The 72,089-nt window shown below is 42.5% G+C and overlaps 1 protein-coding gene across 2 annotated transcripts; it reads left to right on the plus strand.

Moving 5' to 3' along the window:
• Window positions 1–13,503: 13,503 nt before the first annotated feature.
• On the plus strand, window positions 13,504–47,558 carry LOC308333392 (paired box protein Pax-2a; the record flags this gene model as incomplete). Of its 2 annotated transcripts, none has more annotated exons than XM_080789777.1 (10): window positions 13,504–13,546; window positions 15,013–15,190; window positions 16,111–16,308; window positions 21,227–21,303; window positions 21,421–21,540; window positions 31,114–31,334; window positions 34,891–35,005; window positions 44,802–44,903; window positions 46,762–46,848; window positions 47,482–47,558. In XM_080789777.1, the coding sequence occupies 10 exons, from the start codon at window positions 13,504–13,506 to the stop codon at window positions 47,556–47,558; spliced, it is 1,218 nt and encodes a 405-aa protein (XP_080645903.1). The 2 variants fall into 2 exon arrangements, with proteins under 2 accessions (XP_080645903.1, XP_080645904.1); XM_080789778.1 differs by having other exon boundaries at window positions 31,159–31,334.
• Window positions 47,559–72,089: the final 24,531 nt, after the last annotated feature.

Below are 72,089 nucleotides of genomic sequence, written 5' to 3' on the forward strand. Positions count from 1 at the left end.
GTGGAAACCTCGTATGAATCTGATCTCAGGTCAGAATGGGTTAATAATGTTCACTTATTATGATATGCCCATAATAGGGACGCTAGGGTGGTTCACATTGACTGTACAAATGGACCGGTGACCGCCCATATACAGATATCGCAGATATTGTACAATGTCATACTCAGGAATAACATATTCTTCCTATTTACTATACTTCCTAGACGTGTTCCTCCTCAGCACCTTCAGCCAACCAGCAATGATTTCCCATAGTCCACTCCATGGATCCCAACACAAATAAGTGCTCTCTCTCTCTCTCTCTCTCTCACTTGCCAGTACTAAAGTAGCAGCGCGTCAAGCCATTCCTCTCCCTGTTTTAGCTGTGCAATGGGCCATGCGGTTCGCTCACAGTGTGTTTAGAAGAGGGCCCTCCATGTCTGGTCAGTTGTGCCTGGTTTACCAACACTATTGATTGCAGGTGATGTGCTGGACAGAGTCCATCTGACCTCTGGAGGGGCTTAAATACATCATTGTCCGAGCGAGACCTCCAGAGACTCCCGTTATACTGTGTGTGCAGCCTTGTGCCTCCGCTCCCAGACACACTGATAAAGTGGCAACAAAAACAGTCAACAGGACACATGGATAAGCACTTCTATACTCTTTTTTTCCAAGACGCTGCAGAATCTAAGAATACAACTGCGTTCGAGGGCAGTAGATTACATGTCAGTTCAGAGTTTATCTGTAAATGGAACTGTTGATAAATCTAAACGTTTGTGGTCTTTTCGAGCCTTTGAGGAGGAGGAAGTATTATCTTGATGAGAAATCAGACGGATCAAGCTGCTGTACCGTAAGACCTTTAAAGCAGGGCTATAGGCTAATTCATATTTCGTTATATATATAAAGCATGTATATGCTTATTGTTTCATTTGCCAGATGATTATATAGATAGCTAACAGCTGGCACACAACTATTAAAAAATGTTTAAGGACCATGATAAAAGGACTAAAGGAATAATAACGTGACAGACATAATCAGAATTGACAAAGAATGGGCCTCCTTAAACAAATCATGTAAAAACCATGTACTTCTGTTACAGTCTATCTAATCAGAGGCTTACCTGAGACAAAACTCAGACATGCTCGAGTCCTTTTTCTCAGCGAACGCCACAGTCACACGACAAAGTATAAATTAGAAGCTTTATAAACGGTGTTTGGGTCACAGACCAATTTTTATGGGTTGGGAGTAAACACCCCTTACATTTTTGCTTCCTACATTTTGTTTATTTCAAATGATTTTCAAAACATTCCCAAAGAATTCTGAATTTTTCAAGTTCAAAACATTTTAATTTTTTCAAGAGAATTCCATTAAAACAATCCCTTAATTGGAGGGGTAGTGAAAATGTAGTGAAAATAGCAGCTCACAACACGTGATATTGTGAGCTTGTAGATCTGCTATTTTCACTTGTTCGGGTCCCGCGGGCCTCAACAGTTCTCTTTTGGGCATTGAGCTAAAAAGTTTGGGAACGACTGCTTTGGAAAATCTCCAGTGCTGCATGCACATCACAATCAACTGGTCTGCGCTTCTCTTTACGTCGCCATGACTGCTAATTGGCATTATTAATAAGCAATCATGTTAACACTCTCTCTAATCTGTGTGGCAAGACTTTGTTCCATACACACCTCAGAGCCACTGATGGAAATCCAACGAGACATAGGCTTACCTGCCATGAAGGCACCTCTGTACTAGCAGTCGTCAACATATTGCGGGGAGTGCGGGGGGAAGTACGCTTTAAATTAATTAACATCAGACCTCTTGTAGCAGTTCATTTATTGTAAACAAACATTCTAATATGCAGTAATTAATTAAATATGCCAAGCCTCCATTCTGTTCTCCCATTGATCTTTCTCATTGGTTAATTTTCTTTCTTTTCTTTTTTTCTTTTTGGTTATGTAAAATAGTTTTTCACTGGCTGGGAGTAAAAAAGATGCATGCAGGACACAATGTATAGTCTTCTTGACACTGAAGAAATAATATTCACGATTCTTAGATTTCTTACATTTGGCCCATCTAAACGTGGAATATTCATAACGTTAGCTCGAGAGCATCCGTTTGTACGATAGCATTTAGTGGCTTCCCTCATATGAGGCAGCGGCTGGGGGGGGTGTCTGGGACTTTTCTGTTTCTGTTTTCCTGATTTCCATTTTATATCTGCAACACTCACACACCCCGGCTCTGCATAAGAGCTGCTCATGGGTGATGATTTTAGAATCGATTTGCCATTCTCACAAATGAAGGGCACAAAAGGCTGAGCAATCAGTCCAAGGCTGGCTGCATTTGGCCCAGAGAGAGGAGAGATGCTGGGTAGAGGAAGGCAAGCATGGCTGGTCTGAATCATGAAGAATAATGTTTAGCCTGGCAGATGATTAGGGATGTTAATTTTTTTTTTGGGGGGTGTTGGGAGCGGTGGGGGTGTTTTGGGGGTTGCGGTGGGGGGGGGGGGGAGAGGCTGGCGCTTGGTGATGTCACGTTGGCTATCCGAACAATCTGGCAGGGGCTGATCCTGGCGAAATGCTGCTCAATTTGCTGGGACGCCTGCTCCATTTGCCTGTTAATGAGCACTGTTGTTGGAGGTACCCATGTGTACCATGTCACGAGGCTAGCAGGCAGCACCTTCACCTGCACGCTCTGACCACAGAGGAAAATGGCATCCACCGTGTGACAGATGTTTTGGCGGTGCCTGGGAGAGAAAGCCATGGGAGACCCTGTACAGTCAGTGGGCCCCGGCTATATCGCAGGGCAACAACTGCTCCGACATGTGTCTGCCTCCTTGCATGTGCATTCAGCAGGCAACAGAAAACAAGGACTCAGCTCTTTTCTTTGAAACAATATCAAAGTGACAACCGTGTGCCTCGTGGCGTAACTCAATAAGGACCACCCAGAAACAAGCAGCAATGAAAATCCGTCAGAGGGGGGTTTTAAACCTCATGCTTTGGGCTGTGAGAGGAAAGACTGAGCAAGGTCTTTTTAATATATATATCTATATCTACAATAAACGTACAGGAATATCTCTCGGTGACATTGCTGCAGAGACAACTAACGAAGCAACGCAAATACATTCTGGCACACGAGATACAGGGAGGGGAGGTTTGCCTGATAGCAAAAAAGCAATAATAAAAGACTATGTTTATCACCACTTAGGCCCTATACTATACGTAGTTGTGCAATGAATAGCAAACATAGCAATCTAGGAGCTTGCGATGTGTCGCACCGCAACGTGTTGTGAGCTTGTAGATCAGCTCTTTTTTCTTGCCTATAATGACAAGCCTAAAATAGGGTTGAAAGTGGTTAATGGGTAAAGTGCTACTACAGTCCGTGGCTGTTACCCAGTGATAGCTTGGTGTGTGTCAGTGATTTACTGGGAGGAGCAGCTCTCCTGAGTGATTCCAGTGTCACAGGACGGATGGCCAGGGTACACTCATTACGTCACAGCATGACAACAGCACTTAATTACTAATGAAAGGGTGAGCTCTCCACAGTCCACTGTTTTGGTGGGCTGAGCATGGAGTTAAGCCCCCTGTATGGCCACTGTCAGAAGGTTCTCCACATATTGGAGATGCACCGACTGAAGAGTCCCACACAGGCACTGCACACGTACATCCGTGACAGCGGGGAAATGATGAGGATTCTGGGAGAAGAGCAGGATTTCCGAGTTCATATGAAGGTTGAAGGCTGCTGTGGTTATTTATTGACATTGCCGGGTTAAATGTGACAATGGCCTGGCCCTATACGCTGTTATACCATTACACAGAGCGTCATTAAACAGATCCATAAAAAAAGAGAAAACAAGACAGGCAACCCGACCCAAAATGTAATGACAAAAGCACTGATCTGAGATAAGTATAAATATGGTGTAATTCAGTGAGGTTTCATGCCTGGTTAAGCATGTACATCTTTTGGCGGCCTACTAACTGATATTACCACAGTGCAATATTTCAGCGCACATCAACAGCGGAGCAAAATTAACTCTGATGTGTGAACAGAACCGCGGGTCCGGAGCTCCAAACTGTCTCGTGATTATATCGAGATGGATAGAGCCGAGCCTCGCAACAAAACTCCCTGCGATCTGCAGGCTGTCCGACCGGGCGACTTTAAATAAAGATCCTCCTCTTTAATGGAAACGCAGACCTGGGTGCAGTGCCTTTTCCCATATATACAGCTTAACCACCTTCAACCTGGCATCCCTACTTGGGCATCTCATTATAGGTGAAATGTTTCAAATTGAAATGTTCGAAAAGTGAAAATAGCTGCTCTATACGAGCTCATGAGTTGGTTTAAGTTCGTATGGTTTAAGGGGTTAACAGATATGATGCTTAGAGGCACCAACCACCATCACCAACAACCCTCCGCTCCTGCAGCACCACCCGCCACCCACCCACACATCCCTCCCTCCCTCATCTCTTCTCCATCTGCCAGACAACAGTTTAAAAATTCTTAATCCATGAGCAACCATTGAACATTAGTGAATTGCAAATTACAGATGTTTTACTGTCTCTGTGTTGTTGAGTTTTTTTCCTTTTTTTCTCCACGCTCCTCCTGTTTTGATCCGTGCATCCCACTGTCACTCAGTGTCGCGCACGCTTCCCTCGCTCCTCTGCATTCATTAGACGCCCCGTGCCATCATGGCACCATATGACACTGTCATCATTTGGTAATTAAACCTTTGCTCGTTTAAATATGAAAAGCTGGCAAGGGTGCGATCATAAACAATGTTGCGCAAACCAGATTTTCCAGACTAGATGAGATTTCATGCATGCAGCACCATGGCAGATTCTCCCCCCCCACCTCTCCTTTTCATTTTCTTACTTGAAGCAGAACAACATCCTCAAAATTAAACACAGAACGCTGAATAAGTTGCCATTTCGTCAAACGTGCCTTATATTTGTCACAACGTAATCAATACAATGTTGTGAGCTCTATACAGCAAAGTATAATATGGGTATAATATACTTGGGAACACGACGCCAATAGGAAACATTTAATCTATTATCTAATGTCTATCTGTTATATGGTAAATGCCTTCTATTGCCATTCTCCTATTTATAATCATACTTCTGATGACAGCAGTAGGCCTATAGCAGAGAGCAGTAAACCAACACCAAAACCAATGCATAACGTCCCAAAACAATTTGGACACAACAGCATCGTTACAGTCTAACGATTTTTAGCCTGCAATCTGAAACAAACACAACCACAAAAAAGCACAGAAGTAGAGATGAAATAATATTCTCTTTTATATTCACTTATATGTTTGTTTGTTTGTTTGTTTTGTTTTTTGGGCACAGATTGGGGCGGCGGCAGAGGGGGTGAGGTGACAATAAAATCCAACCATCAGCGCCCGCGGGACGATTGTCAACATCCTCCAGATTCTAATTTACATTCACACACTGCGAGATTTAGCCAAATGGGGTTTGAGAGAGAGAGAGAGAGAGAGAGAGAGAGAGAGAGAGAGAGAGAGAGAGAGGGAGAGAGAGAGAGAGAGAGAGAGAGAGGAGGAATGCCTGGACCATTACGGCCCAAACTACTGGCTTTTTTATTACCACTGAACAATCTTCCTCGGAGCCCTCCTTTGGCGTGCCTCCGTGCTCGGAGCACAGGGAGAAGTATGTGGGAGGAGGCCATTCAGTCACATTATGGCTTTCCATAGATCAAGGTCACAATTTTCATGATCATTACACCACTGAAGGTGACAGGAAGCACTTACAGAAGTGATCAGGAGCTTATGTGGAAACCACTCATCCATAGATTTCTGGGGAGAGCAATGTGTATGTGTGTACACAGTATAGTCCCACCACACACACGCATTTCAGACGCACAAATATACGTATTTACAGTATGTGTACACACACACACACACACACACACAACACATGCAGTATCTGTAGATACATAGACAGAGACAGACGTGGCTGAAACATTCATTGTAACTGTCACAACATAAAGCACTACTATGACATTGACAATTAAGCCAACTAAAATATATATATTTCCGTATACTTCATTAAAGAGATCAAAAATGTTTTTTTGGGGGGGGCTCTCTCACACATTGTGCCATGGGGGGGGGGCAGGTGGGGGTGGTGGGATGCTACATTATACATTCACATGCCATGGGCTAACACATGTCACGGGCCCACCGGACAGAAGCTGCAGTTCCCATATTGCTGACATGTGATTGGAAGCTGTTGGCTGTCTGGTTGGGACAGAGGCAGCTGGCAGGCCACCTTCCGAGCAGAGCAGCCTCGGGCTGATCTCTGCTAGATACACGCTGATCCACTGGAATACACTGACATGGGATCAGATTTCTCTCTCACTCTCTAGACCACCAAGGCCCTTTGTGGAATGACTGACTGGCTGCAGGATCTCATGGTGTGTGTAGCCTATATATCTACAGATACACTCTGCATTCATCCAGTGAAGAAGGAGTGCTATCACTGCTTTTACTGTTGGTTTTTACGTTGATGATATTTTTGCACATGAAATAAAATAAATAGTGAAAACTGAGAAAGGAGGGATGCTGTTGTTAATTGTTTTGACAATTGAGAGAACGGCGATGAAGATTATATTGGTGTAGAAGAGGAGGAATAACAGGAATGTAATTATTTATCAAATACAACAATCTTTTTTTTTTTTTTTTTGCAATGATGATAAAATTGTGAATAATGAACAGTATAGTTCACTAACTGGTTGGCTATAGCCAATCACTGAAATATTATTTACCCAATTAAATCTCTGGGATTTATATTTACAAACGCAGTGCATATAGTTACTATACAAGAAAAAATGATTTCAAATTAGCAGCCATTTAAAAAGACCTCCTGATTATACCCTCTGTCTCTCTCATCTTCGTTAAGTTCCAACCAGAGGGGCACACATTTGACTATTCATGTGGAAAGTTTGGTGGTGAAGAGGGGATTTAGCCCCTGTTCCCAGTACTATGCAACATAGAGAATATTTTTGAAATGACAATGATACAGTCCTATTTTTAATCCAGCACTGCAGGGCATATTTAACAATTACTCTCAAATCTGCATATTGTATGAGGCGCAAGAGTGTATTTTCAGTCTATAAGGACAGTATACTTCCAGTCCTTGGTGTTTTAATTCATAGGAGGTACAGAGACTGTGCCTGAAATATTAAGAGGCCTTGAAATGAGAGGTCATGCAGACAAAATGATCGGTGCACACAAAGGGCACAAAAAGATTGAAAGTGCTTGAAAAGTTTTCACGTACAGCAGTTTCACATTTTTTGCAGTATACACTTAAGAGTCACAACAACATTATACAGTCATTTCCTTGCGTTTAAACCGAGTAGAACGTTGGTTTTACAAGTTGGTCAAAACAAATGTTTGGGGTGATATAACAAATAATTAATTCATAATAATCATATATATTTTTAATAGACCATATTAATGGTGTTTATAATGTAACCTGCATCCTACTTTATATAATGTATTCTTTCATGTTTAAGATGCAAATGAGATGTTAATTTTGCTTAATGATTTGCCGTACCTGGGGCATGGAAAAGCTCAGAAACTCGACTGTCTGACTGCTTTTGTGCTCAGGGTATAAAAAGTAATTTAACAAAGTGTTTTCCAATCAAAGCAATAATAACCTGATTCCATACTTGCATTCAAATATTTCATATATACGACCTACACGACACCAACCCTTATTCACAGAATCACAGACATGAGACTATACTGTGTGTGTGTGTGTGTGTGTGTGTGTGTGTGTGTGTGTGTGTGTGTGTGCGTGCATGCGTGCGTGTTCATGTGCATGTTAAAAGAATGGGTGATGAGTGATGATGGAGATCAGAAAGATCAGAGACATCAGCAAGCACAGCCAACCGGAAAATATTCCAGGTTACAATATACGCTGGAAAATGGAATTAATACTAAATGTATAATGTAATGCGTATAGTTTTAGGGGCGTTGGGTTTTACAGCTGTAGTCAAAAGACACAGCCATGTCCGGGACGACGCGAAGACCGGCCTGCATGCTATGTGGATTTTATCATCTGAGATATAGCCCTAACAGTTGTAAAACTTTCACATTGAATTTTACCCCTATTCTTAATTTTTCATGATCTCCCATCAAAGACAGTATAACGCTTAATTGGCTGTGGTTGCTGCACATATTATGCACAGTGCATGGTGAAGTGACATATTGTCCTTTAAGTGATAACTTTTGGTGTATAGTTTCTTAAGTGCAAGTTGAAAGAGCACTTCAAAGTACAAAGCACTGTTGGATATAATAATAGTCTCATTAGTCCATGGGAAAACCATGCAGGGCATGACATGCATATCATGTATTATGTTTATGTTAAATTATGTTAAGTGTTATATGAGTCTATTCTGCTCTATTCCATTAAAACAAAACAAAAATAGCTATATCCAATTGGGCTTTCTAATCTAAAGCAATGCAATAATAAAACATATATATATAATGTGACTTGGCAAATTGCTTTGCGTGGTTATAAGAGTCAAATCTGGAAGCTCGAATCTGTGCTAAAACAAACAAGAGATGCAGTGCATGCACTTTCTTTGATAACTTATAGTCTACCATCTGCAGCCCTGCATGCTCAAGTGTGAGTGCAGTGTGCGTGTGCGTGTGCGTGTGCGTGTGTGTGTGTGTGTGTGTGTGTGTGTGTGTGTGTGTGTGTGCGTGCGCGTGTGAAATCGGGAGCGTGTCTGTGTATAGGGTGTGCATGTATAGGCTATAATTCCCATAACGTTATAAATCCACCATGGCAGTATAGCCTATAGGCCTATACCAGACCTATCAATATGGGAATAGGCCTACTAATAATCAATAAGCCTCGTTAATGCATAATGTTGTTCCACAACATATATAGATCACACTCTAATTCACCTTTTAATTTTACATTTAAATGAGAAGATCAATGGAAAACAGCTGTAATGATCTAATTAATTATGGCAAAATTAAAAGCAAGTGCAAAATCAATCTCTCATGGTGTTGAGGATATGGGATCAAATTGATGCTCCATCTGTTCAAGCGAGCAAGATTTGTAGCCTAAAGTATTTTTGCTCCCTATATACTGGAGCGCGCTACGCACGCACGCACACACACACACACACACACACACACACACACACACACACACACACACACACACACACACACACACACCTTTTGGAAATCCAATAAAAAGTCAAACAAGTATTTGTTAATATTGTGTTGTTTGTTGCAAAGTATATGTAAAGAGACGCCAATGATATATAAATTGGTAACGGCTTTGAATTATCGCGATGATTTTAAAAGTTCCTCAGCAATTGATCGTTCATTTGTCAAGAAGTTCTGACTGCTTGGTGTTGAGAGAGGTTGGGTCACATGCACGCACACACACACAGCTGACATTTTCCTAAACTGTGATTAAAAGGCCTGTTATTGTTATAATATTCGGAATATAAAATAAATAAATAAACATTTGGCTGACAACCTTTTTTTTTCTTTTATTTAAGCGTCAAAGCAATTTCAAATGTAGACGAACAAGCCCAAATAAGTGGCCTGTCAAATGTAATTTAAGGTATAGCTCTTTTAATCGATGTAGGCCTATTGATAATGGCGCGTGTCAGCTGGCATCTTATAGACAAAATGTAATAGCCTATCAGTTGATTTATAATAAAGGAAAAAAAATCAAATTCGATTCAAAAGTTTTACATATAGACATAGCCTGATATGCAGGAGGATGCAAACAGGATATAGGATATGCCCGCATCAATAACCAAATGCGCCCTTAATTGGCACGGGGTGATATTTCCAAGAAAGAGAAGAGAAACCCAGTATAAAGAAAGAAAATCCCTTTTTGAAATCCAAAAGGATTAATATTCAACTTACACCTGCATGCTGTCAGGCAGCTCCCAATTCACGGTAGCCTATAATATAGGACTGAGAAGAGAATATGGAAAAGTCGTATCGATTTGTGACGTTGCAATAACGATGGCGAACGAGAGAGAGGGACCCCTATAGTTCACCTTTTCTGTATATTTGGGACGTCGGTATATACCGACGTCCCAAATACAGGAAAGGTAAACTATAGGGACCCGAAAGGGGCTATATAGGGCCATCCATGGCTATACGAGTGAGAGAAATAAATAAATAAAACATAAATAACATTTCAGCATTTACCCCGCTCGGTCTGCAACCAAACAGTCCCCTGGAAATACTGTTCTGTGTTCTATAGTCTCTCCAGAGCTGCGTGTCTCTGTTGTCTGTCCCGTGTGTGGATGGTTCGGTTCTCCCTCTCCCCCTCTCTATCTCTCCCTCTCTCTCTCTCTCTCTCTCTGTAGCCATGCAGCGCTGCTCTCTCCTCCTTTCTCCCATATGCCACTTATAGACTAACACAGGCCATTAGCAAAGGGGGGCAAAAGATAAATTGCTCTCTGTCAATATATTACACCTCTCTTAATGGGTGCATGCGGGCTCCAAAAACATTTCCCAAACTCTTTCTGTTATCTGTTGTTTTTATGCTTTTACTTTTGGATTCGCGTGATATAGCCCGGACTGGATGTCTATAATTGAAGGAAGGCGACCTATTTTCTTTCATCTTTTCTTGACGTGACCTTAGCATCCGTTTTCAACTTTTTTGGGGCGGGGGGGGCACGTGTCTGGGTTCAATGGTCGCCTTCCCGGCTGGCTTGATTGGCAGAAAGAGGACAAGTTGCAAACGTGGAGTTAATTGATTCAGTGATTGCGTTGTTTAAATTAATGTGAATAGGGTTTAAAAGGGTTGTGACCCTGCGTATGGCTATATACTTTCTGAATAGAATTAGCTATTTCCTTTAAAAGAGAGAGGGGAGGGGAAAAGAAAAAGAAGGGTTATATGGCCCAGCATCTGAACAGAGTCAAAAACGTTTTTACACGTGCTATACACGAACAGCAGACAAAGACAAATAAACAAGTGAAAAGTGTGTATTAATTTATATGTGTTCAAAAAACAATTCCAATATTTTGTCCCTTAGATTGAAAAAAAAAGCATTAATGCTTAATTTTTTTGCAGTGAGAGACCAAACCGCGCAGAGAACAAGGGCACAGGGAAGGAATTGAGGGGGGGTCTTACAGAGAGAGAGAGTGAGAGAGAGAGGGAGAGAGAGAAAAAAAGAATGTAGCTTTAAGGGAAATGTGCAGTCAAGTGTGAAATTACAGCCTATAGTGCTACATATTGTACCAGAAGCTCACTCCAAAAACAGTAACAAAAAGAGAAATCATCCCCTAACCTGACCAGAAGGCACAGCACTAGATGGGGCCGTCTGCCCCTAAGAGATGCCCCCCCCCCGCCCCCCAAAAAAAGAAAATACCCAAATAACAGGCATGCGTTCCCCGACTTATATACACGAGCCTCTATAAGCCCTTTAAAGTTAGCAAACACGCATATGCAATGACACAAATAACTGCATTCCAATGTTTCTAAATTTACATTATTAATAAATAGTAATAATATTATTATTATTATTATTATTAATATTAATAATACATATTTTTGTATTAATTTATTTTCCAAGCAGCCTAATTATAAAATAAACGTACATATGTTTAGTTAGGTTATACTTCCTGCAAAAATCAGTTATAGAATCAATCAAGAAGGTTATAAGTATTGTTATCAGTGTGTGTGTGTGTGTGTGTGTGTGTGTGTGTGTCTGTGTCTGTGTCTGTGTGTGTGTGTGTTTCCATGCGCGCAATAGAACATTTTCAAAATATACTTTTACAAAAAAAAAACTCAGGTGCATGCGTTCGCCAAAATAAATTACTTGATTTTTATATATATTTTTTATCATCTGCACTTTGCTTCCAAGTTCCAATAGGTTTAATATATATGTCCAATGGTGAATGTGACCTAAAAAATACGTCCAAACTACAGTTTTTGTACATTCGGCTGCAGAGAGTGAACCTCAAGTTTAACTTTCTGGGTTTCACCTATTTTCGCAGTCTCTTTTATACCAGAGTTTATGAAAATATGCAGCGCCATCTACAGAAGGTGTGGAGAACTGCACCGTGTTGACGTGCATGCACCTGCTCAGTGTCTTTCTCTCTCTCACACACACACACACACACACACACACACACACACACACACACACACACACACACACACACACACACACACACACACACACACACACACACACACACACACACACACACACACACACACACACACACACACGAGCGCAGGTTGTTGGGTTTCAGGGGGAAGGTTACAATGATAATCACACTATCAACAGAAAATATATATAAAAAGGTCACTTATAGCCTCTAAAGCTGTCTCTTTGCCCGCCTATACTTTAAATAAAGTTGCCATCAAATTATAGGCCCTTTTTAAATTCCACTTCAGACACTAATGATCGATGATGAAAAAAAAAAAAAAAGAAAGCTTGGTTAAAAATGTCTCCGGGCTAAATCCTGAGGTGGGAAAAAACAAACAGGTATAATATGGACTATTCTGCAGCAAACACTTAATTTATAGACCAACAGAAAAGGCAACATTTTCATATTTTCATCTCTATTTCTATTCATTCAGAACTTCAGAATTAGCCCTGCTGCTGTCTATAGTAATAACTCCTATAACTCGGAATCAATTCCCCTTATTTATTTCCCTCCCCTTTCGGCGTGTCAGACCAAAAGGACCTCCTCATTTGGACCCCAGGTTTTTGCGTTGGCGAATCACAAAAGTGTTGGAATCTACTGCCTTTGTCTGACAAGTCATCCATATAAGCAAGAAGGGGGTCTGCGGAGGGGAGGCGGAGAGGAGAGAGGGGGGGGCTTTTTGCAGCTTTTAGAAACGCTCACACACAGAGAGAGGGGCTTCATTCTCAACCCAAAGATCCAGCCTAACGCATCATCCCCATTGTAAAAAGAGAGAGAGAGCGAGTCAATGTTCCTCCTGTCATTTTGATGCGCTATCTGAACGTCCCCGCGACCGGCACAACAACGAGGCCACCACTGGGAATACGGAATAAACACCACCACCACCACCACCCGCATGCTGCTGCAACAAACTGGACACGAACATTTACAAACGTTGTCTCTTGTTGTTGTTGTTATTCGTCGTCATGCTCTGAGAATATAATAACCCACGTCCACCTCCTCCACCACCACCTCCTCCCTAGCTGCACGGGCTTTGAAAACACCGATAAACACGTCACATCACTGAAACAATCCCACGGTCATGTTGTGCACCTGCCAAGCCTCTCTGCCTCTCCACCGCGGAACGGACTGTTGAAGAGGGAGGAAAGGCAAGGCAACTTTTGTTGGAAGAAGTTGCCGTGCTTGCTGGTCCGACCGGGTTGTTCGACTTGGGAGAGGAGGGGGGGTCTTCGTCGGGCGAACGAAGAAGAAGTCCCTTCGTCGGGTAGAATCTGATTGATTTTTTTTCTTCACATTTTTGATATCTTTGATAGGAAGGCGAGACGGCGACTTCAGTTGATTATCTGTCTTTCCTTGGCTATCCAATGGATATTCACTGCAAAGCAGACCCCTTTTCGGCGATGCACCGTAAGTATAGCAAGCATATATAGCCGTTGAGTTTGTGAGATGATGCAGCGTGCATGTTGGTGCATGCAGGTGATATAATGCATGCTTATTATATTATAAAGGCCTTATATACAGTGGATATAACAGCACTGTATTGCTTTCGGTGCAAACGTGCATCCCTGTGCATTAAAACTGACACTGTATACGGACTATAGAAGTGTGTATAGCCATAATGCATTTGCATGTAGGACTATGCAGCAAACCAAAACACGAAGTGCATGCAGCAGAGGAAAACGAGAATTAAATGAATAGCTCGTTTCGTTCACATTAAAAAGCATGTGATCGTAGCCTACTGCAAATAATAATAATATCATAAATAGCTACAAGATACAAGAATAGCTACTATATACACATGGCCGAGATTTACTGCATGCATTTTAAGTCATAAGTAGGCTAAACAAACGCCATACACCTGCCAGGAGTTGGATATACACGCAATTTGATATTATCCGAGTTTCAGCGACAGGTTTAATTTATAGTAACCAAATGAACACAATCAAATGGGTAAAAAGTCACTATATAGCACATTAACGCGTTTTAAATTCGAATTATTTCACTAACACTGTTTCCTATATATATATATATAGCTCCAACACCAGCTATTGTTTTGTTTTTAGGCCTCTCTTGTAATTCAACTGAATGGGTTTTAAATAATTGATAGCCTCTTCAATTTACCAAATAATATGTAATATGAGTAATCAAAGCTCTTTCAATTATTTACTATTACCGTGCGAGGGGAAAATGGCAGACCTTGCAACTTAATAGCCAACTTGAGACGTGGAGTTTACACGAAAACATAACCCCTAACACAGTGAGAGAATGCTGGCCACTTTAGACCAATAATATATGACTTATCCACACTTTAAAGAGTCCGAGCGTTAATACAAAATAAAGCATTTCAAATATTGCTTTTTTCCCTGTGAAAAACAATAGGCCTAACCACATGTATAGTGTAATATGCTGGATTGTGCTATATACACAAAATGCATTGTGGAAGCTATAGCCTGCAATAACAACAGACATCCTCAATACTGACAGTTAAGGCTACTGCATTATTTAATATAGGCCACTATCGTGGTGTAATATTGTTTGGGTCAGAGTGTTTTTTTTTAATTAATAAGCCATATGGGCTATATACAGTTATATTATATTACACAGAATATAATGCAGACCTGTTTAATTGTTTCCAATTAAAGGCTATATCGCTAAAATATAGGTCACAAAAAACAGGAGCCGATACAATCGCATAAATACACGGTTAAACTATAAATAAATAAAACTATTGCAGTAGTTCAGCACCTCACCAAATGTTTTGTTTATTTATTTATTTATTTAGGCTATATATACTTATTTATTTATTTTGACGTCCATGCTTTGTCCACATGGCTGTATGTAATGTTACGGTGCCCTGTCCTGTTCTGTTACAGTATCCCACATAGGGCACGGCGGGGTGAACCAGCTGGGCGGGGTGTTTGTGAACGGCAGACCCCTACCTGACGTGGTGCGGCAGAGGATAGTGGAGCTGGCCCACCAGGGCGTCCGGCCCTGCGACATCTCCCGACAGCTGCGGGTCAGTCACGGGTGCGTCAGCAAAATTCTGGGCAGGTAAGGAGGGATGGATAATAGTAGGCCTATAAAGAGAGGAGAAAAAAAGACAGAATCACTTTGTGAGTGCATATATGGCCCAAGTATACCGTAAGTCTACAAGGAATGGAAAACTGAACGTTGCTGTTCACATAATGGCTATATAGCCTCACTCACCGTCAAGAATATGGTAGGAGGTAAGCTATAGGCTGTAGTCTAATAGAGTATACGGTTAAAAAAATAAAATAGAATAGAATAAAATTAACTAAAATTAAATAAAAAGAGACGATTCTGATCACGAAAACATGCATGGGGTTCATGAAATAGGCATTTGACATTATGGCCAGAAATACTTGGATGACACGTGTGGGCATGTGTTTTAGTATAAAGCCTGGAAGAAATCCGCATAGCGAATTATTAGCCTACTGATAGGCAGTCTGCACAACGTTCAGAATGTTTTATATGAATATTGTTAGAAATACAAAATGTGAGTTCATGGGCCCTTATATTAAATAAGGTAGGCTAATGTTTGCAAAAAATAATATTTAGCGCGATAGCAAACCTAATTTGATTCGCTATGGAGCTACATAGTCGCATATTTGCTATCAATTGGATAAGTTTTACAAGGCGTTTTAATTGACAGTTCCCCGTTAGGAGAGATAGATTGGACCCTCTGCATGCATGGCTGGACTAGCAGTTTGCTGGATATGGCTAATATAAATGTAGGAGAGTCGTTTGCAGATTTAATAAATACATTTCTGAGCTGATGCAAAACAATAATGGGACGAACATTCCGACCTCAATCCTCTTGCCAATCAATCCCCGAACATTTTTAATATTTCATTTTATAGGCTTACTACAATTTCATTCAATTTTTCTTAATTAACCTATTTGGGCCAGTCTTGTTATTTATTCCGTGCATTTCTTTCTTTCGCATTCAGATACTACGAGACCGGCAGCATAAAGCCAGGAGTTATCGGGGGCTCGAAACCAAAAGTCGCCACCCCCAAAGTAGTGGATAAAATAGCAGACTACAAGAGACAGAACCCTACCATGTTCGCGTGGGAGATCAGAGACAGGCTGTTAGCAGAGGCTGTCTGTGACAACGACACAGTTCCGAGCGTCTCGTCAATTAACAGGTAAGAACAGTGGATTATCGACTATATATAGGCCTACTAACATTTAAAAAATCTCTTAACTCCAAACGTGAAGCCGGTTCATACGTCATAAAATAACACTTTTCATCGCATAGGCTAGATATAGCACGTGATGTTTTATTTATTTATTTATTCATTTGTCAGGCATGCAGTATAGTATCCTACCTGGACCGTTTAAAACAACAACACATATTTATATCTTAATTGTAGACCTGCTATATTTTTGGCTCTGTACGTGTTCCCCCCAGAATAGCCATGCTTGCCGGGGTTCAAGTGGTTAATAACAGCAATAAAATAATGTGTGACCCTTTCAGAAGCAGCAGGACGAATATTCTAATTTATCAGAGTATAAAACGTGAGGTTGGTTGGTAAAGAAAGGGGGGGGGGGGGGGGGGGATGAGAGCAGCACACGTAAATTAAGGAGGTCAGAGAGTGCAAATTGAAAATCGTTTATCACAGCAGCCCCCCCCATCTCTGTTTAAGTGCACCCACAGCAGAATATTGTTTGACCAACTTTTTGCCCATCGCGGTGGTGGTCTCAGAGGTGCAATTCAATCTTTCAGACCAAACTCCCTCAACAATCAGCAGTACATCTAAGGACTGAGTGAATCTGTCTAGATGAAAACCGATCAATATTCGGTGACCAGATCCCGTGGCACTATAAAGCAGGGCAATTTTCTTTAGCCCATCTAATGTGTGGTGGTGGTGGAGGTATAGAGTCAGGCTGCTCTTCTGGAAGATTCTATTTTTTTAAAGGAGCTATAGGTTGCCTTGCTGCCTTTGGTGGGGAAAATGGCTTGACCACCACTGTTGTTGGCTAAGGAATAGACTTGTACCGAAAAACACATTAAGAACCCATCAGCGTTCAAATGTGTTTCTTGGTGCGTTCAGAAGAACCCTTCCTTTCGTTTTGTGATGGCGCCTCTAATTCAGCTTCAATGACTGGAATTGTATTTTTCCTTAAAAAAGTCGTTTTCTGTTTATCTGTGAGCACCAAATTATAGTTAAATGTGTGCATGTATATTTTGTGTATAGTTTCTTATCGTTTTCTTTATTTAATTAATGTCAATCAAATAACAATGATGTACTAAATATTCAGTAGCATGTGTTAGCCTATTAAAAAAAGGGGGGAAAAAGAAAAACGAAATGTCTAAAGCTCCCATATAATCTGAAGGGGAGCCACAAATGAAATAGCCTACTTTACAAATATTTAGTATAGGCTATATAACTTAAAATCTCTCAGCAATCTGACTATAATGTTAATTTGAACACTGCACGGGTCCACCTGGATCCATTTAGTTTAATTAATAGGCCCTATACCCATGCTATGTGCATGCACCTTCACATTAAGAAAATAATAATAGGTAAACACCAATACATTTGATGATGGAAGCTCATGCATTGCCACCATAGAGAGAGAGGATAGGTGGTATATGACCCCACCCCCTCTCTACACACACACCTGATTTATATACATGCATGGTGGAACAAATAGCAGATCTGCAAGCTGCAGCTCAGCTCACACAATGCAACACTTTGTGAGCTTGTAGATCGGCTCACCGTTTCCGCCGCTGTATGGCAAAGTATAAATCGGGCTACACACACGCACACGCACACACACACACACACACACACACACACCAAACCCCCAACCCCCTGCACCCCCCACACACACACACACACACACACACACAACCCCCCCACCCTGCCAGAGATCTCCGGTGATGAACTTTGGTTAAGAGGCACTGTTCCATAGAGCCAGCATCAGCAGCATTACATTTTAATGAGCTGATGGGAGAGCCATGGACAGCTCCACACAAGACATCTTTTAAATAGAGAAAGGGGCTGCAAGAAAATTCATTTCATGCTTCGTGGTCGCTTAAAAAGGCCCATTTAAGGAGGGCTCAGACACATCACACATGTATGTGATAAATTCAAAACGTACATTAATATCATTAAAAGACCCATATAAAGTTCATTCTTTTTTTTTTTCTTCTTTTTTTTTTTACAATTCTAATTAAAGGCTTGGTATTTTTTTGGCTGAGGGACCTTAGGTGTCTTTGTTTACGTAGGAAATTAAATTGTGAACACAATGAACTTTAATTCTATTAGCCATGCAGTGAAGAGATCTACTTTGAATTCCCCTCAATGCATAATGCTGAATACTTTTTTTTGTCATAAAGCGGTCTTCTGAGCAGATTGAATGTAAGATTTCAATGCTTTTTCTACATCATTCTCACTCCATTGCAACACATGCACACGTGCACACATTTAACACCGCGCGCGCGCACACACACACACACACACACACACACACACACACACACACACACACACACACACACACACACACACACACACACACACACACACACACACACACACACACACACACACACACACACACACACACACTTTTGACGTAACTCACGCTAAATATTTCCATGCGTGTTTGAACTCGTAAAGTAATGATCTGCAGAAATCAATGAGAATGCTCATTTCATTAGCAGGCTTTGCATTAGATCAGTTTATATAGCATCGCATCTCGTGTTGTGTTTGTTTATAAGAACACTGCAGTCAGTTGAGATGTTTCAGCTCACTACACCCACATACATGAGTATAGCTATTGATAATGGTCAAGCTCTCACTTCCCAGTTTCTTAACCCGTTAAAACCAGAAAAGTCAATGTAATTTTAGATTTTTATATATATATATGGCGTGCTACATCTTGTAGAGCTGCTATTTTTGACATGCATTTTTTAAACATTTTTAACTCAAATCTTTGCTTCGGGGGTCGATGGAACAACCGATTTTGAGGTGTGGGTCCGCAGTCAAAATACATATAAATTTGGGGGGGTCCTTGACATGAACAGTTAAGACATTTTTAGAATCAGGTACTGCATGTTTTAAATGGAACGTGCTGTCGTACAAGCTTTAACACATTGATTGATTGATTGAAATCTTTATTAACAGTTTGCAGAATTACAGTACATTTCAAGCACAAACTCAATACAAAGACTGTTAACTGTGAGTGGACGACCCAATTAAGCCTTACACTTGTTTACAACAGGGTCCACATTGTTCAATTCATCAAAACATTTAGAGACAAACAAATAGACACTTCTATTTACCTACAGAGGTGTATATGTATGCCTATAGTCAAAGGCAATTGAGTGGTAAAAAAGGGTCTAACCGGTAACCACTGGAGCTATAAGGCTTTTTCTAGACAGACAGCATGTGACTGCAGAGTGAGAACAGTAGTATAGTGGGTTTCTGTGGCAGACTGTCTGACCTCAGGACTGTTGACAAAAGAGGGTGTTCTATTTAAACACGTTTCCCCCTGCATGCATTATTAAATGCTACAGAGATAGTGTTGTACTGTTTGTGTCTGGCCTACCGCAAGGAATTACCAACAACAAGTAACGCTACCCTCGCCACATAGTAGACATAAAAAAGGTCCTCAATGGCGCTCAATAATATTGATTCAGAAGTAAAGCAATTTTAATATTTCTTCGGGGGATTTTCAGCAACAGCCGAGTCATTAATTCATTCTCCCAAATTGCTTATTCAATATCGGGAACATGGATCCCAAATAAAGTATTTGAATTTATGTATAGCACACACGAGTCAAGGGGTCGAATAACTGTTATGGCGAGAAGTGGGAACAAAATAAAATTAAAACATCAATATCTGGTCTCTGGGAAGGCTTGTTGTTAGATAGCCTTGCCCCCAAGGAGAGTTTTGACAGTGTTGGATATATTCTTTCTCCCACTCGCCTCTAGCACCCATACCACATCAATATCCAGATAATCTGACATATCTCAGATCTCCGTATCAAAAATACGGAAAACAACCTCACAAGAAACTACTAAAGATTTAAAATATTCTTAATCCGGGAGTCATTATCTCTCTTTTGATCGATTTGACACCCAGACCAGAGTGACTCCATATGTATTTTCGATCTACAGTATATAAAAAAAGCAGTTGAGGAATCATACCATAAAATAATCACACAGCACTATATGCTCACTCAGCAAATAAACCAAGCCAAAACAACGGTGTACAGTACGTACACGCTGCATGGTCCTCACCCGACCTCCTTTAGCTTATGTTCTAAAATAGGCCCTGTGTCATATATGATGAATAGTTTTAAAGTTTACAAATTATTGTGACAGCTCCCTTTCTCCCCGAGTGCCATTCAGATTAAAGGAATCTAATGCTGGCGTAAGCTTGTGCAAGGCAATAAGGAACTATTGCTTTCCTGTCACATATAATTTATAGCTTTCTATTTGCATCTGCTTGCCCGTGTGACTAATCCCCAACTTTTTCTCCCCAAGCCCCGATCAATACAACCTCATCCGCATTGGCACTTGGGGGCTGGTGGTTCTACAGAGATGTTTGATCTGGGAAGCAAAGGGCTAGCATTCTCAGATATACCCCCTATAAACCTCTCCTTAGTGGGAGGGAGGGGAAATAGGGCGGGAAGGAATGGAGGAGAGAGAGAGAGATAAAGAGAGAGAGAGGGGGGGGGGGGCTGATTAGTGCAGGCCAGGTAGAGTCAGTGAAGCTGATCATTGAGGTGAATTGATGTGATTTCATGCTTTGTTTGCAAGATCACTCAGACCAAAAGTGCACTGAAGACCTTTCTCTATATCGCCACCTTTAAATGTATACGCCCTGCGAACTGTTGACCAGATCCATTCCTACGAATGGGTTGTGTAACTTGTGTTTGATATCTCACTTGTACGGGTGGTCTGTCTGTGGTACTGGTGATGCTTTCCTAATGGGTAACAAATTGGCGTGACCAAACAACACTGACACAATTCGCATCGCCTGGTCCAATGGACGAACGTCAGCCAGGCAAACATGCTCATAACAGATCCTTTTGTTGTTATATCAGGATCATCCGAACTAAAGTCCAGCAACCGTTCCATCCTTCTCCTGATGGGACGTCCCTGACGCCCGGTCATACCATCGGTAAGATGTCAAGTCACTGCATCAGCTTCAATAACACATTGCCGTCTTGATTGTAATTGCATAGGTCGATCTCTGCATCATCTGGATGTTAAAGGTTTCGTTCACTCTTATTTCCAGTACCAAGCAACGCCTCTCCGCCTGTAACTAGCGCTTCCAATGACCCTGTTGGGTCCTACTCCATCAACGGGATTCTGGGCATTCCACGATCAAATGGCGAAAAGAGGAAAAGAGATGAAGGTAAGAGAAAGTCCTTTTCACTTTTCAATTAGTGCTGGAAGTAGGCTGTGTTAATGTGGAGTACAGACATTGGCAAAATTGCAAATGTATGGAACATCTTCACCTGAATGTATTATTTACTATAAGACATCGGCAGCTATACATTGTATTGTAGAAGCACCTTACTGAACTCTCACTGTAGCAAAGGAAAAATGTGTCTGCTAAAGCTCAACAGCACAAAGAGAAACACACCACCCAAATTTGAACCTTATATTATAGCCTATCGGGCATGTCAATCTGGCAAGGAGCCTTTTTTTTATTTGAAGACACGACCTCCACTGTTGTCTCCTGCAATTAATCTTTATGGAGGTGATTAAGAGGCTTTAGATAATTACATGTCAAGATGATGTAGCCAACCACCCAGGTCAGTCAAGGAAGCAGCGCTATACTACCTCCGTGCAGGAGGTTTCAGCAAAAAGAAAAAAGCCCCTCCACTTCTTCTGCTGAAGTAGGAGGTTAGTGGATATAGCGTTGGCCCGAGGCGATATAGATTATTGGCTCTGTAAGCAATAGGCTTCCTTAATGTCACTACATGAGCACTAGCTGACGAGAATAGCTAAACAGGACACACCCGCAGTCCTGCGCTGTTGAGAGGCATGTGTTGTTGACATGGAGGGATGAAGCATGGCTCACTGGAAGAGGCAGTTAACTGAAAACGGGGTTCTGCACCGGCCCCCCCTTTAGCTCTGCAGCAATTTGGGGCAGGAGCTAATCGGGGCACGGCAGTGGTTTACGTAGCTTTTTCTTTGTTCTTGTGTGAGAAGCACTGGGTTTTTCTTTTCTCTTTTTTTTTTGTGGGATATTGAGTGGAATTGATGTTTTGTGTGCGCGCGTGCAGGGAGGGAGGATGACTAATGACCTGTCAGAGGTAGATTTCCTGGCAAAGATATAAAAAAAGAAAGACACAACCAGCATGACGTGGACATGGCAAATGACATAATCAAGTCTTCCCCCCTGTAAAGAGATGCAATCGCGAGGCATAATGCAAACGTCTGGTATTTCCAGAGTTCATTTTCAGCCATTCTGGGTCCCTCTCATATTAGCCGGGGTGTAATGTCTAGTCACTGAATGATAGAATGCACACATTTCTATGCAGATTGCTACTGAAGGGCAAAGAGGTATTAAAGGGCACAGGGAGGAATAAGGGTGTGCGTGTGCCTGCGAGAGAGAGAGGGAGAGAGAGAGATAGATGGAGAGAAAGAGAGAGAGAGTGAGTGAGGGGGCTAACCTGTTTTGTGGAGGTCTTCTATGTGACAGCCCCATGTTTCTATGGCTATTCAGTCTCAAATGATCCCTCTGATGTGGTGCCATTTCTGTGATTTAGATGGTCGGCCAGCATTACGAGGAAAGGGAAGAAAGCTGCGTGCGTGTGTGTGTGTGTGTGTGTGGCTATTTGCATGCGTGTGTGCGTGTGTGCATGCGTGCTTGCATGTGTGTGTGTGTGTGTGTGTGTGTCGGTGTCGGTGTTAGGGTAGCTGTGGTTCTTATATACTTTACCATCCTCCCCACCTAGAACCGGAGGGGCAGGGATACTTTATCTTTCCAAAACATAAACCCCAGGCCTTGGCCACACACACACACACACACGTGCACACACACACACACACACACACACACACACACACACACACACGCACACGCACAAACACACTCAACACACCCACACAGCATCAAAACAGTGCTTCAAAAACAATGTCTCGCCTCAGGGCACAGTTTGTAAGAATAGTATATTACATACAATGCTACCCTCTAGATAGCATTGTCCTATTGCCGCCTGCTCTTTTTAAAGCGCACCTTACCAAACGACAGCCTGTATTTGTGTTTGTCAACGTATAGCAAATGACATGTCAAAAAATTGCCTGCTGAAATCAAATAGCTTCGGTAATAAGTGAAATGATATACCGTAATGCTATACAACCTCAGGTCGGCCATCTTGGCGTTTTGTGGTCTTTTTGGGGGGTTGATATGGTAGCTTGTGTTTTAACCCATTCTGACCCGAGATCAGATTCATACGAGGTTGGTTCCACTGGACACACACTGGTCTGATGAACCCATTCTGACCTGAGATCAGATTCTAAAAATGTCACAGTCGTTCTTCGATTTTTCAAAAATAGCAGACCTACAAGCTCGTATCGCGCCACTCGGTGGCGCGATATGAGCTTGTAGATCTGCTATTTTTCAATAGGTAAAGCATAACATGATGCTAACACCAAAACGGGTGCCCGGTCAGAATGGGTTAAGATTGGCTTGTTTGCTGCTCAGACGTATTCTTTGCACCGCTCAGTAGGCAGTAGTCTATATAGTCAGTTAATGCCTGGATTAAATCTCCCCACTGCACACAGTAGCGTGAGAATGCCTGAGCCCTATTTAACTTGGTAAGCCTCATGATGATTATAGCACGAGAAGTCATTATCAGGGGTTGAAAACACGAGCAAAAAAATGAGCTGAGGACAGGAGGGGAGGCTGCGTGTGTTCGTGTGTTCGTGTGTGTGTGTGTGTGTGTGTGTGTGTGTGTGTGTGTGTGTGTGGTGCCAGTAAAATAGATTGTCTGTGTAGTGAGTATTTGTTTTTTAGGCTGTGGTGTGGCTCTCTGCCAGGAAGGGAGACGGCTCCTAAGTTCCAAGTCAGCAGTGCCCTTAGAAGAAGAAAAAAAAAGGGTCCCCATTACAGGAGGGATGTAGAGATAATGTAGTGTGACACACGTTATGTACACTGGGTCTCGGCAAGAGGAGCTTCAGGGACACAGGTGTCATAAGACCCATTAATCTGCCATTGTCACGTGTTATTGCAAATTAAAAGTAGCATGTTACACTTGGCAGCTATTGTTGCCGATGGAGTGGGGGAGAAGAGACCCCTCGAGATTGCGTCTTCGGTGACCATGGCTGTCCGTGCGCTTAACAAAGTGACATGTATGAGAATTTGCAATTCTGCAGAGGAAAGCTATTACCTCACAGATTAACATCCAAGTACCGAGCCAGCACCCCCCCCCCCACCCCCCCATCCATTCTCAACCTCACCACCCCCACTATTTCTGACAGCGTAGGGTTCAAGAAAGACAAAGGAAAGAGCTTAAGGAGCCACCGTTCTACTCTGCTAGCGATGGGTTTTGCATAAAACAAAAAAAAAACGATTCTAATCCAACACAGCAAACTGTACAGTGACACAGATACAGTATACTGCATATACAGCAGCATAGGTCAGGCATATTGCTCTCACTGATGTTCTTGATTCAAATTATTGTTATAATAAGCGAATATTCTACAAAGCTGAACGCACAGGTTGGAGCTTTCATGAGGACATGCAATGGCCAAATGGAAAGAATGACAGTCTATGAAGTGTGTCCGATCTTTTTAAAGTCACACCACACACCCTTTCAGAACACCCGCAAATTGCACAATCAAAGAATCGCAGGCCGGTCTTATAATTTCCACCATTGTAAAGACCTCCCTGCTTTTGTGTCGCGGGGGGCCTTCTTGATTTATGAGGAAAAACACAGAGAAGAGAAATTTCACGATAAGACGATCATCATACATTTTAAAAAGCCAACAACAATAGCCAGTGGCAGTCGGGATGAATGTGATTCTGTGCTTCAGTAGCTGCTGTTGAATTAATTATTTCTCGTCTCTGAGTGTCACGAGGAGTGAGCAGTGAGTAGAGATATGAGTGATGGAGCAGGCCAGAATCCCAGCTCGCTCCATGTCTCAGCAGCTGTTTGGGTGAGAGCTGTAGAAGCAGCAGCACAGGAACTCAGTTCACAGCGTTAATGTCAGACAGACAGACAGCCACGCTGATCCGCACCACCAAATTGGACTAATAAAGTCACTAAATGCCTATAGTAACATTCCGCAAATGAATAACTTGCATTAAGTCATGTTAACCCATTTTGTGCAGGAACCCCTTTTGGTGTTTCAAGCATTCTGTTCTACTTTAGCTATTGAAAAACAAGCTTGTAGGTCTGCTATTTTTTTAAAGTTGTGAAAATGTGGCGCAAATCTTTCAATATATATTTCAGAGAGAACATTTTTAACTAAAATACTGGCTTCAGGGCAGGTCCCTGGAACTACATATTTTGAGATGGGGGTCCGCGGCCCAATAGAGATAATTCTGGGGGTCCTTGGCATGAAAAAGGTTGAGCACTGCACCACTGACATAGAAACATGTTTTTTTAGATTTTTTTTAGGATTTAGAAGCCTTTTCTTTATCGACCTCAGTCAAAAATGGGTTAATAAAGTCACTAAATGCCTATAGTAACATTCCGCAAATTAATAACTTAAGTGTTAATGCTTCCGTACGGTTCTTTATACGGACGAAAGGCAACTTTTCCCCTTCTTTCTTATGTGTGGATGGAAATGTGCAGGCTTGAGCACGGTTAACATTCCATCGGCAATATTTGAATTTGTTTACATAATCAAAACGTTCCAATTAGGACAAATGCATCTGAGCTCTTCCAATTTGATGCAAACGAGCACTAATTTGATTTCATCTGAGGCAAAAATTGAATCAAGCTGTAAAGGATGGAGTTGTATTACAACAAGATGCATAACGATCTGTTAACGCGAACATGAGCGTACAGTATGTATGTACATTGACGTGTTACTTTCTACTATACACCAGAAGGACTTGGAAAAGACTTTAAAGATTAGTCGGATACCCCCTCACAAAGACAACATACTGTCATAATTAGTCATGCAGAGACCTTCTAGCCACAGACTACAAGATTTAGCAAAGACAAAAGAAAATGTCAGGGTAGGGTCACTGTGCGATAATTTGGTTGTTGGCAATGTTCACGTCATTGAACTTTACATGAGCATGTGCCAAGAAGGCTAAAGGCTTCAGATAATATTTAAAAAGTTTGATTTTATTGGACCTTCAATGCGAGAACAAGACCGACTTATGACTAGCGCAGACTGAGAGTTTTATAACCAAAACTATGGAGATGTTGGAAGCATGTTACAACTCGAAACCCTTTTTCTTCAGATGTTGAAAATGTGTCTGGTGGTATGACAGTGAAATAACTTGAAATGTTGTTTGATTGTTGTTTGACCAGAGTATTATTTAACAACTCAAACCCTATATGTTATTGACCAGGCGGGTCCCCCATTTGTTTGTTTGTACATGGCCCCCTCCATTTCTCCGCGCTATTTCCCTACCAAATATCTTTGCTGTTTGCCTGTGTTCATGTACAGAGAATACTGTAGGTGCACTATAGGTTTCATGGGGATAAACGAGAAGCCGATGAGAGAGGAATGAACTCGTTCACATTGAGGGGGGGCTTTGGTGACCTCAAAGTGCCAGCTCACATCCCTGTGCCTCTTAACGAGGACGACTGACTTGCCCAACCTATTAGTCTGCAACTTTTCTTATTGGTTCATTGTCTTTATTGAACTCACGCCATTGGCAGCAACCAACCTTCAACCTGGTGTTGACATCTGACACACTCCTCCTCATACATATAGGCTGCTGTAATAGCGCTGCAACTGTCAATTATCTTCTTAGCGATTGTTTTATTTATTTATTTTACAATTAATCGCAAGACTTTTTTTCAAATAACAATATGTATCAACGGATCAACATGACATTTTTTGAATACATTATTTTATAAATCGAGTACATTGATTAGACTTTGACGTACAACGGCGTTGCATAAAAAATAGCGAGAGCAACTGTTGCAATGACGTGTTGTGAGCTTGTAGATCTGCTATTTCATTATTATTTTTGAATTGAAATAATTTTACTAAAACCCATGAATTTGTTAGCCATCCAGCCAGTCAGTCAGTCAGTCAGTCAGTCAGCCAACCGGTCAGTCAGCCAACCGGTCAGTCAGCCAGTCAGTCTCACTCTCCCCAGCCCCAGAATTGCGTTGGCTCAGCCTCCTGCTAGGGGTCGTGACCTATGGGTGCCAAACCCACAGAGAGGAGTCTGCTTCATAGAGCCGGTTATCTGATCTGATAGAAGCCGCTCCCTCGTTACCAGAGTGTTAACACAGACTGATGTCAAGATGAATACACTCAACTCCGCCGGTGATCAATAAACGACCATCGCGGGGGACGACCGCGTAATACTGGGAACAAAAGCCGCTGTGGTCAAAAGATTAGTGGTGTTGCATAACAGGCAAAGTGGAACATGTCAAAACAATGGCCCCGTGGTCGTGGATCATAACAAGCGGAATGTAAATCAGTTTGTGTGCGTGTGATTCCTGTGTACTTGTTGAGTGATGAATCATTTTTGGCTTTGGCTTATTAGAAAGCAATGACGTGGAGTCATGTACCTTGAGGAAATGGAATTAAAAAAAGGCTGCATTAAGTGAGTTAATGTCACGGAGGACCGTCGCAGTGAAAATATAGTCATTGTAGTACTTGTACTGTAGGTGCACATCATTGGAAATGCAAATGTTATGGGTGTACTAGTAAAAGACAGCAGTTGCGATTGTCGCTGTAATTTGAGGAGGTGTAAGAGAGTTCAGGGTTCGCCTGGGATGGATCATTTTGCGTGTGGGAAGTGTATTCCACAGAGGTGAATGATAAATGTAGTGGTATTGATTATGCTTGCTACTCAGGCCGGCTGATGGAGAGTAATTAATGACTCTATTTGCTTTGGTACCAAATACAATTGAGTTTGATAAAGTGACAAGCAATGGCTTAACCACTTTATAATCTGGCATCCTTATCATGTCATTTATATAGGCAAACATTGTCAACAGCGTTCTAAAATAAAAAAGCAGTCCCACAAGGCTGTTTCGTAAAGGTTTTGAATAGGGCTTAAGTGATTATGGTGACGGTCTTGGTTGTGGCTGTCCTGGTAACCTAATATAAGATCTGTGATCTTATAATTCACAGGAACTTATAGTTGATCACATGGAGGATCAATGGTCTACTACTACTCTATAGACAACCCTTTTGGGCACATGATCACTTTTTTTTAGAATAATACAAGCATAGATTAAGTTAATGTTACATTACAAATAAGTAAATAATGTAATAGGAGTAATAAAGGTAAAACAGATAATTTCTGATGGGGGAGAAATGTTTTATGCACATCCAACAATAGTTAATTGTGGTTATTTTTCATCAACTCAATGAATCATCTCAATATCCAATCTAATCATCTGTGTTAGCTCAAAAAGGGGTGGTTGCTCACCCCTGGTGTGGACACAACAGAGACATGTTGTTTCTGGCCCTTTGCAAGTGTGCTGAAACTTGCAACAGTTCATTCATACATGTTTGTTCAGCCCATTGACTATGACTATACTATACTTGACATTACTGTACCCTTCATTACCATTACATTACCGATCATTTCCCAAAGAACACCATGGTTTGTTTGAGTCACTGGACTCAGTGGACTGAGTGGACTCCATTCACTTCAGTTCAGTATCAAAATCAACTTGTGGACTAGAAACTTGCTTGACGTACAACGGTAAATCACTTTCAATCATTTTTTTGTAAAAGTTACGTTATCATTGTTTGTTGTATCATTGTTTAAAGCACGGATTGGTTTGAATAGTCCCTGGAGAAAAGGTTTATGGAGAAAAAAAATGTCTCTACTTCTAAACTGCACTAGTGATGTTTAGTCAACATTGACTAAATTATTCAGGTAAGTTCGGTAATGTTTTAACAACTTTGGAGAAAATGTTAACTAATCTAAAACTAAAGCCTTTAATAGGTAGTAAAACAGGTCTATGTTGATGTACAAATATATGGCTGAAGGTGTGAATAGACAATGACATGTATCGATGGTGGTCACAAAATGTCCAAAGTAAATAATGAGGCGTAAGACTGAGGTCGGAAAAAGTAATTTGCTCATTTCTGGCCTAGGATTTGTGTGTGAGGCATATTTGCAAATACCAGCTAACCATGGACATAAGGAAGTATAGTATGTGCACACACACACACACACACACACACACACACACACACACACACACACACACACACACACACACACACACACAGAGGGATGGGACTACTATACACTCTCAAATCTCTCTTTATAGCCCCTCGATACGTTTAGTTCTTAATGGGAGTCAGGTTCATCCTCTGGCCTCAGCCCGGTTGAAGAAAGGTCAAGCAGTAGAATAGACTGGCAATAACCCTCCCAAATGGTACTATCACTGGGACATGATTGATCAATTGAATTCCATGGCAGAGAAAAATGTGGGGATTAAGTGGAGTATTATACGCACAATGAGTCGAGGCATGATGTTCATTTCAAGTTCATTTCAGCTCCCTCTTTGCCACCAGATCAGGCAATCAATAGGGGCCTTGCATATCATATATCACCGCTCCGCTCTCCCACCGAGGGGAGAACATAATCTACCGCAAATTTAGAATGACAGATTTGTAAGGGAGTCGCAGGGATCTGGGATCCGGAGGTTTAAAAAAAAAAAAAGAAAAAAAAAAAGAGGAGGCGGCCCTTCACCTCAGCTATACTGCACCCAGGACGCGAGGGGAGGAGAGAGAGGGATGGTACGTAAAGGCCTGGAGAGGTGGGCTAAAACAGTGGTTCTCAACCTTTTCAGGCTGTGTGACCCCCCAAAATAATCACATTTGAACTGGAGACAAGCACTTTGGAATTGTAGGAGTTGATTGACTCGGTTCCACAGATAAATATTGTGAAAATAGCAGATCTACAAGGACTCGGAACGCAAGCCATTGTGATCTTGTACATTTTCTATTTCCGGGGCGCAACGCCCGCACGCAAACCAAGCATATAAATCAGGCATAAGGCTTGGAGGGATGGCAGGGTGGGTGGTGTGTGCACGTGTGCATGCTGTGCACGTGTGTGTGTGTGTGTGTGTGTGTGTGTTTGGGGAGGGTTAAGGCATTGCATACAAGTGACAAAGGGAAAAGCTAAGGCATCCTTCTCCCAACAGTGAGGGTAATCAGGTCAGGAGTCAGGAGAATACGCCTGTGTTTGGGGAGTGTGTCCCCGAAGGAGATGATTGAACCAGACTGTACAATTTTATGCCGCTGCCTCTCGTCCGCCATCCACTGTTTGCCAAATGGAACCCTGGTGGTACTCGCCCGGAATGGAAGCGGTATTAAATTGCGAGAGAAGGGAAATTGTGCTTTTAAAAAACGCACGCTCTTGATTTTCTCGCGGATGTGAAAAGAAGGTTCTGGTGGGGGAGGTGGTGGGGTAGGGTTGGTGGGGGGCCAGATGGAGGCTTGTATGGGGAGGGAGGGGGGGGCGGCGAGGGGGAATAAAATCCTCTGCCTAGAATAAAAAAAAGGCACTGTAATGGCTAGCTGCCTCTTTCATTAGTATACATGGTCGGGGGAACATGTATATATTTGCAAGTGATGGTAATCCATCAATTACCCCAGGGCTTTCACATCATGATGGTGTTAATACTGCAGGGGGGGTGGGCGGGGGGGGGGGGGGGCAGACATTCCTGGGCGAAGAAACGCTTCTGAGGCGTAGAGTAGCCAGGGTGGCGCAACCACCATGGCTATTAAGATGCTGGGAGGAGAAAAAAAAGAAAGAAATCTGCACTCCATTGCTGTGTATATCCTACTCACATCCCCAGAGTAGTGGTACCAGGGTCAGCATCTCGACTGTTGCTCTCTCTTCTTGTAGATGGTTCAGATGGTTCTGGCCCACACAGTGATTCTCAGGGTAGTGTGGAGAGTTTACGGAAGCACCTGAGGGCAGATGCCTTCACTCAGCAGCAGCTGGAAGCTCTGGACCGGGTCTTTGAGCGCCCGCCGTACCCTGACGTCTTCCCCACGTCGGAGCACGTCAAACCCGAACAGGTCAGTGCGGTGACGCCGTTGACGCGTCACCTTCCTCCCGCCTCCCGCCCTCACGTTCACTGTGCATGTGTGTGTGTGTGTATGTGTGCGCTATGGTGTCACGTTTCAAATGGGGGAAACAAAGACATGAATAGATACAATTCCAAAAACATTTTGAGCAAAAAGACTGAATTCACAAAATGTGATGTGGTTAAGTTTAACCACTTTCGCCCTTTTGGCCATTTCCCAAAAACATAGCAGATCTACAAGCTCACAATGTGTCGCAACGTGACACATTGTGAGCTTTATAGATCTGCTATTTTGAAAATAATTTGAACAGGGCATAAGTGGTTAAACAATAATTCCACTGTATTACAAACCAGCATGTAAAATGCTAGAGGGATCACAAGGAAAAACTCCCACACTATTGATTTTATGATGAAAAACACATTCCTTGGGTCCCCCATAATTGAGAATAACAGTAAGGCAACATGAAATTAATCAATACTTAGATTTTTCTTCATATTTTGCCATGTTATTCAAATATTGCTTTATGTCGTCTTTTTTTTTATCCCTATTCTTTGATGTATTGCCTGAAACCCTTTTACAAAGCTGATTTAATTGCAATATGTCTATATGAAATGTATGTACAGTGTATGAATAGCAAACCTAGCAAGAAGCCTTCATATTTAGCTCACAGAACCTTTCATAGTTGTTTCTTCCGACATTAAAATCACCCCCACCACCGCCGTCTATCCATCATGATTTAAAATATTACGAAGCATTCGGAGAACAGCCCCCCCCCCACACACACACACACGTCAAAACGTAGACCAGAGCCCTTATATGTGGTGCTTCTTATTAAAATCTCAGAGCTTATTACAATGGATAACCTTTATTTACTTTCATTATACTATTAAACAACAAGAGACTATTAATTTCTCCCATGAAACCGTACAAGTCGGACCCATAAAGCAAAAGCAATCGCCTAATTGAGTTCATTTTAATTTCTCTCCAATCGGGGCGAATTACGCAGGTGATAAATCAGTGGGACAGGCCTCACCTCCAGAAGAGGCCCTAATTTGCAGCTAATTACAAAACTGATTTCTACTGGAAGATCAATACCAAAACGAATTGGAAATGACTTGCAATCACAAAGAGCGTCAGAGAGAGTATTAAAAAGCAGAGGGAAAACGGGGTAGACTGAAAAGAGAGAAAAAAAGAGAAGGGCCAGCACAGCAATACAGGCCAGAAACGGTCTAGAAAAATCAACTTTAATTTAATGCAATATTAATCAGAGCACTTTGCCTTGGACCCCCCCCCCCCCCCCCTCTCTGGAAAATGTGGCCCTATTAGCCAGTGTCTGGGTCCTGTAGCAGGGTATTAAAAACCCATTCTGGAGATGCAGAACTCAATGGATTCAACCCCTCCCACACTTCTGCTAGCCATTTGGTCATCCTTTTCAAATGTATCTTTTCAGCGTGCAGCCCCACCCTCCCCTCCCCTCCCCTCCTGCCCTTTATCTGCATGATAAAAAACGTCTGTTTGGCGTCTGAGGCCCTCCAAGAGAATAGAGGAAAACATCCGACATTGTGCCAGGGAACAGTTGTAGCAGACAATTAGAGTTTATCGGTGATAGTGGCAGACAAGAGCGGGGTCAGCACCATCCCCTGTGGGAGCAAGGAAGGGCCCAGTGAGCCGCTCACACACACACACTGGGCTTTGGACAAACGTTGTCAACACACACGGTCTCCGGAAGTCTCATCTCATTAAAGAAAACTGCAAAACATCTGCCACGGCGGCTCCCTTTAGGCCAGTTACGGATGAATGTACGACGAGGTAGGCAGGAGGATATAAATAAAAACAGGAAAAAAAAGTCAACTTGGCCGGATAGTGGAAGATCTATCCACTTTTCAACCACAGTCATTATTGTAATTATATGTTCCAAATGTTCAAAAAAGTGAAAGTAGCAGACAACAAGCTCACAGCGCTTTGCGATATGACACGTTGTGAGTACCTACCAAAGCACCTATATATAGGGCTCAAGTGGTAAATGCTATCTAAAAAGAGCTTTTGTGGCATCAATACACAATACAACATCCATTCATGTCACGATCGTTTAGAAAATTGACTAGTAGTGTGGGGTGTTTCCATTCAGCTGTAAGGGGCAATAAAATTAAAAAGCTGGCTTAACAGTCTAAATTAAAAGCGCCAAAAAAAGAGAAAATGGAAAAGAAAGGTGAATGGTTGCACACAGGGCCACATGGTGTGTGTGAGTGTGTAACAAAGCAGCACTGCTTTCTCCCTTGGCTGATCAGGCCTGCAGGACGGCAGTCAAGCACAAAGGGCCAGCTGACGCCACAGCTTTAGACTCATCTCAAAATCCTACTTCCTCTCAGACAATACCAAAATACATTCATGATATGCTTGGACTGCCGCCCCAACATGCATGCACGCGCACACGCGCACACACACACACACACACACACACACACACACACACACACACACACACACACACACAGAGCTATACTTGTGAGGATAGCAACATTTTAGAAGGCTATTGCCATTACATTTCTTTTAACAAAAAAACCCTAATCCAACACCAGCCCCTAAACCCACGCTGGGCAAGACCTATGCTGTAGTCAGAGTGTATAATCTTTATGGGATTTTGGTACCGCTTAAAGAAATGACGTTGCCGCTTTACAAATCAGTTTAGATTCTCCTTGAAGGAAACGTGTGTTGTGATTGGTCGAGAAAATATCTATCCGGGGGAAATACATCTGACGGATGTTCCGGCCCGACACTTCCGCCGATACACTCTCTGCCTCAGGTTGTGACCAGGCTTTTCTCTTGGCAGATCAGTAAGGCTGGGACCGAGGCTACCCTAAACCTAATCCCTAAATGCCTAATCCTTTAACCCTAACCCAGCCTGAATCTTTTACTACTGTAATTGTAACCTATTAAAGTTTTAAAAATAATCTATTAACGTGAAATCCCAAGAAAATGGTCCTCACAAGTTCAATTTCTGCCATGCATGCTCACACGCAGTCTCTCACGCACACACACAAACTCTCATACACATTATATGAAGTGCTCTCAAACACATTTACACCAACGGTTCCCAAACGTCAAAGGCCACCAAAATAATAATATTTGAATACCACCCTGACAAGCACTTGGAATTGTAGGCATAGCATTTAGTTTGACTCTGTCAAACTAAGTTAGCCGTAGATTGGCTATATTTCCACAATGTTTGCCTCTTTCTTATATTACTATTTGGCCAATTTGGTATTAGAAGGGTCTTAAAAGGCATTCAATTGGAACGTTAGAAATGTGCAGGTACCCTGTATACACTTGTATGTTGGTTTGTTTACCGTTAGAAAATAATGTTGTACATTTAGCTAATCATCTGCGGGCCACCCCCCAACAAATAATTTGGGGACCCCCTCAGTTTGGGAACCACTGGTATTATACACAATGTAGAACAACTCATGGAGGGCCAGAGGATGTCCACCTAGGAGTTGTTTTGGTTGTGTAATAATGATTGAACTGTCATGGCCGTTCCACCATGCAGGCTAACGAGTACTCGCTCCCCGCCCTGAACCCCGGCCTGGACGAAGTCAAACCCAGTTTGTCCTCCGGCGCCAACCCAGACCTGGGCCCCGGCGTGTCGCAAAGCTACCCTGTAGGTAAGATCAAGTGCCGTACTGTAGTAGTACTACAACAAACAACAAGCACTGTGTGTGTCTGTGTGTGTGTGTGTGTGTGTGTGTGTGTGTGTGTGTGTGTGTGTGTGCGTGCGTGCCTGCGTGCGTGCCTGCGTGCGTGCGTGTGCTGCCGTTATACGCTGCCAAGCCACTGCTTCAGCTGAGGGGGGGATTATTATCTTGTTTTACAACCATGGAAAAAAAAGTGAAATAAAAAACTTAAAAAAGAGAAAAGAATGTTGTGCAATTTGAATGCCCGTCCGCCGTCTGCCCGTCAAAAATAAAAGCAAGACAAACACACAAAAAAAAGTAAAGCGTGAATACTTTTTTTTGGATACCTCTCGACTCTGAAAGCTGAAAAGGTGATAACGACAATGTGGTTACGAGAGCTATGACGTTAGCAGCAGTCTTCCATCTTGTGTTTTTTGCTGAACAAGCAAGGGTGATAAAGAGAGGGGGGGTGGGGTCTGGGCTGGCTGTTCAGTCACTGTTGGACAAGGACCTTTGGTGTCAGCACATCACAACTATGACTGTGTATCAGTGCAAGGTCTCGACAAAGCCACCGGGGACTGAGTGCTGTACGTGTTCCGTCCGATGCCACTCGGCGTCGCGGCGGCACTGGTGATTTGTTATAACTGCACGGGAGCCTTGTGTGCGACGTGGAGATTTGTGTGTACGTTCTACGGGGGGGGGGGGGGGGGGGGGGGTGGAGAGAAATGAAAAGGAAAAGCAGCACTGTGCCTTGTAAATATGCTGTGGCATTTCTGCAACCAAACTATAATACTGTGATCATTTTCTCTCCCTCTTATCACTCTCTACCCCCCCCCTTTCTTTCTCTCTCTCTCTCTCTCTCTCTCTCTCTCTCTCTCTCTCTCTCTCTCTCCCTCTCTCTCATCTTCCCATTCTCCTTGTCACAGTTAATGACTGCCTGGCTAATTGAAATATTGTTTCATTGTTGCCATGTTATTACCAAGAAGAAGGTTAAGTTTACTGAAAGTTTACGATTACTGCCACGGCCTGAGATTAATATACGGAGGTTTTATTAAAATTCATATAATTATGCAGCAAGCCCATCAAAAAAAAAAGAAAAAAGGCAACGAGTTCTTGCGTAGGGGGGGGGAAGGACAGGGTGATTGAAAATTGCGGCAGGCAGCTCCCCCCCGTTCTCAAATGATAGCCGAGCAGCCTTATGAGAAAAGAAAGGCCCTTTTCTCATTAATATGTGGGAGGTAGATTTCCCCTGTAAGGTGGGCCTCGTGAGAAGGAAGGTGTGTGTTTGTCCTTTGTGTCCTGATGGCTCCCCGGGTCCTACTAGTTCACTGCAACTGGGCGACCATTGTTTGCACCGGTGGTGGAAAAAGTACTGGGTTGTTTTACCTATAAGTAAAAGTATCAATAATAGCAATGTAGAAATACTCTGGTACAAAGTAAAAATGTCCTAGAGTAAAATGTACAAAAGTATGGGCATCAAAATGTACGTATTGTGCAGAATGTCCCATGTTTCAAGTTTTCAAATCGGCTATTTTCATATGGTCGAGGGCTGGTTAATTGTATGTTTTGTAATAACAATCAAAATCTACAAAGTAACTAATAAGTGTTAAATAAGTGTTCAAATAAATGTAGTGGCGTAAAAGTACAATATTTGGATGATGACAAATACCTCAAAATTGTACTTGAGTAAATGTACTCCCCACCCCACCCTAGTCCTACTAGTTCACTGTAACTGGGCGACCATTGTTTGCACCTGGGGTGTTTTACAGGGGGTGGGTGTCTCCGCAGAGATGGCCATTGAAGGCTTGCGCGCTCTAATGCATGCAGAAAAGCAATGCGGAAATGAACAAAGAATAGTTTGACACACAAACAACGCCTGACTTTGTCGCCACTACCGAAAATAGCACCATCGACGAGCTCGGGAGCATTTTTGGATCATCCGTTTTGTTGTGTGCGAGTCTACACCCCCCCCAAACGCGTAAAATTAGGCATACTGTAACACAAATTCATGCATATTTCGATGTAACACCTATATTATGTATGAGAATTATTATATTGGTTTCTCTCTAATCCTATAGTACATGTCCCATGTCGCTGGAGACAAAGAAACAACACATGAGAGGTCAGCCTAATGGAACAAGCAGCACTTTGACTTTCTACGGTGGTTAGTTAGTGTGGTTTTTTGCCTCCGTGGGAGTGTGGATAAGAGGTGATACTCAGGTGTGTGGTCTCTGATGGCTGAGTGTTACAGTTTACTTGCCAGCGATAAGCCTGGCTGGCTGCATGAGGATTTCGTTTTAGCTGTACAAAAAAAGGAAAAGAAAAAGTAGTAAATTATCTTGCAAGCATTTAGGCCGAGATCCAATTTCAAATTAATTGTGTCTTTACGGGGGAAAGAACTGGAGATTACGTTCATCCTTAAAATGCTTTCTAACACCAATTAAAAAGCCTGCAGTTATTGATCTTGTTGATTTTATGTCCCGGAATTTGCATAATCTATTAAAAATGAATGATTCATAAGCGTGCTCGTTGCCAGACATCCGAATTCTCAGTGAACTGAAAGGCTTGAGAGATAGAAATCTTTTGTGTTCTCTGCTTTATCCTATTAGGGCTCAAAAGTACCTGCAAATCAGGCTCCAATAAGAAAGGGATTTAAGGGCATTGTGCACATCATCGAAATTCAGGGGCAAGAAGCCACTTCCATTAAAACATTCTTTTTCTCTCTCTCTCCCTCTCTCTCCTCCACATTAATATGGTATTACCCACTAAATAGTCCCTATTAACTCATAAAAACACCAAAGGGTTCCATGAATATGTGGATGGGACAATTGCATATTGTTAGGTAATTTCTATTGTTGATATGGGAAGTAATTTCTTTGATGAATTCCCCTCCGAGAGATGGATTTCATCTCAGGTGCTTCTTATTCTTGCTCATTGAAACTACTTAAAATTCATATCGGCTGAGCCTTGGGTGAATTCATGAATAGTGGAAGGAGGAGCTGAACTGAACTTTTTTGTGTATCTTGAAAAATAAGTGAGGAGATGGCTTCGATACGGGCAATTGTCCACCATTTTATAACAAAGTAGCCGTCGGTATAATATATATCCTGAAATTACTCAGCCCACCGACGCTTGGTGCAGGGCTTCAAGACTTCCGAGCCGCCTTTGAACACAGAGCCAATTCCCCTGAGCACTCAGTGGGAGTTTTACACCTCTCTCCTCCTGAGGACCCGTTTAAACCTATTCCCTGCTGAGCCTGTTAACGGGAGACTCTCAAGCCCTCTTGTCCCCGAGTCAATGACACTCCTCTCCTCTTCAATGGCCTAAGCAGGTGCTCCGTGTGGACTCGCTTTGGTCTCCATCCGTCCCGTGCTTGCGCTCATTAGAAACAAAAAGTTGTGGGCTGCCGAGGGCCGTCATTTGAACTCTTTAAACTTTCCATTTCAATTAAAGAAGCCGAGTGAGCGCTCCCCGCGTGAACTTTGTGACAGCAAAGCACAAAGACTTTGCCGTTGTCCAGTGAGCAGCGAGCAACGATCAGACGGCGAACCTGCTGTCAGTGATGTGTGGCCCCGATGACAAACCGCTCGCCTCTCCTCCCACAGGGGAACTTCGGGCCTGGGCTCCGAAATTAATGCTTATTTCGTCTTCACAAAAGCAAACTAACCTTTGAGCACACATTTGATAATGAATGACTTTCAGCCGGTGTTCGGGGAATTAAAGCAATTTGGCTCTCCAAACATTCTTTACTTAGTTGTAATTAATTAGGGTGCAGAGATTTTTGGCTGGTGATAAATTGCTCCATTCTGCATATAGCCTAGAAAATGGAGGTCAAAGATTTCCGGTTGTTGTTGTAGCAAACACGAAGGTGTCCCTGTCATGGTAAATTTAATACTCTCGCAAGCAAAAGAGTCATTCACAAATGACTTTGTTCCTGTGCCAAATAAAAAGAAGGTCACTCGGTTTTCCTGTTTGTGTTTTAAGAAATCAAGCCGATATGAATGCTGGAAGGGCCGTACATCGCGGGGTAGCTGTTTGTCATGTTGTTGTGGTTTGAGATACACAACTCGCGCATCTGTGCCTTTCAAAGACATAATCGCACGATGACAGGACTAGTTTCTTCCAGGGTGAAATGTTCCCCAGTTGAAGCGACATTCTTCTCGTCACTCGGTACAAGTGGAGATCTGGGAAAGAATAGGCAGCGACTCCTTTCTGTACATTGTGTTTGGTTTGTTCACAGTTGGAAATTGTTTATAGTAAATTGTCGCTGTCAATGGACTAGGGTTAGGGTCTCGTACTGCATTGTAGAACAAGTCATTTCAAGCAAATAAACAGTGGAATAAAATTCCACCACAAACTCAACTGAAAGAATGAAACTGTGTTCTTATCTCAATAGATCCTGCTACAAACCAATGCCATCTCTCATTAACCACTTACTGTAAACAGCAATCAAGAATCAACGTGATTAACTTTAAACCCTATTTGACAGGAATCTAGGCCTCCCCCCGCCCCACTCCACCCCCCCCCCCCCCCACCCTTTCCCTGTACTCCAAATCTCTTCGCAGAAAATTGCAGCAGATCAGCTATTTTTGTGGAATGTTCACCCCAGAATAGGGATGCTAGGGATCATGTGGGCAAAACAGGCTTTTTTTGGAACAGCCCGACAAAACAAAAACAAAAATATTTGCATTGATCTGTGTTGGAAGGGAGAAAAAGAGGGCAGAGGAAAATAAATAGCTTGATTTTCTGGCGTTGAATCTAAGGGGACTGTCGGCTGAAGCAGACATTATAAAGAAGTCCGTCTCTTAATGAGAATCCGGGCACACATCTCTGTTGTAAAACAACAATGGCTAGGATGCAGCTAATGAGGCTATCATTGGCTATACAGAGAGTCCTTTCAACTGGTGCCTCTCTCAAAGAGGGGCTTTAAAGGGGACATAAAGCAACAGACAGGCCTGGCAATCATATACAACTGTAGTGTACACAGTAACGTTCCCAGCGTTAATTGAACACAAATAGCAATGAACGGACCCAAATTTGCTGTCTAAGTTGGACTAAGAAGTGTAAAAAGCATCGATGGCAAATATTCTGACTGTGATTTGTATATCATGTTGGTTTTCAAAATGTGATCTTGATGGGGAGTTTAATGGTGCCTTTCCACTGCGTGACATTGACATGGCATAACATGACTAGCCTTTGCGTTTTTTCTCTACCATTAAGAAAAAACACTTTATTTTGTTTGTAACACCTCCTTTGAGGTTCCAGCAAGCTTTGGCGATCCCAAAAGGTATCAGACTACTGATTGGACAAGAGAGAGTATTACTGTGTCATTGTTTAGTACTCTCATATGCAAAGGGTTGGAGATGGGTAGTATGTGTGCTTACTATTTATTGTGGAAAACAAAACCACTGTGAATCTGCTGTATTTCTCATGAATGCACCCAGATTGGAACAGGGATATCATGCCATATCACCAAGTACTGTACAAGCCTTGGAGAAACCTTGTTGTAAAATCACCCATAGGCCTACAGGATTGTTCAGGCAAAAGAACAATCCAATGTTTGTATCCTCCATTTCAGTACATCATGTTCTGTGTTTTACATCCTACCATGATCACAGTGAGAGGTACACTCACACATACTGTATGTACTTGCATAGCTGCTTACATAGAGAGTAAAATGACCTCAGCTCAAATCCTGTGGTAATGTGATCAAAGGACCATAATCAAACTGTTAGTTTCTCCAGTGTGTCTGTCTTGTAATCGCAGTAGTAGTAGTAGTTATAGTAGGGACAGTTAATGTTAGGGTAAGTGATATGTTTTGGTTGAAACAAAACCTTTTCTTAAAAGTTTAAAGCACTATTTTCGGATAGTAATCATTGCGTTTAGTAACAGGAGTCTCCCCCCATTGATCCAGCTGTTTAATAAACATAACATACATGTTCAGATACAGTAAGTGACGACATTCCAGCTAATGAATGAATGAATTACATCATTATCATACCCGGAAGTTATGCGTGTGTCAAAAAACTACTTTCTGGACTTGACAGCCCATACATCCAAACAGAAATGTCCTATCTGATTGCATTACACAACGTTAAACTCACTTTGTCACTCGATTTGCCACTCACTTCATGCATGCACATACCCTCTATAAGGAGGGTATGTCATTTTGTCATTTGTCCCAGTTCCAATTTTGTCTGTTCATTTCTTTGTGTTATCACTTACAATTTAACTTGTCTAATCTGTATCCTGAATGAGTTCTCTATCCTTATTGGACACAATGGTATCCTGACCTGTATATTCTGAGTACAATCAGAATATACAGCTGTTTTATAATAATGCTTATTTTAACCAAAGAAAATCACTTGCACTACCTTTAAGTTATGTCTTGATCTGGTATACATTCATTTCACGTTGCTTTGTAGTGGAAATTCCCTGTAAGTTCGGATATAACAGCATTGTTGGAACAGCTTTGTAGCTTCACCATACATGTATGTTTTCAGAACACCCGCCTATGAGACTTTAACAGCAGCAGCAATTGTTGGCCTTTGTAGTACGTTACCATTAGCTGTACGCAATGAATAAAACTGTGATTTTGTTGTTGTTGTTGGATTATAGTATTGCTCCTAAAGATGAATAGCTTGGAAAGTTTAACATTTTGCTGTCTTCTTAGCTTTCTTGCTATATCGCTATAATTTACTTACGATAGTGAAAATAGCTGATCGGCTATTTTAAATGTATTTTCAGAAGAAGTGAGATATTTGGAGTCGATTGTCAGACAAAGGCTTGGCATTAATATACAGTATGAGCTTATATTTAAACTCTGGTTGCCAATATTTGGGAAATAAGTGGCTGGTGTGGCTGCTGCCACAATAATGTATGACAAATTGGACAGATGCGTGTTATTGCACCAACACAAAAGCTCCCACTGTTGTGTGTGTGGCATGCACATACAGAACAGTGGGAGCGCGTGCGCCCACACACACACACACACACACACACACACACACACACACACACACACGCTCATTCACAATCCCCCTCCAACCCGGCTAGACCCCCCACCCACAGTGCTCCCACAGCTCTCTTTGACTGAGGTGCACTGGCTTGTGGCTAACTAATTCTTATTATAAATGAATGGTCTGCCATGACCTCACTCTTCTCTGTAAAGCTCTTAGCACACAGCGGAGCCCTTCAGTCTTTAAGCACTTTAACCGTGTTCAAACACAAATGCGGCGGCGAACATCGCCGGCGCGTTCAAATATAGTCAAATGCCAAAAAGTCCCTAATCGGTTTATGAATCATTCCCATTTTCAAATGAACACAAGATAAGACATTTTATCGCTCATATCTTGATTTTATTATTTGCGCCGCTTGCACATATGAGTGAATGTTCATGCGTGTTAGTGAGTGTGCGTGCATGTCTGCGTGTGCGCGTGCACCGGGCACGCTTGTGTGATCTTGTGCAATGCCCCCCCATGTCACTCTCTCATATTGTGTGCGTGTGTTGTCCTATCTCTCTCCTCCATCCTGGCAGAAGCGTTCACTCATCCATCCCCGTCCTGCATTAATCAGGTGCCGTATGAGGCTTCCATGGCTCCTTTCACACCCACCTCCTCCTCCTCCCTGGTGGACATCCAGGCCTGCCACCACCCTGCCCTTTCACTAGAGGCCCCGTGCTCCTTTTCATACCCTACCGGCCCCCGTAGGGCCTCGCAGCAGCCAATATGTTGGCCAGCCTTTATACCAGCAGGTACTAACATTAACGCAAACGTGCCATGACTTCCCCCTCAATGCAATGAAAAACACTTAAGACCTGCATGGCGTTCCCTATTTTGGGTCATCATAGGTGAACATTGTCACCCCCCCCCCCAAATATTTTTGCTATTTGTTTTTAGGGTTGGGGTTCTTTAGGATTCCTTAACATTGCGTCTCCCTTAACGATTCCAAAGAGATCCGTTACGGTCAATTTGGATTCTTACGTTTAGTTCCATTTGTACACGCTCAGAGAATCAGTTCCAAATGTGATGGAACAGATTCTGGTTCCTACATTTTGCATCCGATTACTCCTGATCCCATTCATTGTATGACAATGTATACGTATAGGGAGTTAATTAGATATCATGTAAGGAAAAAGCCATTTGACCACTGCTTCTTCACTCGTGAGCAATACTAATTGGCGGCACTATTGTTTATTAGTTAGCATGATACATTTATTTGCCCGTGCAAGTATCATTCGTGCCTTGCTCTATAGCGGCTTCAGATGTTATCAGATGATTTAATCAGATGAGAGTCCTAATCAACACCATGCAATGAAGCCAGTATGGACATTAACCACATACTGATGTTGTTGTCAGCCCTTGTCCGAAGTGGTGTTGGTCGCGCCGTCCAACTGTTACTAACTGTAACCCTAAATCTAACCCCTAACCCTAACCTCAGTCTTAACCGGCCACGTAATTCCCCTAACCTCATATCAGTCTTAACCGGCCATTTAACCCATTTTGGGGCTGGAACCCCTTTTGGTGTTAGCATTATGTTATGTTTTAGCTATTGAAAAATAGCAGATCTACAAGCTCATAGTGTGCCACCAAGTGGCGCGCTACGAGCTTGTAGGTCTCGCTATTTTTGAAAAATCGACATAGAAACATAGCTTTTTCAGAAAACTGTCAGGATGTAGAAGACATTTTTACTACTCGCGGTATAGGCAGCATGTGGAAATGGCCATATTGCCTCCATTGCATGGTCTTGATAAGAACATAACAGTGATTATCGGTTGACAGCGTTCAAAGCGTTTCGTTGCTCATATACACATTCTGGCAGGGAAAAACACTGGCTGTCTGGGGGACGGCAAACCATTTAGCCAAGCCAAGGCCCCTCTGTCCTCTGGGCCATTCTGTCACTACAAAACTACTCCCAGTTTTCAATAAACACACAAAAAAAAAAGGCATACAAAATCACTTTCGCATCGTTATTCGTCTCAGAATGTCTCGTTTTGGCTCGCGGCTTGCGGAGGAAGCACATAAACGCTGCTTTGCTTTACTTGCCTGCATGTACTGTATCTAGTGAACATTCATTGTTTATATAAAACCCAATAAACAGCAGATAAGTGCAGATGCCACTCCGCCGCACTATGTCTCGTGGCGTTATACGCGGTATTATGCCCACCAGCTTCCCTCATTAAAGCTCCATTGGGAGATAATTTCCCCCCTTTGAGCGCGAGTGGCCCTCTTCGCTGACAATGTACGCGGGGGCCTCGTGGACCACGGCGCTGGCCAGATTGGGTTCTTCTGTGAGTGCGGTGGCCCAAAAAGCACAGTGGCTCGGGGGGCAGCATGGGGAGGGGGGAGGGGGGGGGACGGGACCCAACCGTCACTCCCAATTACAGAGCTGAATATGGAGCATCTGCACTCGAGAGGCCAGTGTAGTTGGTCCTTACAATTGCGCTCTGCCCTAGCTAATGGAGAAAGAGAGAGGAGGCTCATGGAGTTCAGTAAAGGTCGCTATATTTAGACAATGGTATTTGATTGTTGCAACGAGGAGACTTCTTTATTACTTTAAAGTGGTCAGTTGTTGTTTTTTTTAGAGGTGGAATGATTTTGATCTTGTCTAACGTTTTGAGGTCTGTGTCTTATTTAGTTTCAAGGCATTAATCAGTACAAAAGTTGTGCTCGCCTCTAACGTGATGTGCTTTCTTTTCTGTCACATAAGATGAGGTGTGATGGCGGTGTTGTCACGTTTTAACGGTGAAAACAGTAGTAATGAAGTGTTCTTTGTGTTGTCTCTCTAGGTCGGGACATGGCCAACACAACCTTACCTGGGTACCCCCCTCATGTTCCCCCTACAGGCCAGGGCAGCTACCCCTCCTCCACACTCGCTGGAATGGTTCCTGGTGAGTGAAAGAAACACTTCATTAACTACATTATCCTGATATTATTCGAAACAGTGAAAATAGCAGATCTACAAGATTGTGAGCTTCATAGTACGATGAAGTACACTGTACTTCATCGTACTATGAAGCTCACAATCTACTACTTAGTACAGTATATAGGGTTTAGCGTAAGTGGTAAATTGTTTAACAGAGGACAAATCAAACCTTTTTAGGGGTCAATTTTAAAACAGAGTTAATAACACTAAGGATTTGGCAGTGTATTCATATGCATCTGTGTTTAACAGGGCATTGCCCTCAAAAAAGAGCAAATGCAAGGACCCAGAAGCCCAGTCTCAGCACCAAATTACACAGGAAGGCACTGAATATTGACCTGTGTAGGGTGAGAGGCACACACATGCCTATATTAGCTCCCTGCATATGATTGGATTAGACAGGTGGAATAAGTGATCAGAGACAGGGGAGAGGAGAGTTTCTTCCCTTCCTATAACCTTCCCTTCCTTCCTTATTGGCTCATTATCTCCCCGGCATGGCCACTCTCAGCGGCCGTCGATAAACAGCGGCTCCCCAGCCCCGGCGCTCCAGAGCATATCCCTTTCCCCCCCACTACTTAACCTGCAGTTCAGGTTCACAGCAAACAGTTAAGGGTCAAAAGACAAGAGAGGCATGGGAGCCTGGTAAATATTCAAATGGCTATCTCTCCGAGGAGGAGGCCGGGGCTAGTGTTTCACTACCAGACACGAGCAGGAACGGATCTGTTTTTGGATACTCTGCGGTTTAGCATTTTACTTTGAGGTGGTTAACCCATGTGGAAAGGGAAAACCAATCAAGTGAGGAGTCTTGTTAGCATATCATTAAGCCGAACTGCGTGACAAAGACGACTGGGAATCCTAATCTGGGCGGATGCTGTCGATTCTTCTATAATTCACCGCCTTTTTGTTCTTTCTGATTTCGACTCGTGTTATGCAATGCAGACAATACAGCACCGCTTTGCTATTAGCAGAGAGAGAGAGAGAGAGAGAGAGAGAGAGAGAGATACAGTATAGAATATATATATATATAAAAAAATAAATTTCTTTGAGATATACACCAGCACAGTTCTCGGAGAGAGATCATGTGCACAGTGAGACGTAGTTAAACTTCCTGTTGTTTTCCATTTGTTCTCATGTTGACAGAGCAAAAGATGAGAGCCTCAATCCCTCGGGCAGTGGTTATACTGTACGTTATAAGCCATTCATCCAACCCACAGCCACTAAGATTTAGTGACGGGGCCCGAAACACTGTTAAAGCAAAGCTATTTCTCACACAGCGTCGTATAAAATCTAGCCTTTATTGTGTCATAAAAGAAAGAATGGCGTTGAACCAACAGCAATGCTCCATGACATGGAGGGCCCAAGTTACTTCCCTGTGTGCAATGAAACTCCCCGAGATATACAAAACGTTAGACCCGGGGAATCGGGGGGGCCAGTTCAGATTGAGGTCATTAAAATTCTCCAAAGAAATACTGCCGGATTTATTGTGCCATGTGAAAAATGTATGCATGAAAACTGTTTAATGCCACAAGGTATTTATTAGAATGGTTTGGAATATACTGTAGCATAAATAATGGCCAGATATCCATAAATGGGGACGGGGAAAGCCTCCTTTAGTGTGGCATCCTGTATTGTTCAGTGTTGCATAACTTAAGTGAAATGAAAAAGAAATAAATTACTTGCTCGACTGCTCTCACACAGATGACTATCATTTTCTCCCTCAAATTGCATCCAGTTTGAATGATGAGAAATGACTGCATGTGAAAAGGTAATGGTTTGACACATTGAAATGCTAATTGATTTGTTGTTGTTTTTATTCCTTCTTCCAGGGAGCGAGTTTTCGGGGAACCCCTACAGTCATCCGCAGTACACGACCTACAACGAAGCGTGGCGATTCAGTAACCCAGCATTACTAAGTGAGTATGAATTAAAAAAGGATTTCGTTTGCTATCGGGGGTTGAAACCATGCATGCATTTCCAAAGCCGTATAGCTTTTTTATATTATTTTTAAAACATTTAAAAAAAGAAATAGTTAAAGTATAGCCTGAGATGGTAGAGCTGCTATTTTCACTACTTTCGTGTGACACTGTTAATTGTATGCTAAAGTAAGGCATACATTTACGAAAAACACAAGGTTTCTGCCTGACAGCAACAGTAATTGTGAAATAACATGTATGTTTTTTCTTTTTCTTTTCAACTACCCTGCATGGGACATAAAGTATAACGAATAAACCTAAACCAAATTTGAGATCAAAACCCATTTTGGGCGGGAACCCCTTTTGCTTTAGCTATTGAAAAATAGCAGATCTACAAGCTCATAGCACGCCACCGAGTGGCACGATACGAGCTTGTATAGTAGGTCTGCTATTTTTGAAAAATCGAAGAACGACTGACAAAGAAACATAGCTTTTTCAGAAAACTGTCAGGATGTAGAAGACATTTTTAGAATCTGATCTCAGGTCAAAATGGTTTAAAATACATGCGTTTTTTAAGGTTGGTTGACGGTGTTACATCATGTGTTGCGCTCTTCTTCTTCTGTTAACTTTCAGGTTCCCCTTATTATTATAGTGCCGCATCGAGAGGCTCCGCCCCTCCCACTGCTGCCACTGCCTATGACCGCCACTAGTTACCATGGAAACCAAATCAACCTGCAAGACCGTGGCCTGAGTCTCCACCACCACCACAGTGGAGTGTATGGTCTGTTGGACACTGGGGGCAGCTGCGCGTAAAATGTACCCTACAACACACACACGCACACAAGCTGTGCGCACGCGCACACGCACACACAGACACTCACCCACACACACAGACACTCACACGTGCACACAGACACACACAATGAAGAAAAACACTCGTTTCAGGATTCCCCAGCCAACTTCTCTTCTCTCATCTCAAAGTTCGGGACATTTTGGAGGGGGAAAAAAAAAGCCTCCAACCTCTTCTTCAATCTACAAAACAAGACTCGATGTTTATGAGACACTGAAAGACTTTTACTCCCTTAAAAACTAACTGCGGTGATAAATAAAGAAAAAAAGAAAAAAAAAAAAACTACAAATACAAAATAAAAATTAATAATGTATCAAAACGACCAAGGACATTTATTTTCACGGTATTATTATAGCTGCGAGACGGCTTTTTTTTTGTTTTGTTCCATCATGGATCGATATTCTACTGTACATTCCTACCCTTTTGACGGATCTCACCAACGAGGAAGCTGGCCTCAGCTGAGCTTATACGCTTAATGTAACCCAGGAGGGTGTGTAGTAGTGGACGTGGAAACCGTGTGTTCCATTTGCACACACAGACCCCAGTTAAATGTACTGTGTGGTTCCATTTAACCACACAAACCCCAGTTAAATGTAGTGAGTGGCCTTCAATTCTTCATCGTGTCACCCCCCTACTCCAGTGGTTCTCAACCTGCGGGTCGGGACCCCCAGGGAGGGGGGTCCCCGCATGATACTGTTTTGGGGGGTGGTCCCCAGATGACAGTGAAGTGACCATTTAAGGCTTTTTTAAGACCTCTTTCTTGAAAAGAAAAAGAGTGTTATACTGCATCAAAAGTAACCAACAGACTACACTATAAGAACTGGTCATCTCCATTGGCCAAGTTGTCAAGTAATAATAAGAAAGAGGCAACATTTGTGAAAACAGCCGATCTACAAGCTCACATCGCCTCACGTTTGCGTGGTGTTGTGAGTCAAACTAAATGCAATGCCTCAGCTCCTACAATTCCAAGACAAGCTTATCAGGGTGGGCGGGGGTGTGTGTGTGGGGGGTGTCCCCCAGTTCAAATTTGCTGATCATTTTGGGGTGTCACGTACGGCCCGAAATGGTTGGGAACCACTGGAGAGTCTCCACTCCACCATGCAGTGAGATCCAAACAGAGAGGGGATTAGCAACGCTACGATGCAGCCATGAAGGCCATGCAGGAGCTCTGCCTCTGTCTGCTGCTGCGGTCAAGTTGTTCTAATCCATCTGAGCATAGCGTCACTTGTATAACTAACCAAACACTCAGCATGAATAAATCAATTGCGTTTTATTTTTTATTTTTCGTTTTCCAACGATGCCATGAGAAGATTAGGAACATGTTCTCTGTGATACACAATCAAGATGTATAAAGAAAAAAAAAAAGAAAGAAAATGAAATAAATTAAAATTAAATCAGACTTGTCGATTTGAAAATAGGGGTTGGGGAGGGTGGGGGAGGGGAGGGGAGCCATTATCATGGTGTTCTATTTGCAAGGTTTCAATATGACTAGTAAATATATTCTTGAAAATATTTTTTTTATTTCATTTTTTGATAATTCTTAATGACGTCTTACTGAATTGCAGACAGCTTGACTAGTGTTTTAATATTTACTATTCTTATTTGTCAGGACACAAGAGATCATGAGGCAAACTGTTTCTTTATTTTATTTTTGTTAATTTTTGCACTATTTAACACTGGAGCGTTATTTTGCAAATGATGATGACGATGATGATGCAGATTTAAAATTTGCTTTACAGAAAACATCATGAAACCAACCATAACTCTTGGTCTGAAAAGGCACTTACAGAATCGGTTGCCACTACTGTTCATTGTCATTGTCCATTTTGTGTGACTCGGATGCTTTAAAAATGGTTCATTATTTCGTCTAACCCTGGGAGTTTCGTAATGATGCTGCCTTTGACGTGCACTATTCTTAAAATATTACTGGCCATATGAACCATTTTAAGTTGACTTAAGTCTTTGGCATTTAACTACTGAGCAACAACGAGCCTATTAAAATTAAAAAGTATATTAGTTTCATACGGTGATAGCGTGATCAGCTTCAAATTCACTCAAAAGACAATTTGGATCTCATTTAATGCCCTAAAAATGTGTTTCTCACAGAATCAGCTTCCATGCATGTTTTGGCCCAAGGTATCATGAACATTCACAAGTTTCTTCGTCTGAAATAACATAAAAAAGATGGATTTGATGAACGCGCTCGAGCCGCAACTGTCAAGTGAATGTATTTTAATCGCATTTGCCAAAGACTTATAGTTCTTGTTAATATTTAATTTACAGCCCGCCTTTATGCATCATGAGAGCAGTATTATTAGCATAAACACACATTGTTCATGATGAAAGTGTATGTATAAATTCTATGCAGTGCAGAGGTGGTCACCATAATGCATATTAAGCTGTAAACCTAAAGGTAGGTGGAATTTATTTAATGTTATGTTATTTACAACTTGTTCATTTGTAGAATGATTCTGTGTGTGCGTGTGTGTGTGTGTGTGTGTGTGTGTGTGTGTGTGTGTGTGTGTGTGTGTGTGTGTGTGTGTGTGTGTGTGTGTGTGTGTGAGAGAGCCTGCGTGCGCATGCGCGTGTACATGCGTGTGTGCGTGTGTGTGATGTGAAGACACTTCTCTGTAAATACAAAAAGAAAAATGTCTTTCTTGTTCATGTGCATTATCACTTTCATTATACTCGTCTCACTTGTACAATAATAAAGTGTCTGAAATCTTTTAAGTAAACGGAGCGCATGACTTTCTGATTATGGACCATCAATTAAGCGTCAAGTTGTTTGAGGTTTTTGTTACCAGGAATTGACTACAAAACAGAGGGAAAGGTAAAGCAATACACTTATGGATGAATATCATGGCCCCAGCACCCACACATAAAAAAACACAACTACTGTATTAACTTAAAAATATGTATCTGCCTGCCCTGTATCGATCTGCGAGTATGCCTGCAGTCTATGCCATTCCGATACCACGTAATAATGACATGGTGATATTACATTTACAGTCATGTTTGGTTGGTTCAGTGGACTGTTTTATACTCTTACTGCAGTATTTACCTTATAATTTGACTAACTTATAGAGCTGCACTTTACCTTTTACTTTCAAGGACCCATATGGACCCTTATGGGTCCATCATTTGGTTCCATTTGTACACTCAGAGTTACAGAACTGTAAGGGTCCTTTTGGAACCCCTCGAGGAACCCAGATAATCCCTGGACCCAACTTTGAGAACCACGGTTCTAGATTTGTATAAATTACTCTGTATCAGATCAACATTCGGTATCGACCGATACGCAAGTTATGGGTATCGCAATCAATGATGGGAAGGAAGGAATGGTATAGCGGGCGGCACATCTCTAATTCTAAGTGGATGGCCACAGTCCACAGTCCACACCACAACTATAAGGTCAACGACAGTGGAGAACGATTAGGATTGGGATTGCTATCAGGGCGATTTGTTGAACAAACAATAAGACACATACAGACAGCCAATTTACAGAGAGACACATTCAACATACAAGTCATAGTCAACATGTTTACGGAACTTTGTTCATCATTCAACAGTGTGGATGCTCACATCTTCATTATCGTTGATGGTTAACGTTACAGTTATCATTCTCGGGGTGGGCAAAGACTGAGGTGAATTTATCCAAGTCATGTCATTGTAAACCCATCTTTGCTGCACATTAGTTCAGTGTGGGTCCGGGGACCCCCAGGGATCATTGAGGGGGTTCCAGTCGGTCCCCAGCTAAATTAGTTCATATATAGTATCAAAATCAGTTAAATACTTTAACCCTATCGATCTGCTATTTTAAAAAATATATTATATATATTTTATTAATATATATTTAAAAATATTTTCTGATGGGGTTCTGCGACCAAATATAAATTTGGGGGTGGTTGACATGAAAAGGTTTGAGAATCACTGCATTAGTTCTTTTTTGTAATTCACACATTTTTTGTAAGTATATGTACACGTAAGAGGTTGAAATTACATTGGAAACGACAAAATGACTTGCTCTTCTCTGATCATATAATGATAGTGTTTTTTGAAGACACTGTAATGAATTCAGGCATTCTGACACAAATGTATACTTTTGGGGTACAAAGATCACAGGGCAACTCCGAGGGCATACAAACGGAACCAAATTGGTTCCGTTTGTACGCTCTCATGGGGTCAAATTAAGCCTCAGGATTTCTTACGGTGTACATGGGAGGGCTTTACAGCGAGAATGCCTCTGAATGTTTTCTCCATGATGTGGATCAGTGAACAGCACATAAAGTGTTTAACCTCAACGCTTTGTAAAGCTGAATTAATTTTTCTACCACTGTGCCTGAAATTCAATTTGTGCCAAGTTGCAAAGAGACGTTTATGCATGAAATCCTTCCTAGAGCTTATTCTAACTCTGTTTCCGCCATAATCCCCCCCCACTGTTACGGCTCTTGTGTGAATGAGTAATATCATTATTGATTTACAACAAGTGGGCAGTGTCCGATTAACGTTTAGAAAAGGATTTCGGAGGCATACATGATAATAATGGAGGAGGTATGTACATTTTGTATGCTATCGAGCAAATTGACTGTGTAGTGCTGGCATTACACAGTGGAAATATACTTACTACTGTATGTTCAAGATTTATCAAGTCTTTTATCCCCAAGTCAAACACTGTACTCAATAGCTTATGCACTTATATTAGGATGGCTATTACAATGGCTCTGACATGACTCCTAAAGCCTGTGATACTCCGAAATATTAGCCGATCTACAAGCTCGCAACAAATGTGACCTTGCAGATCAGCTTGCTTTACACAACCACTACACAGAACCTTATCTATAGTAAAACTAATGAACGGAATTTCATTCATTGCCAGTGATGGAAGTACTCACATGTTTTACTTAAGTAAAAGTATCAATAATGCAATGTAGATATATACTACAGTAGAGGTCCCGCATTAAAAAAGTACAAGTACAAAATTATCGGCCTCAAAATATACTTAAAGTCGAATGGCAGTAATATATATAGGGCTGAGGTGGTTATAGTGTGTTTTGTAATAATAATCAAAATCTACAAATTAACTAGTAAGTAGTAAATAATAGTAGAAGAAAAAGTATTGAAACAGTAAAATAAATACCTCAACATTGTACTTAAGTAGGCTACTTACACCAGTAAGACGCGCAAACGCGGGAAGCGAACGCAGCTCGTACATATTTGGGGTTTTTTAAGATTTATTTTTAAGTTATTTTTAAGTTAAGTTTTTAACTTAGCCATAACCATATAAGGAGTCCCCAAAGCAGCTATACGTCCAAATATGGAGTGTGTTGCATCAATGACAAACAAATCACTCAGCTCCATATATGGGCACAAAGGGGGGACACACGGACGGACACACGGACACACGGACAGACATGATCTGCTAGGTCTCATAGTAAGTGCTCACTGCGTTCGCAACCACTGTCTAGCAACATACTAATGAACATAATTATAGCTGTGGTAAGTATAGTAGTACACTTTACATCTATCTCTTCTCCAACTATGAAATTCACATTTCTCTCCGAGTAAAAAAAGAAAGTCAAGTTCTCTTCTGAGACGGACCGAGAGCTGAAGTGTTGACTTGTTCCGGTGCTCTCTGATCCCTCTCAGTCCAAGACGGGAACCTTTTCCACATTGTAAATCAATTTCTCTGCCTGTTGTTTATTTCATAGCTCCCCTGTGAAGCATCTAAAGCCGCTGTTTCTGTCAGCTCCTAACTGTCGTATGTGTTTGTCATTCACAGGCCTTGTTAAAGAAGGAGGAGAAAAAAGAAAAGAAAAACACTTGACTCCTGCCTTTTCCCCCCAGCTGAGAATTCCCAGTAGTGAAATTATTCCATTTAGATGGAAACTTTTTTGTCACTCTCCTGTCTAAATGGGCATATCTGGCTCTCTCACTGAAACCAATAAAGTGTGAACCCGGATGCATCTGTCAATCAAAGCTCTTCTTAGCTGCAGCATGCCAGATGACAACAGCATCCATACGAAGAAAAAAAGGAGAGATGATGACAGAAAAGGCCTCATCTGATTGGCTCTTATCGGACAGACAGTAACGAAAAGCACCTGTCACTGTCATTGCTTCTCAACCACTCGATTCTAAAGGAACCGAGAAAAAATATGAAAATGCTCATTTTTTACGGATTGACAAAATCAAGGAAGGCTACAAGTTTTAATGTCGCAGCCCCAAAGTTCTATGTACTGTACCATAGGACATCTTAACAGTTAAAATAAAATAAAAAGTTTAGCAATCAAGCTAATGCCGCCTAAAACAGGTCATTTATCAGCATGAGAAATTACATTGATTCAGAAAAACACAATAGTTACTCTGCCTAATAGATACGCTGCGTTTTATCACACTGCCGTCAGACTCTGAAATAAATGCAATTACTTATTGGATAATAAGTAATTATTTTAATGCTTAGCGTATATGTATTCTCCTGGTACTTCATCCATTAGCATTATCCAAGATCATCCAAGCCTACTGGCCCAATATACACTAAATGCCAAAAAAGTTATGCAAGGCTAAAGGAAAGTCTGCTGACCTACACTGTAAAATTGGAGTCTTAACCCATTCTGGGCGGGAACCCCTTTTGGTGTTTTAACTAAGCAGGCCGAGTCTTAAGTCTTTTATTGGTCTGTTTTGATCACATCTGGGGGACAAGTGCAGGACACGGCACTCTTCAGACATCAGTTTTGTAATAGGTACACGGACAAATGTGTCCGTGGCAAAGACTTGGTCTTATCTGTGGTAAATGTTTGATTTTATTCATAATGTACTTATTTTGATCATATGACCCAATTACTGAATGACAATCACAAGTCTCCAGGTTTTATTTTCATAATATGCATGACACTGATTTACTACAGTATACGACACTATGGCACATTAGGAGTCCACTACTAGTGGTTCTCAAATGTTGTATTTGCAAGGACCCCCATAGCTCAGTGTACTGTACAAATGTTAATTTTGACAAAAATGTCTACCGCAAGCCAACATAGCGATGACCCCTGTGTGTAAGAGATCATAGTAGCACATTCATTTAAATCCTTCGTCGTCCGTTCTTTGCAAGCCCCCCAAAAATCTGATTCTGTGTGCAAGGGCCATTGCAGGATCCATTTTTACACACTCTGGAAGAGTCTCTACAAGAGGAACTGTTGAATCCTCTTGACTCTAAAAACTGTGTGCAGCTTCTAAGGCGCAATTCATACTCCTATTTTAGAGCCGAATAAAAGTCAATGTGACGACATTTGAGGTTCGGGGGGGCGGATACCGTCCTAAAGTCGGCTCTTTGGTGCTACTGAAAATTTCTGAAGAGTCGAAATCATTTCGGCACTACAGTGCCGAAACAGCGGTAAAATAGGAGTATGAATCGGCCCTAAGAGCTGATGTCTCATTCATACGCTAAAAAGAGGAGACCTGTGACCAGTACGTGTAACTACTGTAAGTATATTTACTTAAGTACTGTACAATTGTCTGTGCTTTTACTTCTACTCCACTAAGCTACTCAGTTACTTTGTAGATTTTGATTATCATTACAAAACATACATTAACCATTTCATTCATTTCGGCCGTTTGAAAATAGACAATCTAAACCAAATATACACTTTCGCATGCATGCATGCATGCACTCCCGTTTCAAAAGGTAACTTTTTATACCTGCGAAATGGCACATTCTGCATCATTCCACCACTGCCGACTGACACCCTGAATGGAGACTAACGGATGCATGCTAAAAGCGTGCATTTGGTTTCATTTGTACACTCAGAGTTTACAGTAAAATGAACACTAAGGATTTGACAGTGTACATTGCAGGGCTGCAGCCAACGCACTGATATGATAGAAGACCTTGTGTATTATGTAGCGTAACTCATCATGCATAACTTCAAAATACCACAGCAGGTCTATCTGTTGACCTTTGCAGTCCTAATGCGTACTCCTACCGAATATGCTCTCTCTCTCTCTCGCACACGCACGCACACACACACACACACACACACACACACACACACACACACACACACACGCACGCGCACACACACACACACACACACACACACACACACACACACACACACACACACAGACAGACACACACACACACGACTCTATCTCTCTGCGTGGTTGTACGAGTGGTGCTATGAATATGCTGCAGCGACTGAATTATAATTTGGTTACTGGCGTGTCAAATGTACAATAAATCCTCAGGATGTTGTCATTTGCAATGCCGCCGCCGCCCCAAGAGCAGGGCTGCAGGGGGGGGAAAAAAATTATGAAAATGTATTTCACGTCTTCATATCCGAACACCATGGCTTTGACATTATGCGATACAGGAAATAGATCTGCTGCTTTATGTGCTGTATCTAATTGGATACGGCAATATATAATATGGCGCTCCAGTATCTATCAATTGCCGTGTTAGACCTGTTTGTATGGCGGGGTGTCAGCGGGGCGGCCTAGCTTGTTATGATGCCTGAGCAGCAATTATGAGGTCATCTGTGACTCTTGCTGTGCACGGCCGTCCACAGAAGACACTTCGGGGGGAGGTTCCTAATGAGTGAACATTGATTGATTGAACGTAATACGTGCTCTGCTTGACTGAAAGAGTGTGAGAATGGGGGGGGGGGGGGGGGGGGGAGCGAGGAATGAGGAAAAGGGGGGGGGTGCACTGGCGCACAGGGTGGCGCGGGGAGGAAGAGGTCTCATCGTTTTCAGAATGACGGGCGCTAACGCCTCGGTACTATTTTGTATTGATTGCACGACACCATCGAACGACGCATCACAGCGCATCACGGAATGCGAGGGGTTTGTACGTGAATCTGCACTTTCTGCTGCGCGACACTGTCAGAGGGAAAGAAGCAAAAATGAGCAGCTATTACATGCATTACCGTATAGGTGGCTGTGTGTGTGTGTGTGTGTGTGTGTGTGTGGGCACACCTCAGCCAAACGAGGCCACTGGCACAGGCTTGGCATCTCTGCCAGCTCTGCTGCTGCTGTGGTCGGCCCCAGCCAGCCCAGAGCCAAACCCTATTTACCCTTCACCAGTAAATAATTACCCTAATGGCTATTGTGTGATACATGATGCAATTAAAGCCTAATGCAACGCGCCTCACTTAGCGAATATGTCAGAGTGCCGCATAACAGGACTGCTGCATGGTCCAACAGTGCGTGTGTGGTGTGACGTGGAGTGTGTGTGCATGTGTGAGAGAGAGAGAGAGAGAGAGAGAGAGAGAGAGAGAGAGAGAGAGAGAGAAGGGGGGCGTGGGGGGGGGGGGCGAGGGACGATGGGGGGGCTGGTTACCTGACTGGCCACTAAAAGGGAAAAAATCTCCAAAGCAGAGCTAGAGCAGTGATCCCTAATCAGCCGGATCTGTCAAAGCTGGGCTTGTTTATTTGCAGCCTAGGGAACCCTGAAATATTCAGGAAAAGAAAGGGCTCTCCGACTGCCGCTCCTGTTAGCGAGCCTCAATCTGCAGAAACATACATGTGAAAATAGAAATGGTAGAGGGCAGAATCATCAACCCCCATCTTTTCCCCTTAACCCCAGCCTCCCCTTATCTCTCTCTCTCTCTCACGTACACCCCACCCACCCACACACACACACACACACACACACGCACACACCCTCCCCCTCCCTCTCTCTCTCTCTCTCTCTCTCTCTCTCCCAACACCCAGTCACTGTCAGGCCAAACACATGATGAATTGCCCTGTCAACACAATTCATTCAGGGACCAATTAATTCAGCAGAAATGAACTAGAGCCATCAGTCGCTGAAAAACTCAGAGCAGAGGAGAGCAAAGTAGCTCTCTTTGGAAGAAAGGGAGAGCGGGCGAACGAGAGAGAGAGAGAGAGAGAGAGAGAGAGAGAGAGAGAGAGAGAGAGAGAGAGAGAGAGAGAGAGAGAGAGAGAGAGAGAGAGCGCAAGGGGGAGCAGAAGGGGAAAGAGAGAGAAAAGGGGAGAGGGTGAGAGGGAGAGAAAGAGAGAGTGTGTGTACCGAGGGAGTGCAGTGGAAGTTAGCCTGACAGGAATTGGTCATTTAATGCTTTAGCGCACTGGAGACAGCCCCTGTCATACAGGAAGCCATGACAGGACTCCCCTGGCACTTTATTTATTAATTATCCAGAGCAGCGAGGGGCATTTAACTGTCTCACTCCAGGCCTGTCAACTCGACTTCTTGTCACCCCCAACACCCCCCCCCCCCCCCCTCACACATAAACAGGTCCTTTAAAGTCACACTGTACCCCCCCACATGGCACTGTGAGGGGGTACATCATTATTCAGAGAGTCAAATATTTTTGTTGCTAATGGTTGTTTGTTTAAATGTTCATGGCAACCATACAGCTCAAAGTTCTTGCTTGCCACTCAAAATATTTAGGTAAAACAAGGTGCGCCCCCATTTCCCATGAAGTATAGTACTGTTGTAGGTTTTTGAAAATCTAGTTGTCAATTATATTCTGTTTTCTTTTTTCCTCCCCTGTGTTTTATGCTTTATGCTTCAGATAGGAGAGTGTAGAGTAGACTATAGAGAGACAGGAAACCATGAAGGGCAGGGAGAGGAGAGACATGGGAGTGGAGACGGTATAGTCGGATTTGAACTCACAAGGTGCATAATGGTCTGACTGTGCACTAATGGGCAAAACCAGGGGTCTTCAACAGGGGGTCCTCAGAGTTACTGCAGGGGAGAAGCCAAATCTTTGTGTGTGTGACAGATTTGTTTTTGCGCAGTTGACTATGGGAATCATGCATTTCCCGTCAGTGTGTCGGGCACCAGTGTGTGTCGGGCCCCATATATGGTGCCCAGGTCTCGTGACGTCATCAGGGATGGAGATGTGGAGACCCTGATGTCATATATCATAGTAAATGCGACCTGCTGTCGCAGTTAAGTCCATATATGGAGATCCCTGATGTCATCCCTTACAGTAGATCTGCATATAACAATGAGGACTATAAAGTAATAAGTCTGATTTATATTAATTAAATAAAGAAACAAAGGTCCTGTACCTGCGACAGCAAATCTTAATACTGGAAACGAACAGCATTGTAGAGCACAAGAAAACACTAAACTATTTCCTTTTAACTGAAATTGCAATATCTTGATATTCTTTAAAGATAGATCAAACCAAAATCATACACTTGAGCAATCAATCCCTTCAAAATGTATATTAAATGTTCAATTCCCTTTAAATTCTCCCCTACAATGTACCTTCAAAGGTGCCCCAAAGTCAGTTGGTATTCCAAAAGTAATCCCGAAAAAAGGTAATCCAAACGTTGTAGATCCTCTTTTAGTCAATTAGGTAGTCCGAAAAAAGTTAGAAAACAAAAAGGCAATGCATTGCTTACCATCAAAAATAAATGATATATGCTGCTCACCCGACCTTAAAGTCCGGACTCATCTACTGGGTCCTTTGTTATACACGCTCTGCTTGTTTGTAAGAACTTAACACCTCAGAAGCTGCCCTACCAAACTTTCTTTCCTTCCCTTGGTAAAGTTCTTCGGTCAGACAGGCATTTTTTTGCGTTCACTTCTGAATTGGCATAGTATTGGCCTTTAAAAGTGTTTGCACTGTTTGGCAAAGAAACATAACCACACCAAACCCTCTTCTTACTGCCCAAAATGGAACCCAGGCTCGGCGCCTCACTTCCTGTTCTTTTATAGCTTCCTGGAAATAATGCTCACACACATTTCCCCACAGCTCCCCTTGTGACCAAACCTTGACATTTGTCAACAGAAAATTGATGACCAACCATGGTTCAACTATACACAAAACACATTATATTGTATTCTCCGTACACTACATTTCAGTGTTAAATATTCAACCCTAGTTTAACCAACATATTCCCCTGTTATTCCCCATTATGTTTCATTTTCTTCAATACTCATACCAGGCCAGGAAATACATTGTTTCCCACATTTTATGTGGCAGTGTCACATGCATATATGGATATATGTCAGAACCCATTCCATTATGTTGATCCTTCCCCATCCATCCTTCATCTTCGATGACACACGTAATAATCGAATCGGCTGTCGATCCCTATTCTATGGAGAACTTCAGTCAAAAATAGCAGATCTACAAATCCACAACGCCTCGCAGGAAGAGGTACACATTGACATGAATCTAACACAACTCTATACATTGATAGTGCTGTCAAACAAACTCTATGAAGCCATGAAACACAATGTCATACAAAATTATGTCGTGGGGGTCCCTGTTTCATCTCATCTCAGCTAAGGAGTCCCTGGCCTGAAGCGCATTGAAGACCATTGGGCTAAACCACCTTGTGTGCCATTATTTTAAAATCAACAACCCTATACCCTATTCTTCTGGGCATGTCACAATAGGCCAACATTCAGCGAAAACAGCAGATCTATAAGCTCAAAACGCGTTTTGCTGTGAGCTTGTAGATCTGCTATTTTCAAGTAGGGGTCCAAGAAAGTACAGACCCCCCGGTCAATGAAGTATACTGTAGTAGTATAAATGGTTAAATATATTTAAATATGGCCTGGGCATTTACTTGTAATACAGGCCCTGGATAGTCTGCCACAGAATATCATATTCAACTCATATTACAATTTGGAGATGCAGTTCGTAATATCTTAAGTTCTAGTAAATTGCTATTGATTTTGATGTAAATTCAGAGGTGAAACTATACGCTGTGGGGGGAAAAAACTGTTATTATTAGAGATCATGGGCTTGTCTCGCTAGAGTGCCTTCAAAATGTGGAGTCTATATAGTATAAAGAGGCAGCTCCAAGTGCATGAAAATAAGTCATACAATGTGTGTGTAGGTGTTACATATTTTGGGCATGTCTTTATAGGCAAAAATGTTTTTTTTTTCTTCACTTTTTCAATAACAGCAACCACATCAGATCAACAAGGTCACAACATATCACATCGCCGCACGTTGTGGGCTTGTAGATCGTCATACAACAAAGTACAAAATGCAGTGGTATAGGAGGCAAGTGCTTAAACTAAAGGATGGAAGGATGAAGCTAAAGTGATCGGTATTATCTACATGCTGTGAGAAAGTTTCCAACAAAACATGAGGAAACGAACACTCATGAAGGTGACCTTAAATTGCATTAGACAAAAAAGCAATTCTCCAAGTAACTCAGGTCCGTTTTACTAGGGTTTAAGTAGTCTCTCGAGACAGACTGTTGACTCCCTCAGCGTAAAAGAGGTCGCATTCATTTTTTGACGATGGGTTCTCAGATTGGAGTTTAAGTGGTTGAACTGAAGTGAAATTGATGAATTTAAAAGTATTCTGCAGCACGTACCCCTGCCTGTCACAGCAGCCTATAGGGCGCCACGGCACCCACCTTGAGAAACCCTGGCCTATAAGGGGGGGCTAGCACTAGTTGTTGTTTCCTTTCCATATGGCTGGCTGCCGGCGCTGCTGATGACGATCCAACGACTCCTTTGCTCTGCTGGAAACTCAATGAGACCCAGGCTGACCTGCACAAGGCACAGGTTTGATCTTTCCCCATTGTGTGCTGTTGATCAGGCGCTAAATATTTGATGGGAACCTTTTCTTTCTCTTCTTCATGTAACTGGAGGATGAAGCAGAGCAGCTGGGATGCTGCTTATTGCATCAGGTATTCCTTTACGCACATCAACAGAATGTGCAACCTAAGGACACCCTTGCGTGTGCGGTGCCCGCCCACCCTCGTGAATTTGCATCGCCCGCGACTGCCAACTCAATGACCGCCTTTTATGACATAAGAAAGCCAATACGTTGGGAGCGGCGCGGGCAAACGATGATTCATCATCGCGAAACAGCCCATCCAATGTCCAATGCTCGCGCCGACACGAGAATCACGACATTAAACAAATACAGGCGGCTGCACCGGGGCCAATCGTCAGAGTGTGTTAAATACACACACACTGACGAAGGTAGGGAGTCACAAACCTACCGACAAGCAAACACGCTGATCATCACGGGGAGTTTAAAACAAAAGGCAAGGCAATCTAAGAAGGGAGCCCAGAGATAAGGAGATGTGCTGCGGTATATAATTAATTAAATGAGACTAATTAGGAACATGAGAGCAGGTGCCAGGCTATGGGCTGACAGCGCAGACAGCCAGACAACAGGAAGGAGGCAAGGGGGGAAAAAAAAGAAAAGCCATGGGTAAGGGGTGTAACATGACAAGAGGAGGGACAAAGCAACTTTCTGCGTTTTGTCACATGAAACCTCCAAGGAATATGTGTGTGACAGAAACTGTAGACCCAGGCGCCATGGGGGTCTTTCCTTTGTTACAGACAGATTTTCATAGAGCCAATTTGAGGTTTATGCAAGCGAGAGATTTTTTTCTTGCTTCCCCCCTCATTATTTCTGCTTATGAATGCAAAGGATTGTATATAGCTGAGGAGGTGTTAGTGTATGGATGTATATACTTCACAGGAGGCAGCACCATAAGGGTACCGTACCTATACATTCAGAGATACTGCAGGGTATTATATTAATTGTGATTTCATGGCTGTATCGGCAGTTCCACTGAGACTCACTGGTGCAACTCACTGAGGTTTACAGAAAGTAGCCTGTTAAAGTTGACGTTGAGTTGAAGTTGTTTTATAATTTTGGGGCGGTTAATACAAATTGCAGATGACTACCAGTTGCTAGCTACCAGTGTCTCTGGTAGCTAGCTACATCACCTGTATTCCACATCATAATTTATGTAAGCTACCAGTGTCTCTGGTAGCTAGCTACATGACCTTTATTCCACATCATAATTTATATCTAAAGAGTTTCAGTGTTTTCTTGTAAAATATTGGAAGTGCAAGGTATTTGACTAAAAAAACACAATGTAATGGCATGTAATGTGCCAAAGAAAGACAAAATAGCGAATCCTCTCCAGCATGGCCGACTGACTTACGGCCGGGGGAAAAGTCCAGCTCGCACGCGGCAACAGAAGCTCAGAAGGGGCATCAGCCCTATTTTATCACAATTTGCTCCCTAACCAGTTACAAATGTGGCATGTGATGACAATAATGAGGCTTGATGTCACTTAGCCTTTGGGCCGTGTGTGCGGAATAGCAAAGCAGGGATGTCAGGGAGCGCCAGGCCCTCCACTCTGGCACTCTGCAGCGAGGCCTCCTGCACGGAAGGTGACAGACACCTCGGCTAGAGAGAGAGAGAGAGAGAGAGAGAGAGAGAGAGAGCCGCCTCTCTAACAGCATTATAAATTACTGTAGATCCTATTTGTGTCAGCGGAGGCAAGTGAGGGGAAAATTCAACATCAGCCTATTTATCCATTTACTTATTCCCTGGCTCGGCGAGCGAGGCTCGCTCAGGCTGCCGGATCGGAGAGCAGCCGCTCTGCGGTGCCTGCTCTGCCCGAGAAACAAATGTGGTGTGTTTTAGCCAGACAGACGCATGGGCATTTCTCACGCACGCACGCACGCACACACGCACACACACAAACACACACACACACACACACACACACACACACACACACACACAGGCTGCTAGTAGTGCAATCAGAGCAAAGCCTAATTTTATACTCTGTTGTGCGATCGTCGCCAGAAATGACTGGTTTTGGTGCGTCATGGCATGCTTTTCAGAAGAAGATCTGTAATTATTTCTTAAAGGGACACTTCACCCTTTTTGCAAAAAAATATATGTTAATGACGTTTAGAAGCTTTAGAACACTTTCATGGGGGTCTTTATGTGTGTAATATGTGGTTTTAGATATTTTAGATTGTAGCAGTGAGCCTGTTGTCTCTGATGTCATGGACACTGGGCTCACTTCCTTCCTGGACTACACTACTACTACTGTTGTCTCAGTATAAGACAGCTCTCCCCTATCCACAAGGAGGAGCAGTGCACCAAAGAATTATGGGAATTGTAGTCCAGGAAGGTAGTGAGACCAGTGACCATGACATCAGAGACAACAGGCTCACTGCTACAATCTAAAATATCTAAAACCACATATTACACACATAAATACCCCCAGGAAAGTGATCTAAAGCTTCTAAACGTCATTAACATTTTAATGCAAAAAGGGTGAAGTGTCCCTTTAATGAAAATATAGACAGCCTACCCTTTCCCTCTGTACCAAATCTCTCCACCGAAAATAGCCGATCTACAGGTACAAGCACATGTCGCGAGATGTGTCTGTGCTTGTAGATCTGCCATTTTCAGCTGAGCGTCCAGCCCAGAATAGGGTCGCTGTAGGGATCATGTGCATTTCAACTGATGGATGAAGTACAATGAGTGTTGCTGTCCTATACAGTCATTTACAGTCAGCATCTGTGTGTTTACGTCCGGAGGAGACTCCCGTCCAGGACAGGCTTCAGACACGCCTCCTCCTCCTGCAGGAGACTTTGCTCAGATCAGTGTTGATTTCGTCGACTAAAAACTAAGGCGAAAAATGTTCGTCGACTACCTTTTTTCACTGACGAAAACTAAGCTATATGACTAAAACTATGATGATATGATGATATGACTAAAAGCTATGATGACTAAATATATTTAACAAATAAAAACTAGACTAAAATGTTAGTTAGGGACTAGTGGACAAGAGATCCACTATAAGTCATTTTACACTTGGTTGAATGCTGAAAATAATTGATCGGCTATTTTCAAGTGTAAAAACAGTCATTACGACGGCATCAAGGCCCGCCAAAATACATTTTGTGCGACTAAATCAACTGTAGATTTGGTCGACGAAAACTAGACTAACACTAAAACATTCCGGGTGAGTAAAAAAGTGAAAACTATTCAAGAGACTATGACTAAAACTAAAATAAAAATGTGCTGCCAAAAACAACACTGGCTCAGATCTCAGTACCATAGGAGACTTTGCTCAGATCTCAGTACCATTTGATTTGGCATCAGGAACCTGTCAGGACCACATGCCCTTGCTGACGTCGACCTGTCGCACCCACGAACCTTCCACATGAAAGGCGGTTACTGTATATATGCTCCAACTGCTACACATGGGCGCTTCCTCTAGTCTACAGCCATTTACAGTAGTGGGGCTTAACCTACCAGCAAAGAAATACTAGGAAAGGTTCACTAATAATTCTGGAAGTGGATATGAATCAACATCCTGGTTGAAACACGCCTCACACAGAATGGAATTCACTCTCCAAGTTGCTAAATGAGAGGTTTTTCCAACAGATGCCACACACTCAATACGCAGGCTCACCAAGTGCATGTTCAAATCAAGAATGTTAACAGTTCTTACTCCGTGTGATCAATAACAAGTGACAGAGAATAGATTCTGGGAAGAAAAGTCATTTGCCAACTAACAATGCCACAAGTGATTTAAAGAGGCCAAAGTGACCACAGCTCAATATGTTTTTATGTGCAACTGTTAATTCACCAAAAAAAGCTTATACGGGAAAAAGAGATGGAGTTTTCGTTTAATTACCAAGGGATGCCTCGGACTGTGCATCATCATTAGTTTGACTAAATAGCGTCGGTCAGTGACTCAAGTAGTGGTAAATGGCACAATTAACAGGCTGAGCAGGGAGAGGTATATTCAATTTGAAAGCTTTCTTTCTTGATCCATCTCTTGTGATCATGTGAAACGCTGAGCTATGGGCTTTTACATTCAATGACATTAATCAGGTTAATTTCCGAGCGAAATGCCAACAATGTAATCAAGAACTAGTGCACTCTAGCAAAAAACTTAAATGTCTGCAAACCACTTGACCTAAATTCAAATGAGGCTGCCGAGCCGCCCTTATTGTCATCCCACTCCGTCTTCATTTTCTCGCGCCCTTCTTCATTCATATGTTTGTTAGCACCCGACGCACGCGATTCCACACAATCATCCATCGGCAAACGAAGTCAGCATTCAACGCAGCCAAGCATATTTGTGTAACCACATTAAAAAACGCCTTTCCTTATGTTGGGTGGAAACATAGCCGATCTACAAGCTCTCGCGGCGCTGCGGCGCAACGAGTTGTGACCTTGTAGATCTGCGATTTCCGTCGTGCGAGGGTTTCAGGCTTATAAGTGGTTAAAGGCTGAATTAATTAGATTAAAAAAACAAAGAGCACAGACTAGTTTGAAACGTTTCCCAACTACAACAATGAATGGCTTTAAGCACACAAGACACCAGGGAGATGTTGACATGCTTCCTTAGCATAAATCTGTTGTTCCCCGTATCCCAGTGCCCCAGTACCCTGGTGCTTAATCCCTTAGTGCAGTTTGCTCCATAACCCCAACAGGCACACAGGGAATTCAGAAACACAGCTGGTGCGTCTCAACATCAGGCCCTCACCCCGTACTGTAACCCCCCCACCCTCCCCTCCCAGCAACGCACAGTGGTGGAACGTGACATACGTGACTACAATACATCTACTCGAGTACTACACTTAAGCACAACTTTCAGTAGTTCCACTTAGTACTACTTGTACTCCTCTACATCTCAGAGGCAAATAAACATGTAGGGACGGACATATACGCGGACGTGGTTGCACCACTCAAAAATCTTTTATGCCTTTATTGATAGGGAACAGTAGACAGACAGGAAAGGGGGAGAGAGATGGGGAGTGACACGTGGCAAAGGGTTACGGTTGAGCTAACCGTCCAGGCCAATATGGCACTTTTTATGCCACTACAGCTATTTAACAGAGTTAGTTACAAGTTTCTTATTTGGTTTATTACATAACACACATTAACTGAGTGTATTATTTGGTGTATTATTAATAATAATAGGTTAAGCTATCCATCAGCACGTTATAGTAATTATCAGTTCCACGTTTACCAGCTATACAACTTTAAAGATAGTACTAAAGTTTTAATTGTGTATGTAAAGTATATTTGTACATTCTGTGTACATACTAAGTTATCCTGGCATGGCCAGACTAATATCCCTGCCTAGATATTAGTCTGTATCACTGTGTAGATATTATCTCTGTTGGAGGGCTTTTTATTTCATTTATGTTTTTTGGCAATGGCAGATTCATCTGGTTTCCAGGCTAATTGTAAAGCGCAAACCACACCATAGGGGTCCGGTCGGGACAAAACGTTTTTTAAGGTCAACCACACCAATGCAACTCCTTGCAACTCAACTCCTTGCATTGGTGTACCTTAAAAAATGTTTTCTCCGGACCTGACCCTTTGGTGTGGTAACGGTTTGGGCTTTAGTCACCACATGCATCACAGCAAGACCGCTATGTGTTTGGACAGAACATCGGCAGGCTAGGACTTTCCGAAAGATCGGTATCAGACCCATAGAACTCCGCCGTCGGGCCTTGCAGGCTCTCTATTGATGACAGCGCTGTCAGTCTCATTCCTTTTGAATTAATGTTCTACTTGGCTTTGCATTTTAACTTGTTAAAGTGTCGTGGTCTATAAGTGCCCGCGGACGTTAGCCCTGATTGCCTGGGAAATCCAGCCCTCCTGGCCTTTAATGGGAGTGGACAGAGGTTAGAACAGCTCAATAGAAGAGATAACCAGCCTTTGATCCAAACAGCCATGCAGAACATACAGGCTGCTGCACTGCAGTCACAAAATGTACTGTCAGGAATTTTTGGATTTAAATTACGTACCTGATTAAACCTGTGGCAGGAGGAGGAGGAATTTGGAACGGTGTTAAATCCGTCGACTAAAACTATGACGAAAAATGTTCGTCGACTACCTTTTTTTCACTGACGAGAACTAAATAAAAACGATATGACTAAATATAGTCATATAGTTACTAAATATAGACTGACCATATTGTCGAAAATAGCTCTGCACGAAGCCAAGTATATCAAGCATTACAACATTACTGTCAACTTAAACATTTTAGTTGGACTAAAATCATATATTATTTAGTCAACTAGCAGTTGACTAAAATGTGACTAAAAAACTAAATATACATATAGAATATTATTCTGGAAGACTATAAAACTAAATCTAAATGTAGCTGTCAAAATGAACACTGTGGTGTTCATCTGGTCATGAAAGATGGCGTGTTTACGTGAAGGGAAGCGTGTGGACACATGGGAGCCTTTTGTGTCATGGGGAAGGATCCATGTTAATCATACAGGATCAATTATCTCATCTAGAGAGAGAAGGCAACCAGTCAGGAGACTGTCACATAAGGGATATACCCTGCACACCTGTCATTCACGCACATCCAGAGCATCGGAGGAATCACAGAACAGCCTTTGTTGATCGAGATCAGTGAGCAATCTCACGTCGGCAGATGTCTTATACCGTTTTATTCATCATAAACATCCACACCATGCACCAGCCTGTTGCCGTGAAGCATGCACCGCGCAGAGTTCCCATTTCAATTGCAAATGTACTACATTGCTATAACACTGGATTAATTAAAGGATAATGAAAAATGAACAAATAATGTGATTGCATTACCCTCCATATAGTCGGAGGGTAATGCAATCACATTATATCATAGACACACTTGGCATTTCCCAGTAGAGTGATATAGTATTACACATCTATAGAAAAATTAAAACCATTACCAGATTATAATGAAGCACCACACCTCTAATTGATAAATCTCCCCTAATCATGATTATGTTTTCAACAGCACTGCCCACCGTCCGAATTGTATTATGAAAGAATTGCTAATTGATCCCAACAAAAGAATCTGCAGTTGTTTCAACTCCCTTGACTCTTGTGATCTTCCAGGGAAGTCCAGAAGTGCCTCCGTATTCGCCATGCGACCGACTGGGTGCCATCATGTCTTCCAAAACACCTGAGGGAAATGATTTCCCTAGTATTACCAGGCTAATGGCGGCGACTTCTTTTTAATCTAAGGCCCTGTGTTTTCCAATTTGGGGGGGGGGGGGGGGGGTGTATCCTCCAGTCTCCGCTGTCTATTGTGCTGCAGGGCCGTGGAAGACGCTAGCTTCTCCCTTCCCCGTGGCACTCGAATTGAATGGAGCCAATTTGATGGAAGGGCTAGGAGGCGATGAAACAATTAAGACATTCCCAGTTCTTTAGCCAAGGCACAGCGCCAAAATGTATTTGGATATAATGATGTCTCGATCTTGGTCCTTTTCATTCACATTTTTTTGTTTCCTTCGGACTCTTTTGTGTGACTATCACACTCCTCCCGTGGCTTGTCGGAGAGATGAAAACAAATCTGTAGTTAATAGGTCCAGCGTGGATGGACGAGGTCCATTAGAGTGACCATTTAAGGGTGAATAGGAGGACTGGCTGAGGAGGCCAGAGAGAGAAAGCTTAGAGAACGGTCACTGACTGAACACGATACTGCTGCTCTCCTTTCTGTGCCTGCCTGCCTGCCTGCCGCTGTTTAGATTAACTCTGTTAGATTAACCGCACAGCAAAACCCTGAGTGTTATTTAAACTCGTAAGGGATTTTCACTGTGCAGTTTCATATACCCAATGAGATCTATTCGTAGAAATGTACAATGTGGGAGTTATGGTTTGTTTGTCGGTTAACGAATGTCATCCTCTACGGTGGAAATATGTTCAACCTGATTAACTCGGATCAATTGAATAACTAATTTACTTTAGCTATATCCAATACACTGTGTGCACAACCATGCAACTATAGAAACATATCTCCGAGATTTCAGAGAGTAATAATCGCCTACTGATCACAGGGATGAGATGGTTCATAGACACTAAATGTTTGAGCACAAACAATTTTCTCTCCAGCTGGCCTCTTTATAGACTATGAAGGGAAAAAAAATACAACTTAAATCAATGGGAGACATCCCACACACAGTGGCAGCCCTGCTGTTCAATGATGACTTTCGTATTGGGGATAATCTACTGAGGTCATCAATCATGTCGGGTGCCACCTCCATTCTGGCAAGAAAACACTAACTGATGTAAGGCGCTTGGAAAGTACCTATAATGAAGTAATGCCCATCATAAAAAAGATGTACACTTAAGTGATATATATATATATATTATATAGGCTACAGACATTATTCTTTTTTACCATGAAGTATAATATTTTATCTTTTTATAGCCATGTTATGAATGTCTTAAATTAAACCTCCAAAGGACTCCATAAGGCAAATTGCTCCAAATTCCCTGTCAGACATGTGGTGAGGCAGGCATTTTCACAGCCAAAGACTCCCTCCCTGGCTGAGCTGGAAATGTACAATTGACCCTGTCGGCTTTTTTCAAAATGGTGCAACATTATAACCTGGGGGAATGTGTTGTCATCCAAATGAGATAAGTTTATTTTCTGAGGTCTAGCATTTGTTCCATCAGGCGGGGAGGCTATAAAAGCTAGAAGGATCAGTGGGGAGTCGGGCCCGGCACATGTGGCGCGAACGAGGAGCACGACGAAAAGGCTTGGCCGCGGCCCAAATCTCTGCCTCTGCCTTCTGTGCGGGCCCAGCCTTCGAAAGCAGGAGGCCACAATATTGTGGAACAAATTCCCTCTAATCTGAGCGCGCTGGTCTGGGGGTGGGGGGGGATGGGGGGGGGGCTCCGATGGGTAAGGCTGGTCTCCTGTGCCCTCCCCGCCTGTCCCAGAGATCAGGCCAGTTTACCCTTCACACTGCCAACACAGCGCAAGACGGATGAGATGTCAGCGGGAGGGGGCTCGAGCTGTCGGGATCTGGGTCCGCCTCAGCCCTTCCGTGGACCACTCATGTGTGCTCTCAGCAGGCCAGCGCCTGCCCCGGAGAAAGGAGCGGACATGGAGAAGAGCTGGCAAACGGATTGGACGGACTCCCACCTGCATCCAGTGTAGCGTATACGGCACTCGCTGACAACTTTCACAACTCTCAAAGTGTGACTTTTAAACTGTACTGCGGTTAGGCTAATTGATCATATTCACTGTTCGACCTCGGGGACACCTCACATCAACACATGAAGGCATCATACTATATTGGCAGTGGCACGAATAAAAACACTTGATTAATGACTAAAACTATAATCTATAATTATAAATCAAACTATATGTTTAGTTGACCAGTGTCCCCAAGGGTTCTATACTTTGTCCCATTCTTTAAGCTGACAACGCGTTGCATTGCGATGCGTCGTGAGCTTGTAGGTAGATCTGCCATTTTCGCTGAACATTCGCCCCAGACTAATATAGGACCACAATGGAAACGTCCTCATATGGACTTTTTTGGTGTTGTCTTTTCAGCCCAAATGTACTATGACCCGTGCTGTTTGCATTCCTGTCTAATAATAAAGTATTCAATCGATCAATTAGGGACACTATATGGTTCATACAGTATAGCTGAACAACACAAACAAAGGTGTGCGTGGTACGTATATATGTACAGTATCTATGAGCCGAGGTGAGACATTTTCCAGCGACGCTGCAGTGCAAAGCTCTCCCACGCAGTCGGAGCGAGGAGGACCCTCCTGTTGTCAAGGACTACATTTAGATTAAATGCGGTGCCACGGGCGCCAATAGAGACGGGGGTCACGTGTGCCGGCGGGGGGACTGTATCCATCAGCTTACAGTCATTTTACGGCGGCGGCGCAAGGCTCCTCGTCTCAGGATTGATCGAGGCGGGAAGAGGAGTGGGAGTGATGAAATGTAGAGCAGATAATTATTTAGTGTGATGTATTAACTTTTACCGACGAGCTCCTATATACAGCAATTCCTTCGGCTCTGTGGCAGGGCCAGGACGTTGTTGTATAGTATATACCAGAGTGATGCTTTTTGGGTTATTCAACTCTTAGAAATGACAACTCTCAGAGGCATGTATACTCCGGGAGTAAACCCTCTGGGAGTTGTCATTACTCCCCCCTATACACGCTTGCTTTCGTTTTTTTAAAACCACTTGAACCCCAGCATGACAGCTTCCCTATCCTGGGCAGCCGACTGAGCCGGAAAACATCGGTTGAAAGTAGGCGAAAACATGCTGTGGAAATATATCAGATCTACAAGCTCGCCAACACGTCACGACGTGAGCAAAGAGATACTGCACAGAGGGACACAAGGCGGAAGCCAAGGATAGATCTATGGTTAAGGATTACTTTCTGATTTATGGTTCTGAGGATAATTTCTATTCAAAGACCACCAAGGAAGAGGTCATCACAAGGCTGTCAAGACTATAACCATCAGCAGCTTAAGATTCAAGAGGCCTTCACATTTCCCTACCAACAGCATTGCCCATTATTATATCCAGCTATTAATCCATAGGGAATTCGGTGACATTTTTGTCCTTCGTCTGTACCATTATAATGCTACAACCTGGCAGATTTGCATTAGATAAGCAAAACATCTCATGCACCAATCGTATTATTATGTTCATCAGTGCTTTGTGTGCGTTGTGTTTATATTTTATGCACTGCCTCTCCACAGTGCTTCCTGCATTGCAGTTTGACAAGATAGTAGTAAAACAAGATAAGAGTCTGATAACGGCATGGCTTTCATGTGGATGTCAGACGTCATGTGGTCGGTTCTATGGCGTCAGTACTAAGCCATCCCGGTCCGTTAT

This window comes from Protomyctophum bolini, assembly GCF_963924005.1.
Source record: "Protomyctophum bolini genome assembly, chromosome: 18".
In the NCBI taxonomy this organism is placed as follows: Eukaryota; Metazoa; Chordata; class Actinopteri; order Myctophiformes; family Myctophidae; genus Protomyctophum; species Protomyctophum bolini.